The 72,089-nt window shown below is 34.6% G+C and overlaps 3 protein-coding genes across 3 annotated transcripts; all 3 read left to right on the forward strand.

The window, feature by feature from the left end:
- The first annotated feature begins 15,966 nt into the window (after positions 1 to 15,966).
- On the forward strand, positions 15,967 to 18,716 carry LOC113693067 (protein TEEBE-like). The gene is made up of 4 exons (XM_027211649.1): positions 15,967 to 16,012; positions 16,055 to 16,552; positions 17,458 to 17,604; positions 18,343 to 18,716. Exons 1-4 carry the CDS (start codon positions 15,967 to 15,969, stop codon positions 18,714 to 18,716), a joined length of 1,065 nt encoding a protein of 354 aa, XP_027067450.1.
- A 16,996-nt stretch (positions 18,717 to 35,712) lies between these two features.
- LOC140007999 (protein TEEBE-like) lies at positions 35,713 to 38,147 on the forward strand. Its single transcript, XM_072051642.1, has 3 exons — positions 35,713 to 35,842; positions 36,382 to 36,879; positions 37,366 to 38,147. Exons 1-3 carry the CDS (start codon positions 35,755 to 35,757, stop codon positions 37,884 to 37,886), a joined length of 1,107 nt encoding a protein of 368 aa, XP_071907743.1. The 5' UTR covers positions 35,713 to 35,754; the 3' UTR covers positions 37,887 to 38,147.
- A 28,449-nt stretch (positions 38,148 to 66,596) lies between these two features.
- Positions 66,597 to 69,346, forward strand: LOC140008644 (protein TEEBE-like). The gene is made up of 4 exons (XM_072053480.1): positions 66,597 to 66,642; positions 66,685 to 67,182; positions 68,088 to 68,234; positions 68,973 to 69,346. Exons 1-4 carry the CDS (start codon positions 66,597 to 66,599, stop codon positions 69,344 to 69,346), a joined length of 1,065 nt encoding a protein of 354 aa, XP_071909581.1.
- Positions 69,347 to 72,089: the final 2,743 nt, after the last annotated feature.

A 72,089-nucleotide genomic window follows, 5' to 3' on the forward strand; every position in this document is an offset into this window, starting at 1 on the left:
CTACTCACTAAACTCACTCTTTTCACCATCCAATCTTCAAAACCAAGTATACCAAAACACTCCTTTTTCACTTGAGAGATGATTTCATAGCTAAAAATTCTTCAAAAACAAGTCTAAATTCGGATTTGAGCTTAGCAAGAACAAGGGTTTCAAATTTTTGAACTATCCATTTGAGGCCGAATTGGAGTGAAATTTTTGGGGGTTTCTTCACCATTTGCATCCATAATCATCAACCAACAAGTTTGAGGTAACAAATCTTCACCAAATGTTGTCATTTGAATTTTGCCAATTTTTATTTTTTTTTTATTTTTGGGGCAATTTCGAATTTTTTTCATTTTGTGAAGTTTGGTGCTTTACATTGTGCTTATTGAACTTATTGATGATTATTGGTGATGTTTAACTCATGAGTTTGTGATTATTTGGTGAATTTTTGCTAAATTTATGCCTAATTTGGCTTGGTGACAAAGTTGCATATTAAGTGGCCAATGTAGCATTTTAATTAGCTTTGTGGGAGTTTATGATATTCATGTGAGTAATTTAGATTACCTAATGAATGAAAAGGGGCTTGGTTGAATAATTTCTTGAATTCTTAGGTAATTCTAAAAGAAGAGGTGAATTGAAGATGACCTTAATTGATGAAATTCATAAATGCGCTTATAATCCTTGTGGTTCAATGGTTTCTAGTATTTCATGAATTCTCAAGAAGGTCATTTATATTTTGGCTTGGTGTGTTCGCCTCCATTTTGAGATTACTTTTGTACTTGAGGGAACTTGATCATTGATGACAAAATGTATAAAAGGAACTTACTTTGTTCATAATGGTGGGCTTATTTTGTGAAATTAGCATCCCTTTGCTTTGGATACTAATGTATATATTTGATTAGCAAGGATTAGCTCATTTCATGTCTTTATCCCTTGAACATTGTATGGTTCCACATGCTTGATCATCTTTCCTTTTTCCTTGACTTGCATGTTTTCTTCTTGTTGATTGCAAGCTTTTATTTTTAAGAAATTTATTTGTTTTGATTTTGTCTTTTTCAGGGTGCAATAAGTGAACTCTCCATTCTTTCTCAAATACGGTTGGAAATTCATCACATTGCCATGGATTTGGATCGCGCAAGTCATAAGGGGAGTATTTTCTTTTACTCTCTATTTATTTTCCTTTTCTCACATTGAGGACAATGTGAAGTTTAAGTGTGGGGGAGGAAATATTTGAACTTTACTTGCCATGTGATGATATTTTGTGGATTTAAATGCTTAGAAATGTTGGAATTGTGTTTGAAATGTTTGCCATGTGGATAATTTGCTTGAAATTGGGTTTGTTGGCAGGGAGTTTTCATCCATTTATAAGGAGAAACTCTGTAAAAATTTTTCTAAAATCTTTTCCAATATTTCACTATGGCCCAAAAGTTCTTCAAATTCTTGCATTTTCATTCAAAAAGGGCTAATTGTTCCAACCTTATTCTTCCAATTGTTGAAATGTTATATGTATTTTGGAAGGTTTAGTCCTCATTTAACTTGAAAATAGTATTATGCAATTAGAATTTTTACATTTTAGAAAGTATATTTGGTAAAATGAGGAAAATTATGCATATAATTTTACATGTTGAATGAGATTTCTTCTCTTTACTTAATTTTATAAGTAAGTGATTGATATAGTTGATAAAAGGTTATACTCCTCCTTTGATTATTCTTATATATTTTCTAAGAGGGAATATCTATTTATTGTCCTTTATTTCTGAAAAAGTAAAAAAAAAAAAAAAGAAAAAAAAAGAGAAAAGAAAAGAAAGTAAATAAAAATTGTTCTACTCCAATGATTCATGTACCGAGTAACCGGGAGTTGGCATCAACAAATGTTGACATTCGCGTAAAAAGGTACTTGAATTAAGAGTATACATAGCAACTTGAATAAGTGAAATGTTGAGTAACCGGGGATCTTCACCTAAAAGTGTCGATTTTCGCGTAAAAAGGCATTCTCACTATTTAAGTAAAATTTGTGTGAATAAATCCCTCTTAGTTATAGAATTTTGAGAAAAAGATGATTATAGGAGGAGGAAAGCTATAAATTGACTATGTGATTTGCTTATTTGTAAAATTAAGTTAGGGTAAGAGATTAAGTTTAACTTGTTGAATTTAGGGTATAATTATCTTTCCTTTACTTGATATTATGAGTATTTAGCGTAAATTGAATAATTGTATAATGATTATTTTCCAAGTCTTGAGGAATTAAATTGGACAAAGTGCATATATTGTTTCACCTCTTGAATCATTGCATTTGATTATGTGTGAATTGCTTGAGGACAAGCAATGATTTAAGTGTGGGGGAGTTTGATAAGTGACTAATTTACGTAATAATTGTATGATATTTTATATTATTTTTAGTCACTTTTGTTATATTATTGGAAGAAAATGAATTATTTTGGCTATAATTGGTGAATAAATGTTTTTAAGTAATTAAATGAGGTTTTTATCACTTTTTACTTGGATTTTGTGTATTTTGACAGTTTTGACATATTTTCGTATTTCGGCTATAACTTGAGCTACAGGGATCGGATTAAGATGATTCTTGAACCAATTTGAAGATAAGAGATATATCTACAACTTTGATGAAGACATCTAAATCCAGTTTGAAGGTTTTCCAGGTCAAAATGCTGAATTACAATAGCAAATTTCTACTGGTCGAAACTGAAACAGGGCAATGAGCAGTTAAGGGTATTTCAGTCATATCTCAGCCTACACAGATCCAAATGAGGTGATTCTTGATGCATTGGAAAGATAACTCAAAAGGCTACAACTTTCATGTTTTAGACATGAGCTGGTTCAGCCTCTAACATCAAGAAAAGATCGGTTGAACTTGAGCCAAAAACAGAGCAAGTGATCCACACTCGGATCCACTATTCATCCGAACCCTCGGATGTTTCTGGGTAAGTGGATCCGAGGCACTGTAGCAGCTCGGATCACTGGTCAGAAAAGGCTGCTTTATACGCGTAAAACTCAATTTCACCTCCACCAACTCACATGGGATGCTAGACATGTGAGAAACATTCCCAGCTGTAAAAGGGAGATGTAATCCTCATTTCTTGACCACCTTTCATCATTAAATAGCCAAATTCATTGCAACAAGAGGGAGATGGGAGTAGAGAGAGCAGAGATTGGAGTTCATAGCAGAAAAATAGAGTGAGCTACGGGAGAAAGCTTGAAGCTGCAGAAATGTAGCTCTTTCATCTTCCTAGTATTAGTTTAGCTTAGTATAGAGTAGTGTAGCTTTTCCATTCTTGTTTATTATCTAGATTAGGATGAAGATGGAGGATGAAGAAGGCAAGGAAGAAAGCTCATGTGACAAGGGTTGTATTTCTTCCAAACTCTTTATCTTTTGTATTTAATTCCAAGTTTAGTTAATATACAAGTTCTGGATTTTGTGTTCATTATGTGTATCTAAAGTTTAAGCCTTGGGTTTGGTTGAACTTTCTATAATTGTTAGTGTTTATTATTTGGTTATTTGACTGCTATGATTTAAGCAAGTTATTTGGCACTTTGGCTCTTTAAATCATGATTAATCTGGTACCATTAATTGTGATTATCTAAGGTGTTGTTTCTGCAATGAAATTTGAGATTTAACACTAGTTCAAGAAGTGCTAAACATAGGGAGTACACTCACGAAAGTAGAGGTGCACTTATGTGGTTTTTAGTGATTCATATCATGTAATTTCATTGAAGAAATGAACTTGTAGCTAATTTCATAACCATGAAAATAGGTATGGATTAGTTATGAGTATAGTTGATTCACTACGAAAGTAGGTTTCACATGCATAAGGAAATTACACCATAATTAGCCTAGATGTAGTATTCAATGATCCAAATATAGCACTTGCATGAGTAGTTAGGGATACCACAACCTAAGGAGCTTTTATTTGTTATTTTGTATAATTTCAGTAGGTTAAATTTCTTATAATTCATTGATAGTCTAAATAATAGAGAAGCTTTAGTAATACCGGTAATTGTTCACTCTTCCTTGTGGGATCGACCCGATATATACCCTAAACTACTAGTTGACCTGTATACTTGCAGTGAACGGGTGTAATTCGGTTTTTTTAACTTGTACGTATGTAAAATACCCGTCACTTGTCACATGAGCTTTCTTCCTTGCCTTCTTCATCCTCCATCTTCATCCTAATCTAGATAATAAACAAGAATGGATGAACTATACTACTCTATACTAAGCTAAACTAATACAAGGAAGATGAAAGAGCTACATTTCTGCAGACTCCAAGCTTCTCCCGTATGTCTCTCTATATCTTACTCTATCATCCCTTTTCTCCATTTTGCAATGAATTTGGCTATTTATTGATGAAAGGTTGGTCAAGAAATGATGTTTTCAACTCCCTTTTACAGCTGGGAATGTTTCTCACATGTCTAGCATCACATGTGAGTTGGTGGAGGTGAAATTGAGTTTTACGCGTATAAAGCAGCCTTTTCTGACCAGTGATCCGAGCTTCTACAGTGCCTCGGATCCACTTACCCAGAAACAACCGAGGGTTCGGATGAATAGTGGATCCGAGTGTGGATCACTTGCTCTGTTTTTGGCCCAATTTCAACCGATCTTTTCTGATGTTAGAGGCTGAACCAGCTCATGTCTAAAACACGAAAGTTGTAGCCTTTTGAGTTATCTTTCCAATGCATCAAGAATCACCTCATTTGGATCTGTGTAGGCTGAGATATGATGGAAATACCCTTGCCTGCTCCATGCCTTGTTCCAGTTTCGACCAATAGCAATTGACTCTGTACTTCGGCTTTTTGACCTGGAAAACCTTCAAACTGGATTCAGATGTCTTCACCAAAGTTGTTGATCTATCTCTTATCTTCAAATGGGTTCAAGAATCATCCAAATCCGATCATTGTAACTCAAGTTATAGCCGAAATACGAAAATGTGTCAAAACTGTCAAAATACACAAAATCCAAGTAAAAAGTGATAAAAATCTCATTTAATTGAACAAAAGCATTTTATACCAATTATAGCCAAAATGAATCATTTTCTTCCAATAATATACTCAAAGTGACTAAAAATAATATAAAATATCATACAATTATTACGTAAATTAGTCACTTATCAGTGGTTTTCTATAAATGGAAATATATTGTAGCATATACCACTTATGCATTGAAGGAATTTGTAGTTTGAATCGTAGCAATTGAGTACCTATTGCTTTTTAGTTTTTTAAGTACCTATTATTTATTTCATTACAAAGTTTAAATATTTACATCCAGATAGAGTAATGCTAATGACACTTCAATTATTGTTAACGACACTAAGTTTACCTTTATAAAAGTTGGTCAAGAAAATGAAGTGTCAATGACAACAATTGTTAAACTAAAACAATTTTCTTTCTTTTGGGAAAATCAAACTACTTTCCCAAGTATATATTTCACTTTTATGTTTTAAAAAATCTCAATCTGTTAATTAAATTCACAATGTTGCTATTATAAAAAATATTCCTTCTCAAATTAACATGAATGAGTAGATGTAAGATATAAATGTGGTAAAATATCGCTCATACACATGTCATGGATTTTTTAAATTTTCAACAAACAATGATTTTGTTGTTAAAATTATAACATGGTAATCTGTTGTGGTAATTATTTTAGGATTCTTTTGTACATGAAATGAATTTAATTTAAATTACACAATAGATTATATGGACATGTGAATTTTTTTATTGGTTGAGGTAATTAATATCTTTTTATTGAACCGTTAGTGGTGATTGCTAGTCAAGGGTGAAACTACAATAAAAAATAAAGTTAGTGAGAAAAGTGCAAATGGCTATGGGTTTTAGTGCTTAAAACAAAAAAAAAAGGATAAAATTTTTCTTTTTGAGTTATAAAGTGTCCTTCCATGTGATAGAACTCTCTATTAAAATTTGAAACGGTTAAGAATTTGCAAAATTTTTTACTTTTTAATAGTAAGTTTAACTTAAAGAAAAATAAATTTTATCAACTAGCAAATTTACTGAAATTGTAAATTTCCTATATGACTAAAACTTACTGTTTTAGGGGATGTGCTTACCAATTTTCTTAATAAACTAACCAACACTAATATTGATTATTTAATACGATATTGGAAAAAATGCTAAAAAACTAATCTTTTGCCAAAGTTAATGGAATCCGGCAGTAGTGCATTACCCCATTGTTGTTACTATGACTTGCAATACCGTAGCATTGTCCTTTAATAGGGACATGCTGGGAGATGAATGGGTCGGATAGTAAGAAGGGGTGAATGTAAGTAAGAGAAATCTCCTATTTATATTTAAGAAAAAAAGTTCACAGTATAATTGACGGGATTTTTATATCAATGCAAGTTTAGTTCCGATTTTACACCCGTTGGACTGCAAGTATACAGGTCGCAATTGTAGTACAAGATGTGTATCGAGTCGATCCCACGAGGAGCAATTTAACCAATTACTAAGCCCTTGTTCTCTCTATTATTTAGACTTACAATTAAATTGAGCAGAGAAAGTCTAATGCGGTAATCTACAAATCTGATATACAAATCTAGTTTAACAAATGCTGAATGCAAATAGAGAAATTTCACTTAAGGAAGATTCTAGGGATGTAGATTCCACTTATGGCATAAACAACGCAAATGAATGGATTTACTTCTTGATATTATTCTTGTTTAACCAGAGATTCATTTCCAAAATTTCCAAGTCTCATTTTCATGATGAAATGGCCTAAAGCAATATAGATTTCCCTATTTTCATGGTGAAATACTACTACTACTCTGTTTTATTTCATGAAATGCTAAGTAATCCACCTAAGTGTATCTCTATTTTCATGAACATACAACTCAAGCTCTACTCATGTGTTTCCATTGTTATTACCAATTCTCATTGAACAATAACAACTATAACCAAACTATTGGTGATCAATCAATAGCAAGTAATCACAGCTACACAAGTAGACAAGTTAATACAAGATATAACAAGTGTAAATCACATTCAATTTATACTATTTAGCCATAAGTTTCATCTACTCCCTAGATGAAGAAAGTTAGCTACTCATGTATGATTCAACAATCAGAATCACAAGTTTATTGCTGCAAAACATCATACAGTACAAGTATAAGAAAGATAAAAGAAAGCTTAGCCAACTGAAGGTGAAGCTCTCTAATTCCTGCTATGCTCTTGCACAATCTGATTACAAGTGAAAAACTCCAAAGACAAAATGCTTCTCCCAAGACTCCTAACTAGAGAGAAACTTGTTACAAAATGAAAAACTAGCTACATATGGTAATGCCAGGCTTCTCCCCTGCTTTCTGCATAAAAATGTGGTAAAAATTCCATTCCTCTCACTTCATAATTTCCTCCACTCAGATTTTGTAAAAGAAGTCAAAGATATGATGTTTCCTTTTGCCCACACTCATTTGGTCTTCTCTTTTGTTGTAGAAGCATGTGCCACCGATTTCTGTCCCTCAAAATAGCTGGAAAAGTTGTGAGAAAGGTAAAGAAAAACGGCTGTGCCACTTGCTGAAGAGAGAGACAGATCCGAGTCTCGGATCCGAGGGCTGAAAAATGGATCCGAGCTCGGATCATAGGATCCGAGGACTTCCCATGATGGATTCGAGGTCGGATCGTCCTGACCTCGGATACACTCCGCCAGAAGTACAGACGAGGGGTCGGATCCCTCTTGTACACACGGATCCGACCTCGGATCCGTGTTGAGCACTTTTCCAGTTTTTCACTTCTTCCCTTTTCCTACATTTTTGCTCCCAATTTCTTGTGTACTTTGTCCTCTAGATGACCCTGACATTTCTTTCAACTTGTGCATGAATTTCATACATCAATTACCTTCACAATTTCACAAAATTAACGCATTAATCCACTCATTTATCAATTTCTGAACCCTTAAACAATATTTAAGCAATTATCACCAAAAGAGTTCAAATATGGCTTTAATCTTCTCAAAACATACAAAAAATTCATGCCAAATTCGTACAAAATGTACGTTAAATATTCACTCATCAATAATTGACGTGCGCAGGGTATACATATCAATTTAACCTCATTCTAATCAAGTTTTACATTTATAAACTCCTAACACCCCACACGCGATTTATCGCAAGTATACGAATCGTGAGCGAGTATAGGGTATTAAGGGTCGATCCCACAAGGAAGATTGCAATTACCGGTACTACTAAATCTTCTCTATTATTTAGACTATCAATAAATTATAACAAATTTAACCTACTGAAATTATACAAAATGATAGCAAATGAAAGCTCCTTAGGTTGTGGTATCCCTAACTACTCATGCAAGTGCTATATTTGGATCATTGAGTGCTACATCTAGGCTAATTATAGTGTAATTTCCTTAAACATGTGAAACCTACTTTCGTAGTGAATCAACTATACTCATAACTAATCCATACCTATTTTCATGGTTATGAAATTAGCTACAAGTTCATTTCTTCAATGAAATTACATGAAATGAATCACTAAAAACCACATAAGTGCACCTCTACTTTCGTGAGTGTACTCCCTATGTTTAGCACCTCTTGAACTAGTGTTAAATCTCAATTTTCATTGCAGAAACAACACCTTAGATAATCACAATCAATGGTACCAGATTAATCATGATTTAAAGAGCCAAAGTGCTAAATAACTTGCTTAAATCATAGCAGTCAAATAACCAAAGAATAAACACTCACAATCATAGAAAGTTCAACCAAACCCAAGGTATAAACTTTAAAGACACATATTAAACACAAAATCCAGAACTTGTATATTAGCTAAACTTGGAATCAAGTACAAAAGATAAAGAGTTTGGAAGGAATACAACCCTTGTCACATGAGCTTTCTTCCTTGCCTTCTTCATCCTCCATCTTCATCCTAATCTAGATAATAAACAAGAATGGAAAAGCTACACTACTTTATACTAAGCTAAACTAACACTAGGAAGATGAAAGAGCTACATTTCTGCAGCTTCAAGCTTTCTCCCGTAGCTCACTCTATCTCTTACTCTATCATCCCCCCTCTTCCTTTTGCAATGAATTTGGCTATTTAATGATGAAAGGTTGGTCAAGAAATGATGTTTTCAACTCCCTTTTACAGCTGGGAATGTTTCTCACATGTCTAGCATCACATGTGAGTTGGTGGAGGTGAAATTGAGTTTTACGCGTATAAAGCAGCCTTTTCTGACCAGTGATCCGAGCTGCTACAGTGCCTCGGATCCGTATGGATCCGAGCTCGGATCCACTAACCCAGAAACAGCCGAGGGTTCGGATGAATAGTGGATCCGAGTGTGGATCACTTGCTCTGTTTTTGGCCCAACTTCAACCGATCTTTTCTTGATGTTAGAGGCTGAACCAGCTCATGTCTAAAACATGAAAGTTGTAGCCTTTTGAGTTATCTTTCCAATGCATCAAGAATCACCTCATTTGGATCTGTGTAGGCTGAGATATGACTGAAATACCCTTGACTGCTCATTGCCCTGTTTCAGTTTCGACCAGTAGAAATTTGCTATTGTAATTCAGCATTTTGACCTGGAAAACCTTCAAACTGGATTTAGATGTCTTCACCAAAGTTGTAGATCTATCTCTTATCTTCAAATTGGTTCAAGAATCATCTTAAGCCGATCACTGTAGCTCAAGTTATAGCCGAAATACAAAAATGTGTCAAAACTGTCAAAATACACAAAATCCAAGTAAAAAGTGATAAAAACCTCATTTAATTGAACAAAAGCATTTTATACCAATTATAGCCAAAATGAATCATTTTCTTCCAATAATATACTCAAAGTGACTAAAAATAATATAAAATATCATACAATTATTACGTAAATTAGTCACTTATCAAACTCCCCCACACTTAAATCATTGCTTGTCCTCAAGCAATTCACACATAATCAAATGCAATGATTCAAGAGGTGAAACAATATATGCACTTTTGTCAAATTTAATTCCTCATGACCTGAAAAATAATCATCATACAATTGTTCAAATTACATTAAATACTCATAATATCAAGTAAAGGAAAGATAATTATACCTTAATTCAACACGTTAAACGTACTCTCTTACCCTAACCTAATTTCACAAATAAGCAAATCACATAGTCGATTTATAGCCTTCCTCCTCCTATAATCATCTTTTTCTCAAAATTTTACATCTAAGAGGGATTTATTCATACTAATTTTACTTAATTAGTGAGAATGCCTTTTTACGCGAAAATCGACACTTTTAGGTGAAAATTCCCGATTATTCAACATTTCACTTATTGAAGTTGCAATGCATACTCTTAATTCAAGTACCTTTTTACGCGAAAATCGACATTTGTAGATGCCAACCCCCGGTTACTCGGTACAAAAATCATTGGAGTAGAATAATTTTTTCTTTTTTTTTCTTTTTTTTTCCTTTTTTTTTTTTTTTTTTTAGAAATAAAGGACAATAAATAAATATTCCCTCTCAGAAAATATATAAGACTAATCAAAGGAGGAGTATAACCTTTTATCAACTATGTCAATCACTTACTTATAAAATTAAGTAAAGAGAAGAAATTTCATTAAACATGTAAAATTATAGGCATAATTTTCCTCACTTTATCCAATATACTTTCTAAAATGTAAAAATCCTAATTGCATAATAACCATTTTCAAGTTAAATGAGGACTAAACTTTCCAAAATATATATAAAGTTTCAACAATTGGAAGAATTAAACACTTAAGGTTGGAATACTTTGACCCTTTTTGAAATAAAAATGAAAAAATGGAAGAACTTTTGGGCCATAGCGAAATATTGGACAAGATGTTAGAAAAATTTTGACGGAGTTTCCCCATATAAATGGAAGAAAACTCCCTGCCAACAAACCTAATTTCAATCAAATTATCCACATGGCAAATAATTCAAACACAATTCCAACATTTCTAAGCATTTAAATCCACAAAATATCATCACCTAGCAAGTAAATGTAAGTTCAATACTTTCCTCCCCCACACTTAAACTTCACATTGTCCTCAATGTGAGAAAGGAAAAATAACGAAAATAAGAGAAAGTAATACTCCCCTAATGAACTTGCGCGATCCGAATCCATGGCAATGTGATGAATTTCCAACTTTACTTGAAAGAATGGAGACTTCAATTAATGCACCTTGAAAAAAAAAAACAAAAATACAATTCTTAAGAATAAAAGCTTGCAACCTACAAGAAGAAAAGTGGAGTTGAAGGAGGAAAAAGAGGGAAGAATGAGGAAAAGTGGTCCGAGGCTTCGTTTGGAAAGGATCCGAGGTCGTTTTTGAAAGGATCCGAGGTCGGATCATGATAAGTAAGCTCGGATCAAGAAGCTCGAATTTTTTCTGATTGCAGAAGTGGATCCGAGGCCTTGGATCCATATGGATCCGAGCTCGGATCCGTGGCTCGAAGTTTTCTCTGATTGCAGAAGTGGATCCGAGGCCTTGGATCCATTAAATCTGCACTTATTGCAGAATTTTTGCAATTTTCAGTTTGAGCTCAATTCTTCAAAATACACCCTAAATCATTTCTATGTCAAAATAAACCATTCACGCACATGTAAAATGATCTAAACATGCATTCTAAACCTCTTTAATGCATCAAAAATCATAATTACTGAATTTGAGGTATTGAGATCTTTGATCAAACTTCTCCTTTTTCACCTCATTTGGTCACTTTTTCAAAACCTACAAATGAAAAACAACAAAATTACTCAAACTTATACTTTAAACATAAAATCACTCCAAAGTAAAATGAACTTAAACAAACATTGGGTTGCCTCCCAATAAGCGCTTCTTTAAAGTCAATAGCTTGACTATATCCCCTCATTTTTCAAGGAGGCTTAGTTAACGAATAATCCACCATTTTAAGCCTTGGTGGATCATTGTAAGGTGACTTAATAGAAAAAGCCACATGATCTAATGATCTGAGAGATGGAAGTGACTTACATATTCCAAGTGTTTCATAGATATTACCTTGAATATGCACCACTTGAGAACTTACCAAAGGAAATGTCATGAGAGTATCTTGGGGAGCAATACCCTTAGAACCTATACTTTCAATGCACTCCTCAAGAGGGGTGAAAAATGAGTCATTAAAACTCACCTCTTGAGGTTCAAAGTTAGTTCCAAAGATATTATCATGTGAAATGGACATTTGCTCATTGAAACACAATTGAGATTCATCATTTTCATCAAAATGCAATCCATTTTCACATACAACATTCCTACCATTCATGCTAGGATCATTTTGCAATTTATTAGAAGAAATAACTTCACACAATGCACTCAATTGCTCATGTATTCGACCAAAGTGAGAAGCTAATTCATCTATTCTTTCCTCAATCCTATCAAAACGATCGGAAGTTGCATTTGCTAGCTTTTCTAATGCTAAATCAAATTGATTAGAAAAATTTTCTACAGCTAGCTCCCAAGATGCATTAGAATCATTAGCTAATGGTTCACTTTCTAACTCCCAAGGCAGAGGTGCATTAGCTAACTTCTCTATTGCCAACTCCCAAGATGGTTTTGATTCATATTAGACACTTTTAGGTTGGTAATCATAAAAACATGAATAATCACTATAAGTACATTGATCATCCCAACCATAAGCAGGAGAATTGCTCCAATTAGCACTATATTGATCAAAACAAGGATTGTAATGCTCTAATTCATCATAATAATCCACATTTTGTGCTTGCATACATGTATTAGTAGCATGATAACCTCCACACAAGTCACAAATCATATGATAAGAATTAAAAGTATTAACATTCCTCCCTTGCTCAATTTCATGCATAATTGTGTCCATTTGAACTTGTAACATGATTACATCAAATTTTGCCTTTAAGCACTTCAAACCATTTTCAAAAGACATACCTTCAGTAATTTCTTGGTTACCTCTGTTGAAGGAGCTTTGCACTTGGTAACCATCCATTACCAATCTTCCACTTCTCAAGCATTGTCCTCCAAATTGACCTACCCTCCTCATTACCTAAAATTGCTTTTAAACAACTTAAAAGCAAGATTAGTAAGAAGAATAGGTGATAAAACACATACACATATAAAATACTAAAATAACAGAAAATAACATCCACATTATAACTAATATTATGTCTAAACTAATAAAGTTGCTCTTCACACCGATATTGCCAAATCTTCCCCGGCAACGGCGCCAAAAACTTGACGTGCGCAGGGTATACATATCAATTTAACCTCATTCTAATCAAGTTTTACATTTATAAACTCCTAAACACCCCACACGCGATTTATCGCAAGTATACGAATCGTGAGCGAGTATAGGGTATTAAGGGTCGATCCCACAAGGAAGATTGCAATTACCGGTACTACTAAAGCTTCTCTATTATTTAGACTATCAATAAATTATAACAAATTTAACCTACTGAAATTATACAAAATGATAGCAAATGAAAGCTCCTTAGGTTGTGGTATCCCTAACTACTCATGCAAGTGCTATATTTGGATCATTGAGTGCTACATCTAGGCTAATTATAGTGTAATTTCCTTAAACATGTGGAACCTACTTTCGTAGTGAATCAACTATACTCATAACTAATCCATACCTATTTTCATGGTTATGAAATTAGCTACAAGTTCATTTTTTCAATGAAATTACATGAAATGAATCACTAAAAACCACATAAGTGCACCTCTACTTTCGTGAGTGTACTCCCTATGTTTAGCACCTCTTGAACTAGTGTTAAATCTCAATTTTCATTGCAGAAACAACACCTTAGATAATCACAATCAATGGTACCAGATTAATCATGATTTAAAGAGCCAAAGTGCTAAATAACTTGCTTAAATCATAGCAGTCAAATAACCAAAGAATAAACACTCACAATCATAGAAAGTTCAACCAAACCCAAGGTATAAACTTTAAAGACACATATTAAACACAAAATCCAGAACTTGTATATTAGCTAAACTTGGAATCAAGTACAAAAGATAAAGAGTTTGGAAGGAATACAACCCTTGTCACATGAGCTTTCTTCCTTGCCTTCTTCATCCTCCATCTTCATCCTAATCTAGATAATAAACAAGAATGGAAAAGCTACACTACTTTATACTAAGCTAAACTAACACTAGGAAGATGAAAGAGCTACATTTCTGCAGCTTCAAGCTTTCTCCCGTAGCTCACTCTATCTCTTACTCTATCATCCCCCCTCTTCCTTTTGCAATGAATTTGGCTATTTAATGATGAAAGGTTGGTCAAGAAATGATGTTTTCAACTCCCTTTTACAGCTGGGAATGTTTCTCACATGTCTAGCATCACATGTGAGTTGGTGGAGGTGAAATTGAGTTTTACGCGTATAAAGCAGCCTTTTCTGACCAGTGATCCGAGCTGCTACAGTGCCTCGGATCCGTATGGATCCGAGCTCGGATCCACTAACCCAGAAACAGCCGAGGGTTCGGATGAATAGTGGATCCGAGTGTGGATCACTTGCTCTGTTTTTGGCCCAACTTCAACCGATCTTTTCTTGATGTTAGAGGCTGAACCAGCTCATGTCTAAAACATGAAAGTTGTAGCCTTTTGAGTTATCTTTCCAATGCATCAAGAATCACCTCATTTGGATCTGTGTAGGCTGAGATATGACTGAAATACCCTTGACTGCTCATTGCCCTGTTTCAGTTTCGACCAGTAGAAATTTGCTATTGTAATTCAGCATTTTGACCTGGAAAACCTTCAAACTGGATTTAGATGTCTTCACCAAAGTTGTAGATCTATCTCTTATCTTCAAATTGGTTCAAGAATCATCTTAAGCCGATCAGTGTAGCTCAAGTTATAGCCGAAATACAAAAATGTGTCAAAACTGTCAAAATACACAAAATCCAAGTAAAAAGTGATAAAAACCTCATTTAATTGAACAAAAGCATTTTATACCAATTATAGCCAAAATGAATCATTTTCTTCCAATAATATACTCAAAGTGACTAAAAATAATATAAAATATCATACAATTATTACGTAAATTAGTCACTTATCAATAATGCAAGCTGAATAGTGAAGTTAAAAATTTGCTAGAGTGGAGGATGGGATTTAAAATCATTATGAAAAATGTTATCGAGTCCATAATATTGTTATTGAAATCTTATGATACGTGTTGCAAGTAAACCAAAAGGGTTGCGAAGAAAAGGTTGTATAACATCCAAATAAAGAATGGAGTGTTTATTATTAGGTGGAAATCACACTCCACTACTAATCAAAACCAGGCCGATAGTAACAACTTTAAAAAAATTAAGCTTGATTTGTATTTTAATCAAGAACTCTTTTTTTTGGTAGAAGGTCAATTGTAATCCAACTAAGCTACTATGGGAGGCTCCAGACCCACAGTGACAGCTATAAAAGAAGGAGGGTTATTATCACTTTACCCTCTTAACGTTCAGTGCCACTATCAATTTTTTTCTTAACGTTATTTTATAGTCATTTTGCCTCCAAAACTAACGATCAAATTTAATGGAATATGTTAATTAAAGTAAAAAGACATGTTTAACCCTTAAAATTATTATCACTTTATCCCTTTAAACTATAACAATCAAAAAAGGATACCATTTGAGGTAGACATTGCTTCCCGCGTTTTCCATCTGCAATCCTGAATTAACTCATGCGTGCAAGCTATTCTTTGTAATCTCAAGTAATCCCTTTTCAGCCACTACATTTTTCTTGGTCCTAAACGGTTTTAATTCTCTTTAAGCTTCTTCATTTCTCATCAGCCCCTGGCCTTTACTCTATCTCTATCTCACCTTCCTTTTCACGTATCACTTTCCTCTTTAGTAGTATAAATTAAGTTTCAAAACATCCCCAGTATCCCCCCAATCGTATCAGATCTGCTTTTGCCGTAACCATTGTAAGGTTTTTCGCTCTGGACTTCTTTTTAATTATTGATATGAACCGACCTACTATGTACTCTTCCTCTTTATTATTATTTTTTTCTGAAAAATTCGAACAATGGCAAGATACAAGAACAGGGAGAAAAATTTACTCATAACTAGCAGTAGTATGTTTTTCTAACCATATTTCTGTTTACATTTTGCAGGTCTACTAGAAAATGGTAACTTTGAGGAAGGGCCAAAGGTATCAAACCTTAAGAAAAGACAGATCATAGGAAAATACTCCTTGCCCAAATGGAAAATTCATGGCATAGTTGAATATGTTTCAAGTGGACGGCAACCTGGTGGTTTTTACTTCGCAATCCCTCGTGGGGCTCAGGCAGCGAGGCTTGGAAATGAGGCTTCCATATCTCAATATGTTAAGGTGAAACCTGGAGCGATATACTCATTGACCTTTGCAGTCACCAGGACTTGTGCCCAAGATGAGAAGCTAAGGGTTCCTGTCCCTGGTTTTTCGACTGAACTCCCAATTCAAACACTGCTTAGCAGCGATGGTGGTGATACTTATGCATGGGCTGTTAAGGCAACTTCTGATGTTGTCAAGGTTACATTTCATAATCCTGGAATTCAAGAGGATCCTACCTGTGGACCTCTTTTGGATGCAATTGCAATCAAGGAGATGCTTCCTCTCAGATACACTAAGGGTAAGTCCTCTTCCAAATTTGGAATTTTTTTCCTATATCATCTGCCTCCCAGATCTTTAAGCAGATATGTGAAAGCTCGATATTGGCCAGTACAAGAAAAATGTTAATGGCGCACACTTATCTGTTAATGATACTCCTCTTGACTTTTCTAATGGCAGCTGTAAATTCAAAGAAAAACATGGCAATTTTTATCTGATTCATATGGCAAAAGGTTGAAAAAAAAAGGGTGCCGTTCACAGAGAAAGGAGTGCCATTAACATTTATCCCAAAATAATTGTCTGAATTGTTGGGCAATGGTCGTAAGTTGATGACAACTATGGCTGCAAACGAGCCAAGCCGAATCGAGTTTTGAGCTAATCGAGCCGAGTCTCGACTAAATTTTACCAAGTTCGAACTCGAACTCGAGCTCGACGAGCCGGCGATTTTCAAGGTCGAGCTCGAAAAAAATAAAAAAATAATTATTTTATTTAAAAAAAATAAATAAAATAATATTTTTTTAAATAAATAATAAAAATATTAAGGATATATATGTAATTTTACTATGAAAATAAATATATATATAATATACGTAATTTTATTTTTAAATAAAAATAATAATAAAAAAAATATATATATACTAAAGGCTTGCGAGCTAACGAGTTTAATATTGTAAGCTCGAGTTTGACTCGAGCTCGACTCGAGCTTGACTCGAGCCGCTCGCAAGCGGCTCGATTCGTTTGCAACCCTAATTACAACCCAACTGCCTTTTTGTTCTTTTTATTATTGACTGTTGATATTCGTTCACGAAGACACTATCTTTAAAATATAAATTTGTAGTTTCTTCTAAATATATAGTAAATGTTAACCAATGCAATGTATATTTCATAATTCATAGAAAGCTCCTAATTTGCACTGAAATTATGCAGGTACCTTGGTCAAAAATGGTGATTTTGAAACTGGCCCTCATGTGTTCAAGAATTTCTCAACTGGGGTGCTGCTCCTCCCTAAGAGGACGGACATCTACTCATCGCTCCCTGGATGGATTGTTGAATCCCTCAAACCAGTTAAGTATAGGGATGGCAACGGGGCGGGGTTGGGGCGGGGGACCCCTCCCCCATCCCCCGCCCCGCTACCTACAAACTCCCCTCTCTCCCGCCCCGTCCCGCCCCGCTTCTCCCGCTGGTGCTTCCGCGGGGCTAATAAAAATTTGTTATATAATTTTATTATAATCAAATTTTAGCAAATAATCAAGTACTAAATATCAACACATCATCAAATTATTATTCATTGTAATTTTACAATTGAAACTTATAAAAACAATCAAACAAAAATTATTTGAATATAATCCAACATGATGAAATAAATATAACTAAAGTAGTCAAGTTTTCACTTTTGACACAAATACAATCACTAATTCATTATTGTGCTTGTGCTTTTTTTAAGAAAAAATGTTATTGTATTAATTGTAATTAGGGATTTAGTATAAATGTATTAGTAAATTTAGTATAACCAATTAATAATTTGTATTAGTACACATATATAATTATTAGTATAATTAATAATATCAATTATATTATATATACTAATAGACATCATATAATACATATAACTAATAATATCATTATCATAAGTTTGTAACTAATTAAATTATATATTATATATATAATTATATATATATTTTTTATTTTTATTTTTTTTAAAGAGGCCCGCCCCCGCCTCGTTTCTAAGTGGGGGGGGAAAAATTCCCCCCTCTCCATTAGCCCCATGCGGGGCGGGTGACCCCGCCCCATTGCCATCCCTAGTTAAGTATGTTGACTCGAAGCATTTCTCTGTTCCCCAGGGACTTGCAGCTATTGAATTGGTTGGAGGAAGAGAAACTGCTATTGCACAAATCATAAGAACAGTACCTAACAAGTTCTACTTTCTTTCCTTCGCTTTTGGGGATGCTAGGAATGGTTGTCATGGATCTATGACGATTGAAGCTTTTGGAGCTAGGAAAACCATAAAAGTTTCATTTACATCAACTGGAATTGGTGGATCCAAGACTGCCATCCTCAAGTTTCAAGCACTTTCAAACAGAACAAGAATAACTTTTTATAGCCCAAATTATCACACAAAGCTTCATGACTATGGTCACATATGTGGTCCTGTTTTGGATGATGTTAAAGTGTTTCCTATCAAATAGTCACTATTAGGGTGAACATCAAAAAGCAACATATAGTTTTGGAAGCTTTTTCTTTTCTTTTTTTTTTTTGTTAGTTCATGAACAAGACAACCCAAACCCATAAACATCGATCCACGGTATGAGGGAGGGGAAGCGGGCATGAGATATAAATTGTGTAATTTATATCTCTATACTATTAAAAAAAAATCTTTCTAGTTTCTAAAGTTTAGGCTTCAAATATTGCATAGGATCAATTTAAGCCATTCATTTTATTTGTTTTTTGTTTTTTGTTGTTATGTCATTGGTGTGTAATGTTGAAAACTACAACCTTGGATTTAAGCTTTTTTTTTTTTTTGGCTAACATTGCATTTTTTTTAAAAATATCTTGACATTACTACAAGTCTATAACCTTGGATTTAAGAAGTGTTTTTTTGGCTAACATTGCAATTTTTAAATATCTTGACATCTATCATTGCTGTGCTGTTATTAGGATTATATAAGAGATAATTTCAAAAACCTCCCTTGAGGTTTTTTCTAATCACACCTAACACCCCTCAAGTTTCTAAAATCACACTTAACACCCTTAGAATGACAACCTTTGTAACATAATAGCCCTTTTATGTAAAAATATATTAAAAAATATGTTTAGTAGAGGGACTATAGTATTCTTCCAATTTTGCCCTTTTGTTAGTTGATTTTTAAATTTTAGAAGATGAAAATAAAAACAAATAGAACTACAATATTTGCATAGAAATTGAAGGAGTGTAAGTACAATAACTGCTGAATTGTATCATTTTTGTTGATTCATATGACCATTATAAGATCTGTGCCAAAGTTTTTGATAGAAAGGAAAAAAAAAATTTGAATACTGTTTGTTAACCAGTTTTTTCAAAAATTTTGTTTTTGATAATTGAAAACCATTATAGGTATATTTAATATGCATTTTTTCCATGATTTCAATTGCATCCCAGCATTTTTTTCACCAAATGAATGATTTTAACATATTTTTCCCTCACCTCTTACTGATTAAACTACATAACAAGATAAAATCGTAGTTAAAAAAAGATAGATTTTCTATGTTTAGATTATCTAAGTACCTCAACGCTGAGTTGAGCTATGACACTGATCCATCGGAAAACAAGCTTGTAGCATTACAGAAGGCTCGGGCTCATCTTCGGCGGTCGCAAGGGGTGGAGCATATGTTTTGGCAACAAAAATCAAGGGTCAAATGGTTGAAGGATGGAGATCGAAATTCGAGATATTTCCATGCAGTGGTGGCAGAGCGCCACCAACGGTCGGTAATCCATCGGATTAAATCATCCACCGGGGATTGGCTGGAGTCTGCGGATGACATTGAGAGTGAAGCCGAATCCTTTTTTAAACGGTTATTTACGGCAGAGTCCCCTAGTGCATCCTTTAATGCTCTTGACGTTATACCGAAATTGCTGACGGACCAGGATAATGACATGCTAGACGAGATCCCTTCTAAGGAAGAAGTTAAGTCAGTGATTTTTGCAATGGATGGTGGGAGTGCGGCTGGGCCGGATGGGTTCTCGGGTAGGTTTTTTACGTGTGCATGGGACATTGTGGCAGAGGATGTCCATGCGGCTGTGGTAAGTTTCTTCTGTGGAGAGGTGCTGCCTAGGAGTATATCTTCCACTTCAATAGTGCTGATTCCGAAGGTCCAGTCTCCGCAGGATTTTACCCAATTCCGTCCGATTAGCTTGTGTAACTTTATCAATAAGGTGATATCCAAGGTTTTGTCGGACAGATTAGCATGGATCTTGCCGAAGATTATTTCCCCTCAGCAGAGTGGCTTTGTGAAAGGAAGGCATATCTCTGATAATTTTCTGTTGGCTCAGGAGCTTATATCTGGTATTCGTCGCTCTAATAGGGGAGGGAATGTGGTGTTAAAGTTGGACATGGCCAAGGCTTACGACCGCATTTCATGGGTTTTCTTGTTACAAGTACTGCGTCGATTTGGTTTCACGGAGAGGTGGATTGATATGATTTGGCGATTAATCTCCAATGTTTGGTTTTCGGTTCTGGTCAACGGCTCTCCTTGTGGCTTTTTCCAATCAACTAGGGGGCTCCGACAAGGTGACCCCATTTCACCGGCTCTTTTTGTTATTGGGGCAGAGGTCCTGTCTAGGTTGCTTAACTCTTTGGTTGGCCAGCGTGGATTCCTGCCGTTTAAGATTCCTTCCACATGTCCTGTCATTACACATCTAGCTTTTGCAGATGACGTAATTATTTTTTGTAGCGGGGTTAAGAGTACTTTGCGGCATGTTATGAAGGTATTGGGGATGTATTGTAGTATGTCTGGGCAGCAGGTAAATTGTCTGAAGAGTTGCTTTGTTACTCATGATAAGTTGAGCCCTGCTCGCCGACGAGTGGTGTCACAAGTTTCTGGTTTTCAGGCCAAGTCCCTCCCACTTAAGTATCTTGGATGCACTCTCTATTCCGGAAGACGGAGATGTAGCTACTTCTTGGACATCTGCTCCTCAGTTGCAAAGCGGGATCTATCGTGGAAGGAAAAGTTATTGTCGCCTGGTGGGCGTTTGGTTTTAATCAGGAGTGTTTTGTCGTCGTTGCCTCTACACATCCTTGCTGTCACGGATCCTCCAAAGGGTGTGCTTCATACCCTCGAGAAGGTTTTTGCAAATTTCCTTTGGGGAAGGTCTGAGGGGGGTAATCGCTACCATTGGATTAGATGGGAGACTATGTGCAAACCGCTTGATGAAGGGGGGATTGGCGTGCGGTCCCTGGCGGATGTGTTGGAGACATTTTCAGTGAAGCTATGGTGGTCCCTCAGGCAATGTTTATCCCTCTGGGCAAAATTTATGCACGATAAATACCTCCATGGCGGTCATGTGTGTGAAGCGGAACTTCAGCGCTTTCAATCTCCCACCTGGAGGAGGCTGGTCAGGTGCCAGGCTCTGGCAGATTCCCATATCCAGTGGGTGTTGCAGAATGGAATGGTCGACTTTTGGCATGAGAATTGGATGGGTGCAGGGTCGTTGTGTCAACAGGTTGAGAATTTTGGTGATCACGCCGTAGCGGACTTCGTGTTGAATGGGAGCTGGAACGTTTCGATGCTTCATCAATGGCTACCTGATAGCATTGTTTCTAGGATTATGCAAATACGCCCTCCTGATATTTTTTCTACACGCCCAGATAGGATGGTGTGGGACTTGGAGACAACTGGTTCCTTCTCCTTCTCATCTGCATATAATTTGGTCCGACAGAAATCCAACATTTCCATCTTCTCCTCTAATATTTGGTTGTCAGCTTTGCCTGTAAAAATCTCTTTTTTTATGATTAGGATGTTATCGGGCCGCCTGCCTGTGATGGAATCGCTGCAGAGGCGGGGTGTCTGCGGTCCATCTCGGTGTTCTTGCTGTGTCAACCCAGCGGTGGAGTCAGTTGATCATGTCTTTTGTGCTGGAGATGTCCCACGGTGGGTATGGAATTCTTTTCAGGTAGAGGCAGGAGACTTTGCACATGTCTCAACGGTAAAACATGCAGTCATTCAATGGTGGATGCGCCCGGCTAAGAACAAGTTGATGAAATTGTTGTATCAGATATTGCCTTCGCTTATTTGTTGGCATCTTTGGAAGGCTAGGAATGTGGCGGTGTGGGAAGGAAAGGTGTTGTCAGCGATACAGGTCCATGGCTTTATTCTTTCGGATCTCTGTGATATTCTTCAGATGCACTTTAAGGATATGGGGGTGGGACGTTATTCGTGGCATCGACTACACATTTCGCTGATGGGGTGGAAGAAGGAAATGAGGGTCACATTAGTCAGGTGGCTGCCTCCGGCTTCTACCCTCCTAAAACTGAACACTGATGGGTGCTCCTTAGGGAATCCGGGGAGGAGTGGAGGTGGTGGGATTTTGCGAGATAGTGCAGGAATTTTCAGACTTGGTTTTGCGGGTTATTGGGGAGAGACGACGAGCCTACATTCAGAATTGAAGGCCTTGTTATTTGGGATTAAGTTGTGTGTCACGCAAAGCTTTTGTTGCTTGCACCTGGAGTCTGATTCCATTCTTTTAGTCCAAATGGTCACGGGGGTTGGTAGATGCCCATGGGCCTTGCAACGAGAGCTGGACGAGTTGCTTGCCTTTCGGAATGCTTTTCAAGCTGTCTCCCACTGTTATCGCCAAGCGAATGTGCCAGCAGATCGGCTTTCTAAGATTGGGACAGATACCCGCTCTACTGTTATCTATAACTCGTTTGCGCAATTGCCGCGTTTGGTTCGAGGAGACCTTAGGTTGGATAGGCTTGGCTATCCTAACTTCCGTGCTTCTTGAGCGCCGGCGTGCTTGTGTTTAGTGATGTTTCCATGTACTGGTTCAGGAAAAAGGGGGGGATAGGTGAGGATAGGTCAAGTCTTTTGTTCATGGCCATGCTGCAAATCTTGTAACTTTTATGATTTTGTATTGAATAAAAACAAATATTATATGGAAAAAAAAAAAAGATTATCTAAGTACCTCAAAACCTATCTTCTGTTGCATATGCAAAAAAAATAGAGCCCAAATTTTATGGCATTTTTGTTACTTTATTTTTACATAATCGAACATAAATGTTTTTTCCTTTTTCTTGCCTTTTCTTGCATAAGAAATATGAAAAGGCAAAAAGGAATCAACTTGTTTTTATTTTCATCTTCTAGTTTTCAAAAATCAACTTGCAAAAGGGCAAATGTGGAAGAATATTATAGTCTCTCTCTTAAATACATTTTTAATACTATTTTTACCTAAACGGGTTGATATGCTACAAAAGTTGTCATTCTAAGGGTGCTAAGTGTGATTTCAAAAACTTTAGGGGTGCTAGGTGTGATTAGGAAAAACCTCAAAGAAGGTTTCTGAAATTATCCCGTTATATAATTTGAGCTATGATTTGATGTATCTGTTATTAGGATTATATAATCTGAAATATGATTTGATGTATTCATGTGTGTATGTATGTGTGTTTTTAAACGATTTATTCGTTGGATCCTGATTTTGAAAACTTGAATTTAGTATTTGGGTTGCTAGTCATTTTCTTTTTTCATTGGAAGGGAGAACATACTAAATTAATGTAACCACCAAACCATCAATCGATAATCCATTCAGTCTATCCGTCATAGAGTTTTGTTTTAAAAGCGCAATCTGTCCTGATGACCTACCAATTCTTTTGACCGCTCATGGTTATGAAAAAAATTTTAACTAATTACAAATTATTTATTTTTAACTAAAGACTAGCATATGTGAAAATAATTTATAAGTAAGTTGTTTTGAAGGCTTGTAATTAATATAGCTAACCATAGGATGTGGAAGTGTTCATGTTTGAAAGGAAGAAGAAAAATCGCAAATATACACTACACATAGACCATAAGGAAAAAACTCAACATATACATAAGTGAAAATTAAGTAAGTAAAGAAACAAGCATGGATTGTTGCCCATATCAATCAAGACGAAATTAGTAATTAAAACCTGCTAAAATCCTTGTCCTTGTTTATACATTGCATACAACAACACCACTACTGTAATCAAAATATGTATGATACTTCTACTTATTGCCTGAATTCTCACCATCAATTTTGAGAGAGGTCATATTGACACATAACCACCAGCACAACCATTTTGCCATGCTAAGTTGGACAAATCAGTACCACCAATAGCATACTTCCAAACATCCTCCATATTGAAATCAGAGGGGATCATGGTACCCCCTGATAAATGGACCGGTTCCATACTCAAATTAGAGGGCATCATGGTACCCTTTGATAAATGGAACGGTTCAGTGAACTCTTGAGTACTTTGAGTAATTGCTTCGAGCCCACCATGAGAATTAGTGTATCCTTGGAAATCTTGAAATAGATCATGAGGAAATTGGAAACTAGAAAGATCATAGATAACCTGGTTTGAATTGGCATCACCTCCTGTGTCTAGAGCGCTGGTAATATACTCCATACATTGATCGTTTGTAGAACCAGCAGCCAAATCATTGTCCTCATTCTGCATGGGAGCTTCATTCACTGTAAGACACTGGTCAAGATTTTCCCTCATCAATTCTTCCGTGTCACCTTCATTTTCATCTTTGTTTTTGCGTTTTATGTTCATATACAATCTACACAAAACTGGATCCGACTGTCAAAAATGAACAACATGTTAGTAATGTATAATGGAGTTTGGAAATAAAAAAAGCCATGCAAATGGACAGCCTATATTATTTGAGAAGTGGTTACTGAGCACTTAGTAGAATATTGTTGTAAAGACTTGTAGATTAAGAAGTGGACACCACTACTCTTTTACATAATAGTGTATGTATGTACTATACTGACAGAAATCAAGAAGTAAATTGTTCTTGACTTGGTGGGTAGAGCTCGGTTGTCAAAGAGTTTTAATCACCACTTCCCGAAAATTATCAAAAAAAAAAAAAAAAACCCTAACTTGTTTCCTACTGAAAACTTATTCTTATGCTGTATATGAAGATTTCTACCTTCTAATGATTATATCTGTTGGACTCAAGCATGAAAACTGGGAGCGCAGGGAGAGGAAATCTCCTCCCAAGTTCTATATATTCATATTTTTTTTGAAAATTTTTCTATGTTGGTTCTGAAATTTACATGTGCATGCATGTTACATCTTCAAATCCATCGTTGGTTGGGCAACATATATGTCTAGCTACCTAGGCGCACTATGTGTATAAACATCCAAAATGTGCCTATATATCCAAACTAAGACATGCATAGATAACACATAAAAGACATTAAAATGTTTCATGAAATAATCAGATGAGAAGGAGAAGAGAAGAAGTGAGAATAAGCATAGCATGAATTGTTATTCTTATTACTGTCCATTGAAAAGATTATAAGAATACCTTGAAGTATATAAATAATATATAAAGCAAGTTAATCAGAAAATAAGTACTGGCTTGTACCTTGGGGTTATTTGCATGAATTCTATATTCATGCATCTTCCAAGCCGTTTTTTGACCAGGCCCAAGTAAGAAATCTAGTGACTTCCGGTAGCCGACGGTATTGCCATTGTAATAAATCTTCTTGTCTTTGCCGGTGGGTTTCCAAAATCCACCATCTCCACATGATCGAGAGGGACGGCTGCCTTTGGGGTATTTGTTCGTCAAATAGGTGAAGAAGTACCATCCGTTCACGTTATGAAAGCTATCCGATTTGTATCTATCTGCGCATATATAATCAAAAAAGAAATAAGCAAATATATAGCATAGTCATGCAATATTACAACAAAATAAAGAAAAAGGGGATCATAATTTATTTATCAAGGCTGCTTTTATTCAAATTTTGTTAGGGACAAATACCCATTTTTCAGACAGACAAGAATGTTAGTTATTAAATTAGACACATAGCCCAAACCCTAAACTAATCACTTTTACGTACGTGCATCAATGAGAAACCCTCTAACCCCAAATCTCATCTCTATGACGATGGTGTTTTCGTGATCTAAGGTGGTGGGTAGTATTTTAGGGTATCTTTTTGGTCCACCAACTATTTTTCGTGGAACACAATTCACAATAAAATTCACAATCAGAAGAAACCAATCAAAAAACTTGAAATCATGAAGCCTAAAGATGGTTTAAATTTCAAAGATTTTGCCTAATTAATTGGGGATTATGGAATTAAAAGGGGTTCAATTATGCTCTATCGTTAAACAGCAAACACTTGTACATAGCATATTGTTATAAGAACATCAGACTATGTCAAATACTTTCCTTCGCATGGAGTAAAGTTCCCGAAAGGGTTTTCAGAACATATTTATCGAGAAAACGCCTAAAAGATGTTTTCCGAGTTCTTTATCCGAAAACTAGAAAAACAACTGTTAGAATAACATAAAGTTTTTTCAATTGTATAGATACTAACTTGTAAGTTCTTGAGGATTGTGGCCGTAGACATTGGCTTCATGAATTCTGTTAAGTGGTAATGGAGCCTTGGCGATCCTTTTCCTCAAGTAGTGTACAATTAGCTCTTCATCAGTGGGGCAAAACCTGTAACCGCGAGGCATAGAATCCAGAAAATTCTGTGAATTTTCGTGGAGAATTATGCCTTGCTGAACCGGTTGCTGCTGATCATTGAGGAGATACGGCTGGTGTTGATGTTGCAGTGGCTGCTGCTGTTGGCCCTGCAAGGGCGGCCAGTGGTGGTGGAGGAGGTGATCATGGAGGAGGTATGGCTGCTCCTCCCTCTGCTGGTGGTGATTATCCATGCTTGTTGAATGTTGAAGAGGCTTCTTTCGCTGGAGGCGCAGTTACCTAAAATAAGCGCCAAATGAGGTATATATATATTTTTGTCGTTGGGCTGCCAACCTGGCACTAAATGTCCGGTACATCCGTACAAGTGGGGTCGGGTATAGACTCCAGTTGCAGTACAATTCTACTTCTTCTTCTACTTCTCCCCGAATTATACTCAATTATTTTGAAATTTTGGATAACAATAAGAACATTCTTCCATGCCGCCTGTCTATATATCATAATTTTTATAATTTAATACCTAAGGTAATAAAGTTTTAATAAATTTATAATCTAAGACAAAAGAATAAGAGTTAAAGTTGTCTTAATGTAGCATAATCTTTGAAAATTATAGTAATTTAATCCATATTTGTCGTTCCATAACTTTTAAATATTGTTAGTCCACATATAGATTTATGAATTAATCTTCTATATATTGGCACTTTCGCTATTGGATGCGTGATACACAATCTGAATTTAAATTAATCCAAATTTTATATATGTGTCATGTATCTAACCGTGATATTGTACACATTGTTAGTGTATATAAGAATAACTCTAGATTTATACATTTTTTTTTCTAACTTATGGTATAGGTCCATACCCGTGTTATATCCATCCCATATTTTACTAACTATGCTTATCACTTTATTGTTGAAACTTAACATCGCACTTGTGAAGTTTACCCATAATATTCATGAAAATAAATTTAAGTTTTTTATGGACAAATAGTATGTAAATGGCTAAAACTATAATTTTATAATAATCTTAAATTTACATACCATAATCGAGTGTATATTGCTTCTTGTTTTGAAATTTGCACTAACTTCACTATTCCTATTATTGTTATTGGTAAAAATGCTTCGATTTAAAACACAATAAAATCAAATTTTGTGGCCTTTCTAATATAGTGGTTATTTTTACTCGAAAATTAGTAAATCTTGCTTACATTACACAGATTGTATGCTTTTTCACCAATATAATCAAAAGAACTTTATACCTTGACAAAACAAATAGAAAAAATGACAACACCATGAGTATAATGGTGAGCAACTGCCATACATGTCACATTATGAGTTTAGGCATGATTTGTATAAATAATAACTAATCTAATAATTGGTTGACATGCGATGCATATGACAGGTTAGGGGATTTCAATTGCAACATGAAAATGAAAATGTGATTCTTTTTAAAGAATATCAATAGTGGTTTTTGATGGGTTTTTTTTACATACATGCAAGTTTAATTCCGATTTTACACCCGTTGGACTGCAAGTATACAGGTCACAATTGTAGTACAAAATGTGTATCGAGTCGATCCCACGAGGAGCAATTTAAACAATTACTAAGCCCTTGTTTTCTCTATTATTTAGACTTACAATGAATTTGAGCAGAGAAAGTCTAATGCTGTAATCTACAAATCTGATATACAAATCTAGTTTAACAAATGCTGAATGCAAATAGAGAAATTTCACTTAAGGAAGATTCTAGGGATGTAGATTCCACTTATGGCATAAACAACACAAATGAATGGATTTACTTCTTGATATTATTCTTGTTTAACCAGAGATTCATTTTCAAAATTTCCAAGTCTCATTTTCATGATGAAATGGCCTAAAGCAATATAGATTTCCCTATTTTCATGGTGAAATACTACTACTACTCTGTTTTATTTCATGAAATGCTAAATAATCCACCTAAGTGTATCTCTATTTTCATGAACATACAACTCAAGCTCTACTCATGTGTTTCCATTGTTATTACCAATTCTCATTGAACAATAACAACTATAACCAAACTATTGGTGATCAATCAATAGCAAGTAATCACAGCTACACAAGTAGACAAGTTAATACAAGATATAACAAGTGTAAATCACATTCAATTTATACTACTTAGCCATAAGTTTCATCTACTCCCTAGATGAAGAAAGTTAGCTACTCATGTATGATTCAACAATCAGAATCACAAGTTTATTGCTGCAAAACATCATACAGTACAAGTATAAGAAAGATAAAAGAAAGCTTAGCCAACTGAAGGTGAAGCTCTCTAATTCCTGCTATGCTCTTGCACAATCTGATTACAAGTGAAAAACTTTAAAGACAAAGTGCTTCTCCAAGAACTCCTAACTAGAGAGAAACTTGTTACAAAATGAAAAACTAGCTACGTCTGGTAATGCCAGGCTTCTCCTCTGTGTTTCTGCATAAAAGGTGGAAGAAATTCCATTCCTCTCACTTCATAATTTCCTCCACTCAGATTTTGTAAAAAGAAGTCAAAGATATGATGTTTCCTTTTGTCCATACTCATTTGGTCTTCTCTTTTGTTGCAGAAGCATGTGCCACCGATTTCTGTCCCTCAAAATAGCTGGAAAGTTGTGAAAAAGGTAAAGAAAAACGGCTGTTGCACTTGCTGAGGAGAGAGACAGATCCGAGCCTCGGATCTGAGGAGTGAAAATGGATCCGAGCTCGGATCCGAGGGATCCGAGGGATTTCATAATGGATCCGAGATCGGATCGTCCTGACCTCGGATGCTCTCCGCCAGAAGTACAGACGAGAGTTCGGATCCATCTTGTGCACACGGATCCGAGCTCGGATCCGTGTTGACCAATTTCCAGTTTTTCACTTCTTCTCTTTTTCTACATTTTTGCTCCCAATTTCTTGTGTACTTTGTCCTCTGGATGACCCTTACATTTCTTTGAACTTGTGCATGAATTTCATACATCAATTACCTTCACAAATTCACAAGATTAACGCATTAATTCACTCATTTATCAATTTTTGAAACCTTAATCAATATTTAAGCAATTATCACCAAAAGAGTTCAAATATGGCTTAATCTTCTCAGAACATACCAAAAATTAATGCCAAATTCATACAAAATGTACGTTAAATATTCACTTATCAGTTTTCTATAAATGGAAATATATTGTAGCATATACCACTTATGCATTGAAGGAATTTGTAGTTTGAATCGTAGCAATTGAGTACCTATTGCTTTTTAGTTTTTTAAGTACCGACGTGCGCAGGGTATACATATCAATTTAACCTCATTCTAATCAAGTTTTACATTTATAAACTCCTAAACACCCCACACGCGATTTATCGCAAGTATACGAATCGTGAGCGAGTATAGGGTATTAAGGGTCGATCCCACAAGGAAGATTGCAATTACCGGTACTACTAAAGCTTCTCTATTATTTAGACTATCAATGAATTATAACAAATTTTACCTACTCAAATTATACAAAATAACAAATAAAAGCTCCTTAGGTTGTGGTATCCCTAACTACTCATGCAAGTGCTATATTTGGATCATTGAATACTACGTCTAAGCTAATTATAGTGTAATTTCCTTAAACATGTGAAACCTACTTTCGTAGTGAATCAACTATACTCATAACTAATCCATACCTATTTTCATGGTTATGAAATTAGCTACAAGTTCATTTCTTCAATGAAATTACATGAAATGAATCACTAAAAACCACATAAGTGCACATCTACTTTCGTGAGTGTACTCCCTATGTTTAGCACCTCTTGAACTAGTGTTAAATCTCAATTTTCATTGCAGAAACAACACCTTAGATAATCACAATCAATGGTACCAGATTAATCATGATTTAAAGAGCCAAAGTGCTAAATAACTTGCTCAAATCATAGCAATCAAATAACCAAATAATAAACACTAACAATCATAGAAAGTTCAACCAAACCCAAGGCTTAAACTTTAAACACACATATTGAACACAAAATCCAGAACTTGTATATTAACTAAACTTGGAATCAAATACAAAAGATAAAGAGTTTGGAAGGAATACAACCCTTGTCACATGAGCTTTCTTCCTTGCCTTCTTCATCCTCCATCTTCATCCTAATCTAGATAATAAACAAGAATGGAAAAGCTACACTACTCTATACTAAGCTAAACTAACACTAGAGAGATGAAAGAGCTACATTTCTGCAGACTCCAAGCTTTCTCCCGTAGCTCACTCTATTTTTCTGCTATGGACTCCCATCTCCTTCCTTTTGCAATGAATTTGGCTATTTAATGATGAAAGGTTGGTCAAGAAATGATGTTTTCAACTCCCTTTTACAGCTGGGAATGTTTCTCACATGTCTAGCATCACATGTGAGTTGGTGGAGGTGAAATTGAGTTTTACGCGTATAAAGCAGCCTTTTCTGACCAGTGATCCGAGCTGCTACAGTGCCTCGGATCCACTAACCCAGAAACAGCCGAGGGTTCGGATGAATAGTGGATCCGAGTGTGGATCACTTGCTCTGTTTTTGGCCCAACTTCAACCGATCTTTTCTTGATGTTAGAGGCTGAACCAGCTCATGTGTAAAACACGAAAGTTGTAGCCTTTTGAGTTATCTTTCCAATGCATCAAGAATCACCTCATTTGGATCTGTGTAGGCTGAGATATGACTGAAATACCCTTGTCTGCTCATTGCCCTGTTTCAGCTTCGACCAACAGAAATTAGCTAATGTAATTCGGCTTTTTGATTTTGACAACCTTCAAACTGGATTCGGATGTCTTCACCAAAGTTGTAGATCTATCTCTTATCTTCAAATGGGTTCAAGAATCATCCCAATCCGATCATTGTAACTCAAGTTATAGCCGAAATACGAAAATGTGTCAAAACTGTCAAAATACACAAAATCCAAGTAAAAAGTGATAAAAACCTCATTTAACCACTTAAAAGCATTTTATACCAATTATAGCCAAAATGAATCATTTTCTTCCAATAATATATCCAAAGTGACTAAAAATAATATAAAATATCATACAATTATTACGTAAATTAGTCACTTATCAAGTACCTATTATTTATTTCATTACAAAGTTTAAATATTTACATCCAGATAGAGTAATGCTAATGACACTTCAATTATTGTTAACGACACTAAGTTTACCTTTATAAAAGTTGGTCAAGAAAATGAAGTGTCAATGACAACAATTGTTAAACTAAAACAATTTTCTTTCTTTTGGGAAAATCAAACTACTTTCCCAAGTATATATTTCACTTTTATGTTTTAAAAAATCTCAATCTGTTAATTAAATTCACAATGTTGCTATTATAAAAAATATTCCTTCTCAAATTAACATGAATGAGTAGATGTAAGATATAAATGTGGTAAAATATCGCTCATACACATGTCATGGATTTTTTAAATTTTCAACAAACAATGATTTTGTTGTTAAAAATATAACATGGTAATCTGTTGTGGTAATTATTTTAGGATTCTTTTGTACATGAAATGAATTTAATTTAAATTACACAATAGATTATATGGGCATGTGAATTTTTTTATTGGTTGAGGTAATTAATATCTTTTTATTGAACCGTTAGTGGTGATTGCTAGTCAAGGGTGAAACTACAATAAAAAATAAAGTTAGTGAGAAAAGTGCAAATGGCTATGGGTTTTAGTGCTTAAAACAAAAAAAAAAAAAAGGGTAAAATTTTTCTTTTTGAGTTATAAAGTGTCCTTCCATGTGATAGAACTCTCTATTAAAATTTGAAACGGTTAAGAATTCACAAAATTTTTTAAATTTTAATAGTAAGTTTAACTTAAAGAAAAATAAATTTTATCAACCAGCAAATTTACTGAAATTGTAAATTTCCTATATGACTAAAACTTACTGTTTTAGGGGATGTACTTACCAATTTTCTAATAAACTTACCAACACTAATATTGATTATTTAATACGATATTGGAAAAAATGCTAAAAAACTAATCTTTTGCCAAAGTTAATGGAATCCGGCAGTAGTGCATTACCCCATTGTTGTTACTATTACTTGCAATACCGTAGCATTGTCCTTTAATAGGGACATGCTGGGAGATGAATGGGTCGGATAGTAAGAAGGGGTGAATGTAAGTAAGAGAAATCTCCTATTTATATTTAAGAAAAAAAGTTCACAGTATAATGCAAGCTGAATAGTGAAGTTAAAAATTTGCTAGAGTGGAGGATGGGATTTAAAATCATTATGAAAAATGTTATCGAGTCCATAATATTGTTATTGAAATCTTATGATACGTGTTGCAAGTAAACCAAAAGGGATGCCAAGAAAAGGTTGTATAAAATCCAAATAAAGAATGGAGTGTTTATTATTAGGTGGAAATCACACTCCACTACTAATCAAAACCAGGCCGATAGTAACGACTTAAAAAAAATTAAGCTTGATTTGTATTTTAATCAAGAACTCTTTTTTTTGGTAGAAGGTCAATTGTAATCCAACTAAACTACTGTGGGAGGCTCCAGACCCACACTGACAACTATAAAAAAAGGAGGGTTATTATCACTTTACCCTCTTAACGTTCAGTGCCACTATCAATTGTTTCCTTAACGTTATTTTATAGTCATTTTGCCTCCAAAACTAACGATCAAATTTAATGGAGTATATTAATTAAAGTAAAAAGACATGTTTAGCCCTTAAAATTATTATCACTTTATCCCCTTAAACTATAACCTCATTATCAATTTACTCCATAGAGTTTTTTTTAAACAATTTATCCCACCATTAAATTAACTTAGTAAGTTAAAGAATTTTAGAAGAAAGTACCCTCCTTTTTGTATGATAAAAATAATAAAAAATTTAGAGTGACTCTTCTTCTTTTTAGTATCAAGAAAAAAAAGTCAAAGTGCTAATCTCTTTCTTCTTGACAATTTTATTAATATTGAAAAAAATAGAAAGATAGGAAGGGGAACGGGGGAGAGAGAGAGCGAGAGAGAGAGAGAGAGAGAGAGAGAGAGAGTTCAATTCTTTTTTTTTAAATACAAATAAGAAAGAATCAAATACTTTTATTATATAAAAATTAAGGGTTAAAAACAAAAAAAAACCCCTGTAGTAAGCCTAATACACAGAAAAGTCCCTTATGGTTTCAAAATATACAACACGACACCTCATGCTTTGAACTAAATTGTAAAGGTGACGGAATTCGTTAAACTTAACGGAAATGACTTATTGGAACCTAAAAAAAAAATTTATACTTAATTTTTATCAAATATACCTATTCTACCCCTTAACTCTCAATTCTCTCTACTTAGAAAATAAAACAAATGATTTTTTTGAGCTGTCTTTTGTTTAATTATATCAGGGTATTTTGGTCATTTTGACCATTTCCGTTAAGTTTAACGGATTCCGTCACTTTTACAATTTAGTTCAAAGCATGAGGGGTCGTGTTATATATTTTGAAACCATGGGGGGCTTTTCTGTGTATTAGGTTTATCACAGGGGGCTTTTTTGTTTTTTACCCAAAAATTAATTCACTTTTCTGTTTACGACCAAATTCCAATCCTAATTCCGACAACCTTAAAGTAATATGATAATGCTAGACTCTTCTTTATTTTCTTTCTTTGCAAAATCTGATATTCTGTCTCCTTCTTTCCTATCTTCTTTTCTTTTCCAAATATTAATAAGTGTGAAAAAAATTTTGAGAGAATCATTTTATTTTTATGTTTTTGGATCTCTTAAAGTAAAAAAAAAAGGAAGAATAACCTTTTCAATTTTTTTATTTTTAATTATATACAAAAAAGAGTAAATATATTAAAAATTTTTTGACCATATTAGTTAGATTAACGATGAGATAAAATGCCTAGAAAATAATGTTAGGAATTAAAACGACTGTATCACTATAATTTTAAGGGATAAAGTGATAATAATAATAATGTGATAATGCTATAAAATAACGGAATATTTTTGTCTAAAATTTCTTAACATGTTGGATTGAATTACTTATAGGGTGAAATGACTAAAAGATAATGTTAGGGGTTAAATTGATAGTAGTAATATAGTTTAAAGGGATAAAGCGATAATAATGTGATAATGCTATAAAATAACGGAATATTTTTGTCTAAAATTTCTTAACATGTTGGATTGAATTACTTATAGGGTGAAATGACTAAAAGATAATGTTAGGGGTATAATTGACAGTAGTAATATAGTTTAAAGGGATAGCGATAATAACCCAAAAAAAATTAAGCTTGGTATGTATTTTAATCAAGATTTTTGTTGGTATTTTAATGCAACTAAACTACTAGGGGAGGCACCTATTAAATCTACTAATGGAGATTTGATTGAGGGATCTGCTTCAGAAATTTATACTCATCACCGTACCCAAGTACGGCCACGTGCTCGCAATTCTTGGAGTTGGTATTTTAAGGATGATGTTTTTACCCGATCTTCAACATCGCCAAAAACTTCTAACCATAACTAGTAAAATGCTTTCATATCAATTACGAGATTAGTTATCAATTGGGATCAATACGTTGGTTCCTTTACAATGCCAATCCCATGTTTATTATTTTGACATTCAATTAATGTCTCACTCAATAGATAAGTGAAGCATATGATCTACACATGCTTATATAGTTCATTAGAAGATGCCGTTAGAATAAAGAAACTCAAGATCCAATCTCAAGTGCCAAGCAAGACCTTGAAAGTACTTTGGAGGTATTTGAATATCAAGAACTGAAATAAAAGAAATGAAGCTTCGTCATGTGGGATATCCAGAGATTCAAAGTACATAGTACAAATCACGCCAACCTATGAAGACTTCAGTACCCTTTGGAAATGGAATTGCAGACTTTATCACTCATCTCAACGGCTAGATTAATGTCCAAGATGGGCCTAATATTTGTTTTTTGTTTTGGGAACGAGAAATTGAGACAATCCGACACACTCAAGCCTGGTTGTATGGCATGATAACATGTCCCTCTTATCTATTCTTAGACCTTCTAACTTAAGTTTTAAATATATGTATACATTCTCATTTGCTTTTATCCTGCGTCACATTGGCAGTTTCACTGCTAAAAATGGCTTCCATTCTCTCCCTCTGCATTTTATTCATAATGTGTATTTACCAAAGCCTTTCTTTCGCGGCTGTTGCGCCATTTCTTGATGGTATGCTTTAAATAGTCTTTAATTTTTTTCATATAAAATTGCTAAATTAACTTTTCTTAGGTACGAGCTAACCCTGGTACAATTTTTTTTTTTTTTTTTTGGGTTTATGCCAAATAAAGTCACTTTACCATATCATTTTTATGTCAGCACTCAGCACATGACGGAGCGAATATCAAATCTTACCTATTAATTTCACTTGACATGCAAACATGATCCACGTAAATTGTAGAAAAATCAAATGCGCAGCGTTAATTTTCTCTAACATGTTCAACATCAAGAGCAACACGAACCCGTTTGAATTTTTGATTTTGAATCTAATGGTGTTTGACTTGTCTTTTCGATACTTGGAAAAGGTTTTTCGCTCTGGACTTCTTTTTAATCATTGATATGAACTGACCTTCTATGTACTCTTCCTCTTTATTATTATTTTTTCTGAAAAATTCGAACAATGGCAGGATACAAGAACAAGGAGAAAAATTTACTCATAACTGGCAGTAGTAGTATGTTTTTCTAACCATATTCCTGTTTACATTTTGCAGGTCTACTAGAAAATGGTAACTTTGAGGAAGGGCCAAAGGTATCAAACCTTAAGAAAAGACAGATCATAGGAAAATACTCCTTGCCCAAATGGGAAATTCATGGCATAGTTGAATATGTTTCAAGTGGACCGCAACCTGGTGGTTTTTACTTCGCAATCCCTCGTGGGGCTCAGGCAGCGAGGCTTGGAAATGAGGCTTCCATATCTCAATATGTTAAGGTGAAACCTGGAGCAATGTACTCATTGACCTTTGCAGTCACCAGGACTTGTGCCCAAGATGAGAAGCTAAGGGGTTCTGTCCCTGGTTTTTCGACTGAACTCCCAATTCAAACACTGTTTAGCAGCGATGGTGGTGATACTTATGCATGGGCTGTTAAGGCAACTTCTGATGTTTTCAAGGTTACATTTCATAATCCTGGAATTCAAGAGGATCCTACCTGTGGACCTCTTCTGGATGCAATTGCAATCAAGGAGATACTTCCTCTCAGATACACTAAGGGTAAGTCCTCTTCCAAATTTGGAATTTTTTTCCAATATCATCTGCCTCCCAGATCTTTAAGCAGATTTGTGAAAGCTCGATATTGGCCAGTACAAGAAAAATGTTAATGGCACACACTTATCTGTTAATGATACTCCTCTTGACTTTTCTAATGGCAGTTGTAAATTCAAAGAAAAACATGGCAATTTTTATCTGATTCACATGGCAAAAGGTTGAAAAAAAAAAGGGTGCCGTTCACAGAGAAAGGAGTGCCATTAACATTTATCCCAAAATAATTGTCTGAATTGTTGGGCAATCGTCGTAAGTTGATCACAACCCAACTGCCTTTTTGTTCCTTTTATTATTGACTGTCGATATTCGTTCACGAAGACACTATCTTTAAAATATAAATTTGTAGTTTCTTCTAAATATATAGTAAATGTTAACCAATGCAATGTATATTTTATAATTCATAGAAAGCTCCTAATTTGCACTGAAGCTATGCAGGTAACTTGGTCAAAAATGGTGATTTTGAAACCGGCCCTCATGTGTTCAAGAATTTCTCAACTGGGGTGCTGCTCCTCCCTAAGAGGACGGACATCTACTCATCGCTCCCTGGATGGATTGTTGAATCCCTCAAACCAGTTAAGTATGTTGACTCGAAGCATTTCTCCGTTCCCCAGGGACTTGCAGCTATTGAATTGGTTGGAGGAATAGAAACAGCTATTGCACAAATCATAAGAACAGTACCTAACAAGTTCTACTTTCTTTCCTTCGCTTTTGGGGATGCTAGGAATGGTTGTCATGGATCAATGACGATTGAAGCTTTTGCAGCTAGGAAAACCATAAAAGTTTCATTTACATCAACTGGAATTGGTGGATCCAAGACTGCCATCCTCAAGTTTCAAGCACTTTCAAACAGAACAAGAATAACCTTTTATAGCCCAAATTATCACACAAAGCTTCATGACTATGGTCACATATGTGGTCCTGTTTTGGATGATGTTATAGTGTTTCCTCTCAAATAGTCACTGTTTGGGTGAAGATCAAACAGAGTGATCAAAAAGCAACATAGTTTTGGAAGCTTTTTCTTTTCTTTTCTTTTCTTTTTTGTTAGTTCATGAACAAGACAACCCAAACCCATAAACATCGATCCACGGTATGAGGGAGGGGAAGCGGGCGCATGAGATATAAATTGTGTAATTTATATCTCTATACTATTAAAAAAAATCTTTCTAGTTTCTAAAGTTTAGGCTTCAAATATTGCATAGGATCAATTTAAGCCATTCATTTTATTTGTTTTTTGTTTTTTGTTTTTTGTTGTTATGTCATTGGTGTGTAATGTTGAAAGCTATAACCTTGGATTTAAGCATTTTTTTTTTTTTTTGGCTAACATTGCATTTTTTTTTAATATCTTGACATTACTACAAGTCTATAACCTTGGATTTAAGAAGTGTTTTTTTGGCTAACATTGCAATTTTTAAATATCTTGACATCTATCATTGCTGCACTGTTATTAGGATTATATAAGAGATAATTTCAAAAACCTCCCTTGAGGTTTTTTCTAATCACACCTAACACCCCTCAAGTCTCTAAAATCGCACTTAACACCCTTAGAATGACAACCTTTGTAACATAATAGCCCTTTTATGTAAAAATATATTAAAAAATATGTTTAGTAGAGGGACTATAGTATTCTTCCAATTTTGCCCTTTTGTTAGTTGATTTTTAAATTTTAGAAGATTAAAATAAAAACAAATAGAACTACAATATTTACATAGAAATTGAAGGAGTGTAAGTACAATAACTGCTGAATTGTATCATTTTTGTTGATTCATATGACCATTATAAGATCTGTGCCAAAGTTTTTGATAGAAAGGGAAAAAAAATTTTGAATACTGTTTGTTAACCAGTTTTTTCAAAAATTTTGTTTTTGATAATTGAAAACCATTATAGGTATATTTAATATGCATTTTTTCCATGATTTCAATTGCATCCCAGCATTTTTTTCACCAAATGAATGATTTTAACATATTTTTCCCTCACCTCTTACTGATTAAACTACATAACAAGATAAAATCGTAGTTAAAAAAAGATAGATTTTCTATGTTTAGATTATCTAAGTACCTCAAAACCTATCTTCTGTTGCATATGCAAAAAAAATAGAGCCCAAATTTTATGGCATTTTTGTTACTTTATTTTTACATAATCGAACATAAATGTTTTTTCCTTTTTCTTGCCTTTTCTTGCATAAGAAATATGAAAAGGCAAAAAGGAATCAACTTGTTTTTATTTTCATCTTCTAGTTTTCAAAAATCAACTTGCAAAAGGGCGAATGTGGAAGAATATTATAGTCTCTCTCTTAAATACATTTTTAATACTATTTTTACCTAAACGGGTTGATATGCTACAAAAGTTGTCATTCTAAGGGTGCTAAGTGTGATTTCAAAAACTTTAGGGGTGCTAGGTGTGATTAGGAAAAACCTCAAAGAAGGTTTCTGAAATTATCCCGTTATATAATTTGAGCTATGATTTGATGTATCTGTTATTAGGATTATATAATCTGAAATATGATTTGATGTATTCATGTGTGTATGTATGTGTGTTTTTAAACGATTTATTCGTTGGATCCTGATTTTGAAAACTTGAATTTAGTATTTGGGTTGCTAGTCATTTTCTTTTTTCATTGGAAGGGAGAACATACTAAATTAATGTAACCACCAAACCATCAATCGATAATCCATTCAGTCTATCCGTCATAGAGTTTTGTTTTAAAAGCGCAATCTGTCCTGATGACCTACCAATTCTTTTGACCGCTCATGGTTATGAAAAAAATTTTAACTAATTACAAATTATTTATTTTTAACTAAAGACTAGCATATGTGAAAATAATTTATAAGTAAGTTGTTTTGAAGGCTTGTAATTAATATAGCTAACCATAGGATGTGGAAGTGTTCATGTTTGAAAGGAAGAAGAAAAATCGCAAATATACACTACACATAGACCATAAGGAAAAAACTCAACATATACATAAGTGAAAATTAAGTAAGTAAAGAAACAAGCATGGATTGTTGCCCATATCAATCAAGACGAAATTAGTAATTAAAACCTGCTAAAATCCTTGTCCTTGTTTATACATTGCATACAACAACACCACTACTGTAATCAAAATATGTATGATACTTCTACTTATTGCCTGAATTCTCACCATCAATTTTGAGAGAGGTCATATTGACACATAACCACCAGCACAACCATTTTGCCATGCTAAGTTGGACAAATCAGTACCACCAATAGCATACTTCCAAACATCCTCCATATTGAAATCAGAGGGGATCATGGTACCCCCTGATAAATGGACCGGTTCCATACTCAAATTAGAGGGCATCATGGTACCCTTTGATAAATGGAACGGTTCAGTGAACTCTTGAGTACTTTGAGTAATTGCTTCGAGCCCACCATGAGAATTAGTGTATCCTTGGAAATCTTGAAATAGATCATGAGGAAATTGGAAACTAGAAAGATCATAGATAACCTGGTTTGAATTGGCATCACCTCCTGTGTCTAGAGCGCTGGTAATATACTCCATACATTGATCGTTTGTAGAACCAGCAGCCAAATCATTGTCCTCATTCTGCATGGGAGCTTCATTCACTGTAAGACACTGGTCAAGATTTTCCCTCATCAATTCTTCCGTGTCACCTTCATTTTCATCTTTGTTTTTGCGTTTTATGTTCATATACAATCTACACAAAACTGGATCCGACTGTCAAAAATGAACAACATGTTAGTAATGTATAATGGAGTTTGGAAATAAAAAAAGCCATGCAAATGGACAGCCTATATTATTTGAGAAGTGGTTACTGAGCACTTAGTAGAATATTGTTGTAAAGACTTGTAGATTAAGAAGTGGACACCACTACTCTTTTACATAATAGTGTATGTATGTACTATACTGACAGAAATCAAGAAGTAAATTGTTCTTGACTTGGTGGGTAGAGCTCGGTTGTCAAAGAGTTTTAATCACCACTTCCCGAAAATTATCAAAAAAAAAAAAAAAAAAAAAAAACCCTAACTTGTTTCCTACTGAAAACTTATTCTTATGCTGTATATGAAGATTTCTACCTTCTAATGATTATATCTGTTGGACTCAAGCATGAAAACTGGGAGCGCAGGGAGAGGAAATCTCCTCCCAAGTTCTATATATTCATATTTTTTTTGAAAATTTTTCTATGTTGGTTCTGAAATTTACATGTGCATGCATGTTACATCTTCAAATCCATCGTTGGTTGGGCAACATATATGTCTAGCTACCTAGGCGCACTATGTGTATAAACATCCAAAATGTGCCTATATATCCAAACTAAGACATGCATAGATAACACATAAAAGACATTAAAATGTTTCATGAAATAATCAGATGAGAAGGAGAAGAGAAGAAGTGAGAATAAGCATAGCATGAATTGTTATTCTTATTACTGTCCATTGAAAAGATTATAAGAATACCTTGAAGTATATAAATAATATATAAAGCAAGTTAATCAGAAAATAAGTACTGGCTTGTACCTTGGGGTTATTTGCATGAATTCTATATTCATGCATCTTCCAAGCCGTTTTTTGACCAGGCCCAAGTAAGAAATCTAGTGACTTCCGGTAGCCGACGGTATTGCCATTGTAATAAATCTTCTTGTCTTTGCCGGTGGGTTTCCAAAATCCACCATCTCCACATGATCGAGAGGGACGGCTGCCTTTGGGGTATTTGTTCGTCAAATAGGTGAAGAAGTACCATCCGTTCACGTTATGAAAGCTATCCGATTTGTATCTATCTGCGCATATATAATCAAAAAAGAAATAAGCAAATATATAGCATAGTCATGCAATATTACAACAAAATAAAGAAAAAGGGGATCATAATTTATTTATCAAGGCTGCTTTTATTCAAATTTTGTTAGGGACAAATACCCATTTTTCAGACAGACAAGAATGTTAGTTATTAAATTAGACACATAGCCCAAACCCTAAACTAATCACTTTTACGTACGTGCATCAATGAGAAACCCTCTAACCCCAAATCTCATCTCTATGACGATGGTGTTTTCGTGATCTAAGGTGGTGGGTAGTATTTTAGGGTATTTTTTTGGTCCACCAACTATTTTTCGTGGAACACAATTCACAATAAAATCCACAATCGAAAGAAACCAATCAAAAAACTTGAAATCATGAAGCCTAAAGATGGTTTAAATTTCAAAGATTTTGCCTAATTAATTGGGGATTATGGAATTAAAAGGGGTTCAATTATGCTCTATCGTTAAACAGCAAACACTTGTACATAGCATATTGTTATAAGAACATCAGACTATGTCAAATACTTTCCTTCGCATGGAGTAAAGTTCCCGAAAGGGTTTTCAGAACATATTTATCGAGAAAACGCCTAAAAGATGTTTTCCGAGTTCTTTATCCGAAAACTAGAAAAACAGCTGTTAGAATAACATAAAGTTTTTTCAATTGTATAGATACTAACTTGTAAGTTCTTGAGGATTGTGGCCGTAGACATTGGCTTCATGAATTCTGTTAAGTGGTAATGGAGCCTTGGCGATCCTTTTCCTCAAGTAGTGTACAATTAGCTCTTCATCAGTGGGGCAAAACCTGTAACCGCGTGGCATAGAATCCAGAAAATTCTGTGAATTTTCGTGGAGAATTATGCCTTGCTGAACCGGTTGCTGCTGATCATCGAGGAGATACGGCTGGTGTTGATGTTGCAGTGGCTGCTGCTGTTGGCCCTGCAAGGGCGGCCAGTGGTGGTGGAGGAGGTGATCATGGAGGAGGTATGGCTGCTCCTCCCTCTGCTGGTGGTGATTGTCCATGCTTGTTGAATGTTGAAGAGGCTTCTTTCGCCGGAGGCGCAGTTACCTAAAATAAGCGCCAAATGAGGTATATATATATTTTTGTCGTTGGGGTGCCAACCTGGCACTAAATGTCCGGTACATCCGTACAAGTGGGGTCGGGTATAGACTCCAGTTGCAGTACAATTCTACTTCTTCTTCTACTTCTCCCCGAATTATACTCAATTATTTTGAAATTTTGGATAACAATAAGAACATTCTTCCATGCCGCCTGTCTATATATCATAATTTTTATAATTTAATACCTAAGGTAATAAAGTTTTAATAAATTTATAATCTAAGACAAAAGAATAAGAGTTAAAGTTGTCTTAATGTAGCATAATCTTTGAAAATTATAGTAATTTAATCCATATTTGTCGTTCCATAACTTTTAAATATTGTTAGTCCACATATAGATTTATGAATTAATCTTCTATATATTGGCACTTTCGCTATTGGATGCGTGATACACAATCTGAATTTAAATTAATCCAAATTTTATATATGTGTCATGTATCTAATCGTGATATTGTACACATTGTTAGTGTATATAAGAATAACTCTAGATTTATACATATTTTTTTTTCTAACTTATGGTATAGGTCCATACCCGTGTTATATCCATCCCATATTTTACTAACTATGCTTATCACTTTATTGTTGAAACTTAACATCGCACTTGTGAAGCTTACCCATAATATTCATGAAAATAAATTTAAGTTTTTTATGGACAAATAGTATGTAAATGGCTAAAACTATAATTTTATAATAATCTTAAATTTACATACCATAATCGAGTGTATATTGCTTCTTGTTTTGAAATTTGCACTAACTTCACTATTCCTATTATTGTTATTGGTAAAAATGCTTCGATTTAAAACACAATAAAATCAAATTTTGTGGCCTTTCTAATATAGTGGTTATTTTTACTCGAAAATTAGTAAATCTTGCTTACATTACACAGATTGTATGCTTTTTCACCAATATAATCAAAAGAACTTTATACCTTGACAAAACAAATAGAAAAAATGACAACACCATGAGTATAATGGTGAGCAACTGCCATACATGTCACATTATGAGTTTAGGCATGATTTGTATAAATAATAACTAATCTAATAATTGGTTGACATGCGATGCATATGACAGGTTAGGGGATTTCAATTGCAACATGAAAATGAAAATGTGATTCTTTTTAAAGAATATCAATAGTGGTTGACGGTAATTTTACATACATGCAAGTTAAAAAACCGAATTACACCCGTTCACTGCAAGTATACAGATCAACTAGTAGTTTAGGGTATATATCGGGTCTGACGGGTATTTTACATACGTGCAAGCTAAAAAATACCGAATTACACCCGTTCACTGCAAGTATACAGATCAACTAGTAGTTTAGGGTATATATCGGGTCGATCCCACAAGGAAGAGTGAACAATTACCGGTATTACTAAAGCTTCTCTATTATTTAGACTATCAATAAATTATAACAAATTAAAACCTATTGAAATTATACAAGAAAATAGCAAATGAAAGCTCCTTAGGTTGTGGTATCCCTAACTACTCATGCAAGTGCTATATTTGGATCATTGAGTACTACATCTAGGCTAATTATAGTGTAATTTCCTTAAACATGTGAAACCTACTTTCGTAGTGAATCAACTATACTCATAACTAATCCATACCTATTTTCATGGTTATGAAATTAGCTACAAGTTCATTTCTTCAATGAAATTACATGAAATGAATCACTAAAAACCACATAAGTGCACCTCTACTTTCGTGAGTGTACTCCCTATGTTTAGCACCTCTTGAACTAGTGTTAAATCTCAATTTTCATTGCAGAAACAACACCTTAGATAACCACAATCAATGGTACCAGATTAATCATGATTTAAAGAGCTAAAGTGCTAAATAACTTGCTTAAATAATAGCAGTCAAATAACCAAATAATAAACACTAACAATTATAGAAAGTTCAACCAAACCCAAGGCTTAAACTTTAGATACACATAATGAACACAAAATCCAGAACTTGTATATTAACTAAACTTGGAATCAAATACAAAAGATAAAGAGTTTGGAAGGAATACAACCCTTGTCACATGAGCTTTCTTCCTTGCCTTCTTCATCCTCCATCTTCATCCTAATCTAGATAATAAACAAGAATGGAAAAGCTACACTACTCTATACTAAGCTAAACTAACACTAGGAAGATGAAAGAGCTACATTTCTGCAGCTTCAAGCTTTCTCCCGTAGCTCACTCTATATTTTTCTGCTATGGACTCCAATCTCTGCTATCTACTCCAATCTCTTCCTATCTTTGCAATCAATTTGGCTATTTTATGATGAAAGGTGGTCAAGAAAATGAGGCCTACACCACCCTTTTACAGCTGGAAATGTTTCTCACATGTGTAGCATCACATGTGAGTTGGTGGAGGTGAAATTGAGTTTTCCGCGTAAAAAGCAGCCTTCTCTGACCACAATCCGGCCAGGAATCCGGCCACAAATCCGGCCAAATTCAGGCCGGATTGCTACAGTAAATCTGGGCTGCTACAGTGATCCGAGCTGCTACAGTACCTCGGATCCACTAACCCAGAAACAGCCGAGGGTTCGGATGAATAGTGGATCCGAGTGTGGATCACTTGCTCTGTTTTTGGCCCAACTTCAACCGATCTTTTCTTGATGTTAGAGGCTGAAACAGCTCATGTCTAAAACACGAAAGTTGTAGCCTTATGCGTTATTATTCCAATGCATCAAGAATCACCTCATTTGGATCTGTGTAGGCTGAGATATGATGGAAATACCCTTGCCTGCTCCATGCCTTGTTCCAGCTTCGACCATTAGAAATTTGCTATTGTAATTCAGCTTTTTGACTTTGAAAACCTTCAAACTGGATTCAGATGTCTTCACCAAAGTTGTAGATCTATCTCCTATCTTCAAATTGGTTCAAGAACCATCTCAATCCGATCGCTGTAACTCAAGTTATAGCCGAAATACGAAAATGTGTCAAAACTGTCAAAAATACACAAAATCCCACTAAAAAGTGATAAAAACCTCATTTAATCACTTAAAAGCATTTTTCACCAATCATAGCCAAAATGATTCATTTTCTTTCGATAATATAACCAAAGTGACTAAAAATAATATAAAATATCATACAATTATTACGTAAATTAGTCACTTATCAGGGTCGATCCCACAGGGAAGAGTGAACAATTACCGGTATTACTAAAGCTTCTCTATTATTTAGACTATCAAAGAATTATAGCAAATTTAAACTACTGAAATTATACAAGAATAACAAATAAAAGCTACTTAGGTTGTGGTATCCCTAACTACTCATGCAAGTGCTATATTTGGATTATTGAATACTACATCTAGGCTAATTATGGTGTAATTTCCTTATGCATGTGAAACCTACTTTCGTAGTGAATCAACTATACTCATAACTAATCCATACCTATTTTCATGGTTATGAAATTAGCTACAAGTTCATTTCTTCAATGAAATTACATGATATGGATAACTAAAAACCACATAAGTGCACCTCTACTTTCGTGAATGTACTCCCTATGTTTAGCACTTCTTGAACTAGTGTTAAATCTCAATTTTCATTGCAGAAACAACACCTTAGATAATCACAATTAATGGTACCAGATTAATCATGATTTAAAGAGCCAAAGTGCTAAATAACTTGCTCAAATCATAGCAATCAAATAACCAAATAATAAACACTAACAATTATAGAAAGTTCAACCAAACCCAAGGTATAAACTTTAAAAACACATATTACACACAAAATCCAGAACTTGTATATTAACTAAACTTGGAATCAAATACAAAAGATAAAGAGTTTGAAAGGAATACAACCCTTGTTGATAAGTGACTAATTTACGTAATAATTGTATGATATTTTATATTATTTTTAGTCACTTTTGTTATATTATTGAAATAAAATGAATTATTTTGGCTATAATTGGTGAATAAATGTTTTTAAGTAATTAAATGAGGTTTTTATCACTTTTTACTTGGATTTTGTGTATTTTGACAGTTTTGACACATTTTCGTATTTCGGCTATAACTTGAGCTACAGGGATCGGATTAAGATGATTCTTGAACCAATTTGAAGATAAGAGATAGATCTACAACTTTGATGAAGACATCTAAATCCAGTTTGAAGATTTTCCAGGTCAAAGTGCTGAATTACAATAGCAAATTTCTACTGGTCGAAACTGAAACAGGGCAATGAGCAGTCAAGGGTATTTCAGTCATATCTCAGCCTACACAGATCCAAATGAGGTGATTCTTGATGCATTGGAAAGATAACTCAAAAGGCTACAACTTTCATGTTTTAGACATGAGCTGGTTCAGCCTCTAACATCAAGAAAAGATCGGTTGAAATTGAGCCAAAAACAGAGCAAGTGATCCACACTCGGATCCACTATTCATCCGAACCCTCGGATGTTTCTGGGTAAGTGGATCCGAGGCACTGTAGCAGCTCGGATCACTGGTCAGAAAAGGCTGCTTTATACGCGTAAAACTCAATTTCACCTCCACCAACTCACATGGGATGCTAGACATGTGAGAAACATTCCCAGCTGTAAAAGGGAGATGTAATCCTCATTTCTTGACCACTTTTCATCATTAAATAGCCAAATTCATTGCAACAAGAGGGAGATGGGAGTAGAGAGAGCAGAGATTGGAGTTCATAGCAGAAAAATAGAGTGAGCTACGGGAGAAAGCTTGAAGCTGCAGAAATGTAGCTCTTTCATCTTCCTAGTATTAGTTTAGCTTAGTATAGAGTAGTGTAGCTTTTCCATTCTTGTTTATTATCTAGATTAGGATGAAGATGGAGGATGAAGAAGGCAAGGAAGAAAGCTCATGTGACAAGGGTTGTATTTCTTCCAAACTCTTTATCTTTTGTATTTGATTCCAAGTTTAGTTAATATACAAGTTCTGGATTTTGTGTTCATTATGTGTATCTAAAGTTTAAGCCTTGGGTTTGGTTGAACTTTCTATAATTGTTAGTGTTTATTATTTGGTTATTTGACTGCTATGATTTAAGCAAGTTATTTAGCACTTTGGCTCTTTAAATCATGATTAATCTGGTACCATTAATTGTGATTATCTAAGGTGTTGTTTCTGCAATGAAAATTGAGATTTAACACTAGTTCAAGAAGTGCTAAACATAGGGAGTACACTCACGAAAGTAGAGGTGCACTTATGTGGTTTTTAGTGATTCATATCATGTAATTTCATTGAAGAAATGAACTTGTAACTAATTTCATAACCATGAAAATAGGTATGGATTGGTTATGAGTATAGTTGATTCACTACGAAAGTAGGTTTCACATGCATAAGGAAATTACACCATAATTAGCCTAGATGTAGTATTCAATGATCCAAATATAGCACTTGCATGAGTAGTTAGGGATACCACAACCTAAGGAGCTTTCATTTGCTATTTTCTTGTATAATTTCAATAGGTTTTAATTTGTTATAATTTATTGATAGTCTAAATAATAGAGAAGCTTTAGTAATACCGGTAATTGTTCACTCTTCCTTGTGGGATCGACCCGATATATACCCTAAACTACTAGTTGACCTGTATACTTGCAGTGAACGGGTGTAATTCGATTTTTTTAACTTGTACGTATGTAAAATACCCGTCAAGTTTTTGGCGCCGCTGCCGGGGAAGATTTGGCAATATCGGTGTGAAGAGTAACTTTATTAGTTTAGACATTTTATTAGTTATAGTTTGATGCTATTTTCTGTTATTTTTGTGTTTTATGTGTGTATGTGTTTAATTACCTATTTTTCTTACTAATTTTGCTTTTGAGGTTGTTTAAAAGCAATTTTAGGTGATGAGAAGGGTAGGTCATTTTGGAGGACAATGCTTGAGAAGTGGAAGATTGGCAATGGATGGTTACCAAGTGCAAAGCTCCTTCAACAGAGGTAACCAAGAATTTACTGAATGTATGTCTTTTGAAGATGGTTTAAGGTGTTTAAAGGCTAAATTTGATGTTATGATGTTACAAGTTCAAATGGACACAATTAAGCATGAAATTGAGCAAGGGAGGAATGCTAATGCTTTTAATTCTTATCATGTGATTTGTGACTTGTGTGGAGATTATCATGCTACTAATACATGTATGCAAGCACAAAATGTGGATTATTATGATGAATTAGAGCATTACAATCCTTGTTTTGATCAATATAGTGCTAATTGGAGCAATTCTCCTGCTTATGGTTGGAATAATCAATGTACTTATAGTGATAATTCATATTTTTATGATCACCAACCTGAAAGTGTCCAATATGAATCAAAACCATCTTGGGAGTTGGCAATAGAGAAGTTAGCTAATACACCTCTGCCTTGGGAGTTAGAAAGTGAACCATTAGCTAATGATTCTAATGCATTTTGGGAGCTAGCTGCAAAAAATTATTCTAATCAATTTGATTCAGCAATAGAAAAGCTAGCAAATGCAACCTCTGACCGTTTTGATAGAATTGAGGAAAGGTTAGATGAATTAGCTTCTCACTTTGGTGATATACATGAGCAATTGAGTGCATTGTGTGAAGTTATTTCTTCTAATAATTTGCAAAATGATCCTAGCATGAATGGTGGAAATGTTGTATGTGAAAATGGATTGCATTTTGATGAAAATGATGAATCTCAAGAGTGTTTTAATGAGCAAATATCCATTTCACATGATAATATCTTTGGAACTAACTTTGAACCTCAAGAGGTGAGTTTTAATGACTCAATTTTCACCCCTCTTGAGGAGTGCATTGAAAGTATAGGTTCTAAAGGTATTCCTGCTCAAGATACTCTCATGGCATTCCCTTTGGTAAATTCTCAAGTGGTGCATATTCAAGGTAATATCTATGAATCACTTGGGATAGGTAAGTCACTTCCATTTCTCACATCATTAGATCATGTGGCTTTTGCTATAAAGTCACCATTTAATGATCCACCAAGGCCTAAAATGGTGGATTATTCGTTAACTAAACCTCCTTGAAAAATGAGATGATATAGTCAAGCTAATGACTATAAAGAAGCGCTTGTTGGGAGGCAACCCAACGATTTCTTGTTTTTAGTAAGTTTTGGTTGTTTGATTAATGTTTTTGTGTGTTTTGTAGGTAGCAATGACAAGGAATCATGCGAATTATTTCAAGTGCAAAGGAGTTTATAAGGAGTGGAGACTAATGCGAAAAAGGGAAGCTTAACCTTTATTTTTTGAGTTTTACAATGCTTAATTTTATGTTATGAGGTTAAGTTAGTCATTTGAATGAAGTTGAAGTGCATTCAAGTGTTTAAATGTGTTCATGACCTATTTGCACTCTTTTGAACCATTTGAGCACCATCATGTGCTTTGGAAGTGTCGAGGGGACTATTTGATCCAAGAACTTCAACCCTCAATTTGGATTCTACATGTTTTTGATTTGATTTGAGGTGTTGAGATTCATGTTTAAGTCACTTTCCATGTGTGTAAAGTGTTGAATTGTTCAAAATTTCATTGTAGAGCACGAATTAGAGAGTGTGTTTCAAGTTGGGGCCAAACTAAAAATTGCAGAAATTTCTGCAATAAATGCAGAATCCACGGATCCGAGCTCGGATCCATATGGATCGAAGGCCTCGGATCCACTTCTGCAATCAGAGAAAACTTCGAGCCACGGATCCGAGGCCTCGGATCCACTTCTGCAATCAGAAATTTTTTTCCAACTCACTGGCCAGAATCCGGCCGACAATCCGTCCGGATATCCGGCCGGAAACTGGCCGGATTCTGTCCAGTTTTGCTCAAAAAAAGGAATCCGCGCACGGATTCCCCATTTTCTTTTTCCTCTCTTCTTCAACTTACACACGCACTCACACCTAAAACACACACTACTCACTAAACTCACTCTTTTCACCATCCAATCTTCAAAACCAAGTATACCAAAACACTCCTTTTTCACTTGAGAGATGATTTCATAGCTAAAAATTCTTCAAAAACAAGTCTAAATTCGGATTTGAGCTTAGCAAGAACAAGGGTTTCAAATTTTTGAACTATCCATTTGAGGCCGAATTGGAGTGAAATTTTTGGGGGTTTCTTCACCATTTGCATCCATAATCATCAACCAACAAGTTTGAGGTAACAAATCTTCACCAAATGTTGTCATTTGAATTTTGCCAATTTTTATTTTTTTTTTATTTTTGGGGCAATTTCGAATTTTTTTCATTTTGTGAAGTTTGGTGCTTTACATTGTGCTTATTGAACTTATTGATGATTATTGGTGATGTTTAACTCATGAGTTTGTGATTATTTGGTGAATTTTTGCTAAATTTATGCCTAATTTGGCTTGGTGACAAAGTTGCATATTAAGTGGCCAATGTAGCATTTTAATTAGCTTTGTGGGAGTTTATGATATTCATGTGAGTAATTTAGATTACCTAATGAATGAAAAGGGGCTTGGTTGAATAATTTCTTGAATTCTTAGGTAATTCTAAAAGAAGAGGTGAATTGAAGATGACCTTAATTGATGAAATTCATAAATGCGCTTATAATCCTTGTGGTTCAATGGTTTCTAGTATTTCATGAATTCTCAAGAAGGTCATTTATATTTTGGCTTGGTGTGTTCGCCTCCATTTTGAGATTACTTTTGTACTTGAGGGAACTTGATCATTGATGACAAAATGTATAAAAGGAACTTACTTTGTTCATAATGGTGGGCTTATTTTGTGAAATTAGCATCCCTTTGCTTTGGATACTAATGTATATATTTGATTAGCAAGGATTAGCTCATTTCATGTCTTTATCCCTTGAACATTGTATGGTTCCACATGCTTGATCATCTTTCCTTTTTCCTTGACTTGCATGTTTTCTTCTTGTTGATTGCAAGCTTTTATTTTTAAGAAATTTATTTGTTTTGATTTTGTCTTTTTCAGGGTGCAATAAGTGAACTCTCCATTCTTTCTCAAATACGGTTGGAAATTCATCACATTGCCATGGATTTGGATCGCGCAAGTCATAAGGGGAGTATTTTCTTTTACTCTCTATTTATTTTCCTTTTCTCACATTGAGGACAATGTGAAGTTTAAGTGTGGGGGAGGAAATATTTGAACTTTACTTGCCATGTGATGATATTTTGTGGATTTAAATGCTTAGAAATGTTGGAATTGTGTTTGAAATGTTTGCCATGTGGATAATTTGCTTGAAATTGGGTTTGTTGGCAGGGAGTTTTCATCCATTTATAAGGAGAAACTCTGTAAAAATTTTTCTAAAATCTTTTCCAATATTTCACTATGGCCCAAAAGTTCTTCAAATTCTTGCATTTTCATTCAAAAAGGGCTAATTGTTCCAACCTTATTCTTCCAATTGTTGAAATGTTATATGTATTTTGGAAGGTTTAGTCCTCATTTAACTTGAAAATAGTATTATGCAATTAGAATTTTTACATTTTAGAAAGTATATTTGGTAAAATGAGGAAAATTATGCATATAATTTTACATGTTGAATGAGATTTCTTCTCTTTACTTAATTTTATAAGTAAGTGATTGATATAGTTGATAAAAGGTTATACTCCTCCTTTGATTATTCTTATATATTTTCTAAGAGGGAATATCTATTTATTGTCCTTTATTTCTGAAAAAGTAAAAAAAAAAAAAAAGAAAAAAAAAGAGAAAAGAAAAGAAAGTAAATAAAAATTGTTCTACTCCAATGATTCATGTACCGAGTAACCGGGAGTTGGCATCAACAAATGTTGACATTCGCGTAAAAAGGTACTTGAATTAAGAGTATACATAGCAACTTGAATAAGTGAAATGTTGAGTAACCGGGGATCTTCACCTAAAAGTGTCGATTTTCGCGTAAAAAGGCATTCTCACTATTTAAGTAAAATTTGTGTGAATAAATCCCTCTTAGTTATAGAATTTTGAGAAAAAGATGATTATAGGAGGAGGAAAGCTATAAATTGACTATGTGATTTGCTTATTTGTAAAATTAAGTTAGGGTAAGAGATTAAGTTTAACTTGTTGAATTTAGGGTATAATTATCTTTCCTTTACTTGATATTATGAGTATTTAGCGTAAATTGAATAATTGTATAATGATTATTTTCCAAGTCTTGAGGAATTAAATTGGACAAAGTGCATATATTGTTTCACCTCTTGAATCATTGCATTTGATTATGTGTGAATTGCTTGAGGACAAGCAATGATTTAAGTGTGGGGGAGTTTGATAAGTGACTAATTTACGTAATAATTGTATGATATTTTATATTATTTTTAGTCACTTTTGTTATATTATTGGAAGAAAATGAATTATTTTGGCTATAATTGGTGAATAAATGTTTTTAAGTAATTAAATGAGGTTTTTATCACTTTTTACTTGGATTTTGTGTATTTTGACAGTTTTGACATATTTTCGTATTTCGGCTATAACTTGAGCTACAGGGATCGGATTAAGATGATTCTTGAACCAATTTGAAGATAAGAGATATATCTACAACTTTGATGAAGACATCTAAATCCAGTTTGAAGGTTTTCCAGGTCAAAATGCTGAATTACAATAGCAAATTTCTACTGGTCGAAACTGAAACAGGGCAATGAGCAGTTAAGGGTATTTCAGTCATATCTCAGCCTACACAGATCCAAATGAGGTGATTCTTGATGCATTGGAAAGATAACTCAAAAGGCTACAACTTTCATGTTTTAGACATGAGCTGGTTCAGCCTCTAACATCAAGAAAAGATCGGTTGAACTTGAGCCAAAAACAGAGCAAGTGATCCACACTCGGATCCACTATTCATCCGAACCCTCGGATGTTTCTGGGTAAGTGGATCCGAGGCACTGTAGCAGCTCGGATCACTGGTCAGAAAAGGCTGCTTTATACGCGTAAAACTCAATTTCACCTCCACCAACTCACATGGGATGCTAGACATGTGAGAAACATTCCCAGCTGTAAAAGGGAGATGTAATCCTCATTTCTTGACCACCTTTCATCATTAAATAGCCAAATTCATTGCAACAAGAGGGAGATGGGAGTAGAGAGAGCAGAGATTGGAGTTCATAGCAGAAAAATAGAGTGAGCTACGGGAGAAAGCTTGAAGCTGCAGAAATGTAGCTCTTTCATCTTCCTAGTATTAGTTTAGCTTAGTATAGAGTAGTGTAGCTTTTCCATTCTTGTTTATTATCTAGATTAGGATGAAGATGGAGGATGAAGAAGGCAAGGAAGAAAGCTCATGTGACAAGGGTTGTATTTCTTCCAAACTCTTTATCTTTTGTATTTAATTCCAAGTTTAGTTAATATACAAGTTCTGGATTTTGTGTTCATTATGTGTATCTAAAGTTTAAGCCTTGGGTTTGGTTGAACTTTCTATAATTGTTAGTGTTTATTATTTGGTTATTTGACTGCTATGATTTAAGCAAGTTATTTGGCACTTTGGCTCTTTAAATCATGATTAATCTGGTACCATTAATTGTGATTATCTAAGGTGTTGTTTCTGCAATGAAATTTGAGATTTAACACTAGTTCAAGAAGTGCTAAACATAGGGAGTACACTCACGAAAGTAGAGGTGCACTTATGTGGTTTTTAGTGATTCATATCATGTAATTTCATTGAAGAAATGAACTTGTAGCTAATTTCATAACCATGAAAATAGGTATGGATTAGTTATGAGTATAGTTGATTCACTACGAAAGTAGGTTTCACATGCATAAGGAAATTACACCATAATTAGCCTAGATGTAGTATTCAATGATCCAAATATAGCACTTGCATGAGTAGTTAGGGATACCACAACCTAAGGAGCTTTTATTTGTTATTTTGTATAATTTCAGTAGGTTAAATTTCTTATAATTCATTGATAGTCTAAATAATAGAGAAGCTTTAGTAATACCGGTAATTGTTCACTCTTCCTTGTGGGATCGACCCGATATATACCCTAAACTACTAGTTGACCTGTATACTTGCAGTGAACGGGTGTAATTCGGTTTTTTTAACTTGTACGTATGTAAAATACCCGTCACTTGTCACATGAGCTTTCTTCCTTGCCTTCTTCATCCTCCATCTTCATCCTAATCTAGATAATAAACAAGAATGGATGAACTATACTACTCTATACTAAGCTAAACTAATACAAGGAAGATGAAAGAGCTACATTTCTGCAGACTCCAAGCTTCTCCCGTATGTCTCTCTATATCTTACTCTATCATCCCTTTTCTCCATTTTGCAATGAATTTGGCTATTTATTGATGAAAGGTTGGTCAAGAAATGATGTTTTCAACTCCCTTTTACAGCTGGGAATGTTTCTCACATGTCTAGCATCACATGTGAGTTGGTGGAGGTGAAATTGAGTTTTACGCGTATAAAGCAGCCTTTTCTGACCAGTGATCCGAGCTTCTACAGTGCCTCGGATCCACTTACCCAGAAACAACCGAGGGTTCGGATGAATAGTGGATCCGAGTGTGGATCACTTGCTCTGTTTTTGGCCCAATTTCAACCGATCTTTTCTGATGTTAGAGGCTGAACCAGCTCATGTCTAAAACACGAAAGTTGTAGCCTTTTGAGTTATCTTTCCAATGCATCAAGAATCACCTCATTTGGATCTGTGTAGGCTGAGATATGATGGAAATACCCTTGCCTGCTCCATGCCTTGTTCCAGTTTCGACCAATAGCAATTGACTCTGTACTTCGGCTTTTTGACCTGGAAAACCTTCAAACTGGATTCAGATGTCTTCACCAAAGTTGTTGATCTATCTCTTATCTTCAAATGGGTTCAAGAATCATCCAAATCCGATCATTGTAACTCAAGTTATAGCCGAAATACGAAAATGTGTCAAAACTGTCAAAATACACAAAATCCAAGTAAAAAGTGATAAAAATCTCATTTAATTGAACAAAAGCATTTTATACCAATTATAGCCAAAATGAATCATTTTCTTCCAATAATATACTCAAAGTGACTAAAAATAATATAAAATATCATACAATTATTACGTAAATTAGTCACTTATCAGTGGTTTTCTATAAATGGAAATATATTGTAGCATATACCACTTATGCATTGAAGGAATTTGTAGTTTGAATCGTAGCAATTGAGTACCTATTGCTTTTTAGTTTTTTAAGTACCTATTATTTATTTCATTACAAAGTTTAAATATTTACATCCAGATAGAGTAATGCTAATGACACTTCAATTATTGTTAACGACACTAAGTTTACCTTTATAAAAGTTGGTCAAGAAAATGAAGTGTCAATGACAACAATTGTTAAACTAAAACAATTTTCTTTCTTTTGGGAAAATCAAACTACTTTCCCAAGTATATATTTCACTTTTATGTTTTAAAAAATCTCAATCTGTTAATTAAATTCACAATGTTGCTATTATAAAAAATATTCCTTCTCAAATTAACATGAATGAGTAGATGTAAGATATAAATGTGGTAAAATATCGCTCATACACATGTCATGGATTTTTTAAATTTTCAACAAACAATGATTTTGTTGTTAAAATTATAACATGGTAATCTGTTGTGGTAATTATTTTAGGATTCTTTTGTACATGAAATGAATTTAATTTAAATTACACAATAGATTATATGGACATGTGAATTTTTTTATTGGTTGAGGTAATTAATATCTTTTTATTGAACCGTTAGTGGTGATTGCTAGTCAAGGGTGAAACTACAATAAAAAATAAAGTTAGTGAGAAAAGTGCAAATGGCTATGGGTTTTAGTGCTTAAAACAAAAAAAAAAGGATAAAATTTTTCTTTTTGAGTTATAAAGTGTCCTTCCATGTGATAGAACTCTCTATTAAAATTTGAAACGGTTAAGAATTTGCAAAATTTTTTACTTTTTAATAGTAAGTTTAACTTAAAGAAAAATAAATTTTATCAACTAGCAAATTTACTGAAATTGTAAATTTCCTATATGACTAAAACTTACTGTTTTAGGGGATGTGCTTACCAATTTTCTTAATAAACTAACCAACACTAATATTGATTATTTAATACGATATTGGAAAAAATGCTAAAAAACTAATCTTTTGCCAAAGTTAATGGAATCCGGCAGTAGTGCATTACCCCATTGTTGTTACTATGACTTGCAATACCGTAGCATTGTCCTTTAATAGGGACATGCTGGGAGATGAATGGGTCGGATAGTAAGAAGGGGTGAATGTAAGTAAGAGAAATCTCCTATTTATATTTAAGAAAAAAAGTTCACAGTATAATTGACGGGATTTTTATATCAATGCAAGTTTAGTTCCGATTTTACACCCGTTGGACTGCAAGTATACAGGTCGCAATTGTAGTACAAGATGTGTATCGAGTCGATCCCACGAGGAGCAATTTAACCAATTACTAAGCCCTTGTTCTCTCTATTATTTAGACTTACAATTAAATTGAGCAGAGAAAGTCTAATGCGGTAATCTACAAATCTGATATACAAATCTAGTTTAACAAATGCTGAATGCAAATAGAGAAATTTCACTTAAGGAAGATTCTAGGGATGTAGATTCCACTTATGGCATAAACAACGCAAATGAATGGATTTACTTCTTGATATTATTCTTGTTTAACCAGAGATTCATTTCCAAAATTTCCAAGTCTCATTTTCATGATGAAATGGCCTAAAGCAATATAGATTTCCCTATTTTCATGGTGAAATACTACTACTACTCTGTTTTATTTCATGAAATGCTAAGTAATCCACCTAAGTGTATCTCTATTTTCATGAACATACAACTCAAGCTCTACTCATGTGTTTCCATTGTTATTACCAATTCTCATTGAACAATAACAACTATAACCAAACTATTGGTGATCAATCAATAGCAAGTAATCACAGCTACACAAGTAGACAAGTTAATACAAGATATAACAAGTGTAAATCACATTCAATTTATACTATTTAGCCATAAGTTTCATCTACTCCCTAGATGAAGAAAGTTAGCTACTCATGTATGATTCAACAATCAGAATCACAAGTTTATTGCTGCAAAACATCATACAGTACAAGTATAAGAAAGATAAAAGAAAGCTTAGCCAACTGAAGGTGAAGCTCTCTAATTCCTGCTATGCTCTTGCACAATCTGATTACAAGTGAAAAACTCCAAAGACAAAATGCTTCTCCCAAGACTCCTAACTAGAGAGAAACTTGTTACAAAATGAAAAACTAGCTACATATGGTAATGCCAGGCTTCTCCCCTGCTTTCTGCATAAAAATGTGGTAAAAATTCCATTCCTCTCACTTCATAATTTCCTCCACTCAGATTTTGTAAAAGAAGTCAAAGATATGATGTTTCCTTTTGCCCACACTCATTTGGTCTTCTCTTTTGTTGTAGAAGCATGTGCCACCGATTTCTGTCCCTCAAAATAGCTGGAAAAGTTGTGAGAAAGGTAAAGAAAAACGGCTGTGCCACTTGCTGAAGAGAGAGACAGATCCGAGTCTCGGATCCGAGGGCTGAAAAATGGATCCGAGCTCGGATCATAGGATCCGAGGACTTCCCATGATGGATTCGAGGTCGGATCGTCCTGACCTCGGATACACTCCGCCAGAAGTACAGACGAGGGGTCGGATCCCTCTTGTACACACGGATCCGACCTCGGATCCGTGTTGAGCACTTTTCCAGTTTTTCACTTCTTCCCTTTTCCTACATTTTTGCTCCCAATTTCTTGTGTACTTTGTCCTCTAGATGACCCTGACATTTCTTTCAACTTGTGCATGAATTTCATACATCAATTACCTTCACAATTTCACAAAATTAACGCATTAATCCACTCATTTATCAATTTCTGAACCCTTAAACAATATTTAAGCAATTATCACCAAAAGAGTTCAAATATGGCTTTAATCTTCTCAAAACATACAAAAAATTCATGCCAAATTCGTACAAAATGTACGTTAAATATTCACTCATCAATAATTGACGTGCGCAGGGTATACATATCAATTTAACCTCATTCTAATCAAGTTTTACATTTATAAACTCCTAACACCCCACACGCGATTTATCGCAAGTATACGAATCGTGAGCGAGTATAGGGTATTAAGGGTCGATCCCACAAGGAAGATTGCAATTACCGGTACTACTAAATCTTCTCTATTATTTAGACTATCAATAAATTATAACAAATTTAACCTACTGAAATTATACAAAATGATAGCAAATGAAAGCTCCTTAGGTTGTGGTATCCCTAACTACTCATGCAAGTGCTATATTTGGATCATTGAGTGCTACATCTAGGCTAATTATAGTGTAATTTCCTTAAACATGTGAAACCTACTTTCGTAGTGAATCAACTATACTCATAACTAATCCATACCTATTTTCATGGTTATGAAATTAGCTACAAGTTCATTTCTTCAATGAAATTACATGAAATGAATCACTAAAAACCACATAAGTGCACCTCTACTTTCGTGAGTGTACTCCCTATGTTTAGCACCTCTTGAACTAGTGTTAAATCTCAATTTTCATTGCAGAAACAACACCTTAGATAATCACAATCAATGGTACCAGATTAATCATGATTTAAAGAGCCAAAGTGCTAAATAACTTGCTTAAATCATAGCAGTCAAATAACCAAAGAATAAACACTCACAATCATAGAAAGTTCAACCAAACCCAAGGTATAAACTTTAAAGACACATATTAAACACAAAATCCAGAACTTGTATATTAGCTAAACTTGGAATCAAGTACAAAAGATAAAGAGTTTGGAAGGAATACAACCCTTGTCACATGAGCTTTCTTCCTTGCCTTCTTCATCCTCCATCTTCATCCTAATCTAGATAATAAACAAGAATGGAAAAGCTACACTACTTTATACTAAGCTAAACTAACACTAGGAAGATGAAAGAGCTACATTTCTGCAGCTTCAAGCTTTCTCCCGTAGCTCACTCTATCTCTTACTCTATCATCCCCCCTCTTCCTTTTGCAATGAATTTGGCTATTTAATGATGAAAGGTTGGTCAAGAAATGATGTTTTCAACTCCCTTTTACAGCTGGGAATGTTTCTCACATGTCTAGCATCACATGTGAGTTGGTGGAGGTGAAATTGAGTTTTACGCGTATAAAGCAGCCTTTTCTGACCAGTGATCCGAGCTGCTACAGTGCCTCGGATCCGTATGGATCCGAGCTCGGATCCACTAACCCAGAAACAGCCGAGGGTTCGGATGAATAGTGGATCCGAGTGTGGATCACTTGCTCTGTTTTTGGCCCAACTTCAACCGATCTTTTCTTGATGTTAGAGGCTGAACCAGCTCATGTCTAAAACATGAAAGTTGTAGCCTTTTGAGTTATCTTTCCAATGCATCAAGAATCACCTCATTTGGATCTGTGTAGGCTGAGATATGACTGAAATACCCTTGACTGCTCATTGCCCTGTTTCAGTTTCGACCAGTAGAAATTTGCTATTGTAATTCAGCATTTTGACCTGGAAAACCTTCAAACTGGATTTAGATGTCTTCACCAAAGTTGTAGATCTATCTCTTATCTTCAAATTGGTTCAAGAATCATCTTAAGCCGATCACTGTAGCTCAAGTTATAGCCGAAATACAAAAATGTGTCAAAACTGTCAAAATACACAAAATCCAAGTAAAAAGTGATAAAAACCTCATTTAATTGAACAAAAGCATTTTATACCAATTATAGCCAAAATGAATCATTTTCTTCCAATAATATACTCAAAGTGACTAAAAATAATATAAAATATCATACAATTATTACGTAAATTAGTCACTTATCAAACTCCCCCACACTTAAATCATTGCTTGTCCTCAAGCAATTCACACATAATCAAATGCAATGATTCAAGAGGTGAAACAATATATGCACTTTTGTCAAATTTAATTCCTCATGACCTGAAAAATAATCATCATACAATTGTTCAAATTACATTAAATACTCATAATATCAAGTAAAGGAAAGATAATTATACCTTAATTCAACACGTTAAACGTACTCTCTTACCCTAACCTAATTTCACAAATAAGCAAATCACATAGTCGATTTATAGCCTTCCTCCTCCTATAATCATCTTTTTCTCAAAATTTTACATCTAAGAGGGATTTATTCATACTAATTTTACTTAATTAGTGAGAATGCCTTTTTACGCGAAAATCGACACTTTTAGGTGAAAATTCCCGATTATTCAACATTTCACTTATTGAAGTTGCAATGCATACTCTTAATTCAAGTACCTTTTTACGCGAAAATCGACATTTGTAGATGCCAACCCCCGGTTACTCGGTACAAAAATCATTGGAGTAGAATAATTTTTTCTTTTTTTTTCTTTTTTTTTCCTTTTTTTTTTTTTTTTTTTAGAAATAAAGGACAATAAATAAATATTCCCTCTCAGAAAATATATAAGACTAATCAAAGGAGGAGTATAACCTTTTATCAACTATGTCAATCACTTACTTATAAAATTAAGTAAAGAGAAGAAATTTCATTAAACATGTAAAATTATAGGCATAATTTTCCTCACTTTATCCAATATACTTTCTAAAATGTAAAAATCCTAATTGCATAATAACCATTTTCAAGTTAAATGAGGACTAAACTTTCCAAAATATATATAAAGTTTCAACAATTGGAAGAATTAAACACTTAAGGTTGGAATACTTTGACCCTTTTTGAAATAAAAATGAAAAAATGGAAGAACTTTTGGGCCATAGCGAAATATTGGACAAGATGTTAGAAAAATTTTGACGGAGTTTCCCCATATAAATGGAAGAAAACTCCCTGCCAACAAACCTAATTTCAATCAAATTATCCACATGGCAAATAATTCAAACACAATTCCAACATTTCTAAGCATTTAAATCCACAAAATATCATCACCTAGCAAGTAAATGTAAGTTCAATACTTTCCTCCCCCACACTTAAACTTCACATTGTCCTCAATGTGAGAAAGGAAAAATAACGAAAATAAGAGAAAGTAATACTCCCCTAATGAACTTGCGCGATCCGAATCCATGGCAATGTGATGAATTTCCAACTTTACTTGAAAGAATGGAGACTTCAATTAATGCACCTTGAAAAAAAAAAACAAAAATACAATTCTTAAGAATAAAAGCTTGCAACCTACAAGAAGAAAAGTGGAGTTGAAGGAGGAAAAAGAGGGAAGAATGAGGAAAAGTGGTCCGAGGCTTCGTTTGGAAAGGATCCGAGGTCGTTTTTGAAAGGATCCGAGGTCGGATCATGATAAGTAAGCTCGGATCAAGAAGCTCGAATTTTTTCTGATTGCAGAAGTGGATCCGAGGCCTTGGATCCATATGGATCCGAGCTCGGATCCGTGGCTCGAAGTTTTCTCTGATTGCAGAAGTGGATCCGAGGCCTTGGATCCATTAAATCTGCACTTATTGCAGAATTTTTGCAATTTTCAGTTTGAGCTCAATTCTTCAAAATACACCCTAAATCATTTCTATGTCAAAATAAACCATTCACGCACATGTAAAATGATCTAAACATGCATTCTAAACCTCTTTAATGCATCAAAAATCATAATTACTGAATTTGAGGTATTGAGATCTTTGATCAAACTTCTCCTTTTTCACCTCATTTGGTCACTTTTTCAAAACCTACAAATGAAAAACAACAAAATTACTCAAACTTATACTTTAAACATAAAATCACTCCAAAGTAAAATGAACTTAAACAAACATTGGGTTGCCTCCCAATAAGCGCTTCTTTAAAGTCAATAGCTTGACTATATCCCCTCATTTTTCAAGGAGGCTTAGTTAACGAATAATCCACCATTTTAAGCCTTGGTGGATCATTGTAAGGTGACTTAATAGAAAAAGCCACATGATCTAATGATCTGAGAGATGGAAGTGACTTACATATTCCAAGTGTTTCATAGATATTACCTTGAATATGCACCACTTGAGAACTTACCAAAGGAAATGTCATGAGAGTATCTTGGGGAGCAATACCCTTAGAACCTATACTTTCAATGCACTCCTCAAGAGGGGTGAAAAATGAGTCATTAAAACTCACCTCTTGAGGTTCAAAGTTAGTTCCAAAGATATTATCATGTGAAATGGACATTTGCTCATTGAAACACAATTGAGATTCATCATTTTCATCAAAATGCAATCCATTTTCACATACAACATTCCTACCATTCATGCTAGGATCATTTTGCAATTTATTAGAAGAAATAACTTCACACAATGCACTCAATTGCTCATGTATTCGACCAAAGTGAGAAGCTAATTCATCTATTCTTTCCTCAATCCTATCAAAACGATCGGAAGTTGCATTTGCTAGCTTTTCTAATGCTAAATCAAATTGATTAGAAAAATTTTCTACAGCTAGCTCCCAAGATGCATTAGAATCATTAGCTAATGGTTCACTTTCTAACTCCCAAGGCAGAGGTGCATTAGCTAACTTCTCTATTGCCAACTCCCAAGATGGTTTTGATTCATATTAGACACTTTTAGGTTGGTAATCATAAAAACATGAATAATCACTATAAGTACATTGATCATCCCAACCATAAGCAGGAGAATTGCTCCAATTAGCACTATATTGATCAAAACAAGGATTGTAATGCTCTAATTCATCATAATAATCCACATTTTGTGCTTGCATACATGTATTAGTAGCATGATAACCTCCACACAAGTCACAAATCATATGATAAGAATTAAAAGTATTAACATTCCTCCCTTGCTCAATTTCATGCATAATTGTGTCCATTTGAACTTGTAACATGATTACATCAAATTTTGCCTTTAAGCACTTCAAACCATTTTCAAAAGACATACCTTCAGTAATTTCTTGGTTACCTCTGTTGAAGGAGCTTTGCACTTGGTAACCATCCATTACCAATCTTCCACTTCTCAAGCATTGTCCTCCAAATTGACCTACCCTCCTCATTACCTAAAATTGCTTTTAAACAACTTAAAAGCAAGATTAGTAAGAAGAATAGGTGATAAAACACATACACATATAAAATACTAAAATAACAGAAAATAACATCCACATTATAACTAATATTATGTCTAAACTAATAAAGTTGCTCTTCACACCGATATTGCCAAATCTTCCCCGGCAACGGCGCCAAAAACTTGACGTGCGCAGGGTATACATATCAATTTAACCTCATTCTAATCAAGTTTTACATTTATAAACTCCTAAACACCCCACACGCGATTTATCGCAAGTATACGAATCGTGAGCGAGTATAGGGTATTAAGGGTCGATCCCACAAGGAAGATTGCAATTACCGGTACTACTAAAGCTTCTCTATTATTTAGACTATCAATAAATTATAACAAATTTAACCTACTGAAATTATACAAAATGATAGCAAATGAAAGCTCCTTAGGTTGTGGTATCCCTAACTACTCATGCAAGTGCTATATTTGGATCATTGAGTGCTACATCTAGGCTAATTATAGTGTAATTTCCTTAAACATGTGGAACCTACTTTCGTAGTGAATCAACTATACTCATAACTAATCCATACCTATTTTCATGGTTATGAAATTAGCTACAAGTTCATTTTTTCAATGAAATTACATGAAATGAATCACTAAAAACCACATAAGTGCACCTCTACTTTCGTGAGTGTACTCCCTATGTTTAGCACCTCTTGAACTAGTGTTAAATCTCAATTTTCATTGCAGAAACAACACCTTAGATAATCACAATCAATGGTACCAGATTAATCATGATTTAAAGAGCCAAAGTGCTAAATAACTTGCTTAAATCATAGCAGTCAAATAACCAAAGAATAAACACTCACAATCATAGAAAGTTCAACCAAACCCAAGGTATAAACTTTAAAGACACATATTAAACACAAAATCCAGAACTTGTATATTAGCTAAACTTGGAATCAAGTACAAAAGATAAAGAGTTTGGAAGGAATACAACCCTTGTCACATGAGCTTTCTTCCTTGCCTTCTTCATCCTCCATCTTCATCCTAATCTAGATAATAAACAAGAATGGAAAAGCTACACTACTTTATACTAAGCTAAACTAACACTAGGAAGATGAAAGAGCTACATTTCTGCAGCTTCAAGCTTTCTCCCGTAGCTCACTCTATCTCTTACTCTATCATCCCCCCTCTTCCTTTTGCAATGAATTTGGCTATTTAATGATGAAAGGTTGGTCAAGAAATGATGTTTTCAACTCCCTTTTACAGCTGGGAATGTTTCTCACATGTCTAGCATCACATGTGAGTTGGTGGAGGTGAAATTGAGTTTTACGCGTATAAAGCAGCCTTTTCTGACCAGTGATCCGAGCTGCTACAGTGCCTCGGATCCGTATGGATCCGAGCTCGGATCCACTAACCCAGAAACAGCCGAGGGTTCGGATGAATAGTGGATCCGAGTGTGGATCACTTGCTCTGTTTTTGGCCCAACTTCAACCGATCTTTTCTTGATGTTAGAGGCTGAACCAGCTCATGTCTAAAACATGAAAGTTGTAGCCTTTTGAGTTATCTTTCCAATGCATCAAGAATCACCTCATTTGGATCTGTGTAGGCTGAGATATGACTGAAATACCCTTGACTGCTCATTGCCCTGTTTCAGTTTCGACCAGTAGAAATTTGCTATTGTAATTCAGCATTTTGACCTGGAAAACCTTCAAACTGGATTTAGATGTCTTCACCAAAGTTGTAGATCTATCTCTTATCTTCAAATTGGTTCAAGAATCATCTTAAGCCGATCAGTGTAGCTCAAGTTATAGCCGAAATACAAAAATGTGTCAAAACTGTCAAAATACACAAAATCCAAGTAAAAAGTGATAAAAACCTCATTTAATTGAACAAAAGCATTTTATACCAATTATAGCCAAAATGAATCATTTTCTTCCAATAATATACTCAAAGTGACTAAAAATAATATAAAATATCATACAATTATTACGTAAATTAGTCACTTATCAATAATGCAAGCTGAATAGTGAAGTTAAAAATTTGCTAGAGTGGAGGATGGGATTTAAAATCATTATGAAAAATGTTATCGAGTCCATAATATTGTTATTGAAATCTTATGATACGTGTTGCAAGTAAACCAAAAGGGTTGCGAAGAAAAGGTTGTATAACATCCAAATAAAGAATGGAGTGTTTATTATTAGGTGGAAATCACACTCCACTACTAATCAAAACCAGGCCGATAGTAACAACTTTAAAAAAATTAAGCTTGATTTGTATTTTAATCAAGAACTCTTTTTTTTGGTAGAAGGTCAATTGTAATCCAACTAAGCTACTATGGGAGGCTCCAGACCCACAGTGACAGCTATAAAAGAAGGAGGGTTATTATCACTTTACCCTCTTAACGTTCAGTGCCACTATCAATTTTTTTCTTAACGTTATTTTATAGTCATTTTGCCTCCAAAACTAACGATCAAATTTAATGGAATATGTTAATTAAAGTAAAAAGACATGTTTAACCCTTAAAATTATTATCACTTTATCCCTTTAAACTATAACAATCAAAAAAGGATACCATTTGAGGTAGACATTGCTTCCCGCGTTTTCCATCTGCAATCCTGAATTAACTCATGCGTGCAAGCTATTCTTTGTAATCTCAAGTAATCCCTTTTCAGCCACTACATTTTTCTTGGTCCTAAACGGTTTTAATTCTCTTTAAGCTTCTTCATTTCTCATCAGCCCCTGGCCTTTACTCTATCTCTATCTCACCTTCCTTTTCACGTATCACTTTCCTCTTTAGTAGTATAAATTAAGTTTCAAAACATCCCCAGTATCCCCCCAATCGTATCAGATCTGCTTTTGCCGTAACCATTGTAAGGTTTTTCGCTCTGGACTTCTTTTTAATTATTGATATGAACCGACCTACTATGTACTCTTCCTCTTTATTATTATTTTTTTCTGAAAAATTCGAACAATGGCAAGATACAAGAACAGGGAGAAAAATTTACTCATAACTAGCAGTAGTATGTTTTTCTAACCATATTTCTGTTTACATTTTGCAGGTCTACTAGAAAATGGTAACTTTGAGGAAGGGCCAAAGGTATCAAACCTTAAGAAAAGACAGATCATAGGAAAATACTCCTTGCCCAAATGGAAAATTCATGGCATAGTTGAATATGTTTCAAGTGGACGGCAACCTGGTGGTTTTTACTTCGCAATCCCTCGTGGGGCTCAGGCAGCGAGGCTTGGAAATGAGGCTTCCATATCTCAATATGTTAAGGTGAAACCTGGAGCGATATACTCATTGACCTTTGCAGTCACCAGGACTTGTGCCCAAGATGAGAAGCTAAGGGTTCCTGTCCCTGGTTTTTCGACTGAACTCCCAATTCAAACACTGCTTAGCAGCGATGGTGGTGATACTTATGCATGGGCTGTTAAGGCAACTTCTGATGTTGTCAAGGTTACATTTCATAATCCTGGAATTCAAGAGGATCCTACCTGTGGACCTCTTTTGGATGCAATTGCAATCAAGGAGATGCTTCCTCTCAGATACACTAAGGGTAAGTCCTCTTCCAAATTTGGAATTTTTTTCCTATATCATCTGCCTCCCAGATCTTTAAGCAGATATGTGAAAGCTCGATATTGGCCAGTACAAGAAAAATGTTAATGGCGCACACTTATCTGTTAATGATACTCCTCTTGACTTTTCTAATGGCAGCTGTAAATTCAAAGAAAAACATGGCAATTTTTATCTGATTCATATGGCAAAAGGTTGAAAAAAAAAGGGTGCCGTTCACAGAGAAAGGAGTGCCATTAACATTTATCCCAAAATAATTGTCTGAATTGTTGGGCAATGGTCGTAAGTTGATGACAACTATGGCTGCAAACGAGCCAAGCCGAATCGAGTTTTGAGCTAATCGAGCCGAGTCTCGACTAAATTTTACCAAGTTCGAACTCGAACTCGAGCTCGACGAGCCGGCGATTTTCAAGGTCGAGCTCGAAAAAAATAAAAAAATAATTATTTTATTTAAAAAAAATAAATAAAATAATATTTTTTTAAATAAATAATAAAAATATTAAGGATATATATGTAATTTTACTATGAAAATAAATATATATATAATATACGTAATTTTATTTTTAAATAAAAATAATAATAAAAAAAATATATATATACTAAAGGCTTGCGAGCTAACGAGTTTAATATTGTAAGCTCGAGTTTGACTCGAGCTCGACTCGAGCTTGACTCGAGCCGCTCGCAAGCGGCTCGATTCGTTTGCAACCCTAATTACAACCCAACTGCCTTTTTGTTCTTTTTATTATTGACTGTTGATATTCGTTCACGAAGACACTATCTTTAAAATATAAATTTGTAGTTTCTTCTAAATATATAGTAAATGTTAACCAATGCAATGTATATTTCATAATTCATAGAAAGCTCCTAATTTGCACTGAAATTATGCAGGTACCTTGGTCAAAAATGGTGATTTTGAAACTGGCCCTCATGTGTTCAAGAATTTCTCAACTGGGGTGCTGCTCCTCCCTAAGAGGACGGACATCTACTCATCGCTCCCTGGATGGATTGTTGAATCCCTCAAACCAGTTAAGTATAGGGATGGCAACGGGGCGGGGTTGGGGCGGGGGACCCCTCCCCCATCCCCCGCCCCGCTACCTACAAACTCCCCTCTCTCCCGCCCCGTCCCGCCCCGCTTCTCCCGCTGGTGCTTCCGCGGGGCTAATAAAAATTTGTTATATAATTTTATTATAATCAAATTTTAGCAAATAATCAAGTACTAAATATCAACACATCATCAAATTATTATTCATTGTAATTTTACAATTGAAACTTATAAAAACAATCAAACAAAAATTATTTGAATATAATCCAACATGATGAAATAAATATAACTAAAGTAGTCAAGTTTTCACTTTTGACACAAATACAATCACTAATTCATTATTGTGCTTGTGCTTTTTTTAAGAAAAAATGTTATTGTATTAATTGTAATTAGGGATTTAGTATAAATGTATTAGTAAATTTAGTATAACCAATTAATAATTTGTATTAGTACACATATATAATTATTAGTATAATTAATAATATCAATTATATTATATATACTAATAGACATCATATAATACATATAACTAATAATATCATTATCATAAGTTTGTAACTAATTAAATTATATATTATATATATAATTATATATATATTTTTTATTTTTATTTTTTTTAAAGAGGCCCGCCCCCGCCTCGTTTCTAAGTGGGGGGGGAAAAATTCCCCCCTCTCCATTAGCCCCATGCGGGGCGGGTGACCCCGCCCCATTGCCATCCCTAGTTAAGTATGTTGACTCGAAGCATTTCTCTGTTCCCCAGGGACTTGCAGCTATTGAATTGGTTGGAGGAAGAGAAACTGCTATTGCACAAATCATAAGAACAGTACCTAACAAGTTCTACTTTCTTTCCTTCGCTTTTGGGGATGCTAGGAATGGTTGTCATGGATCTATGACGATTGAAGCTTTTGGAGCTAGGAAAACCATAAAAGTTTCATTTACATCAACTGGAATTGGTGGATCCAAGACTGCCATCCTCAAGTTTCAAGCACTTTCAAACAGAACAAGAATAACTTTTTATAGCCCAAATTATCACACAAAGCTTCATGACTATGGTCACATATGTGGTCCTGTTTTGGATGATGTTAAAGTGTTTCCTATCAAATAGTCACTATTAGGGTGAACATCAAAAAGCAACATATAGTTTTGGAAGCTTTTTCTTTTCTTTTTTTTTTTTGTTAGTTCATGAACAAGACAACCCAAACCCATAAACATCGATCCACGGTATGAGGGAGGGGAAGCGGGCATGAGATATAAATTGTGTAATTTATATCTCTATACTATTAAAAAAAAATCTTTCTAGTTTCTAAAGTTTAGGCTTCAAATATTGCATAGGATCAATTTAAGCCATTCATTTTATTTGTTTTTTGTTTTTTGTTGTTATGTCATTGGTGTGTAATGTTGAAAACTACAACCTTGGATTTAAGCTTTTTTTTTTTTTTGGCTAACATTGCATTTTTTTTAAAAATATCTTGACATTACTACAAGTCTATAACCTTGGATTTAAGAAGTGTTTTTTTGGCTAACATTGCAATTTTTAAATATCTTGACATCTATCATTGCTGTGCTGTTATTAGGATTATATAAGAGATAATTTCAAAAACCTCCCTTGAGGTTTTTTCTAATCACACCTAACACCCCTCAAGTTTCTAAAATCACACTTAACACCCTTAGAATGACAACCTTTGTAACATAATAGCCCTTTTATGTAAAAATATATTAAAAAATATGTTTAGTAGAGGGACTATAGTATTCTTCCAATTTTGCCCTTTTGTTAGTTGATTTTTAAATTTTAGAAGATGAAAATAAAAACAAATAGAACTACAATATTTGCATAGAAATTGAAGGAGTGTAAGTACAATAACTGCTGAATTGTATCATTTTTGTTGATTCATATGACCATTATAAGATCTGTGCCAAAGTTTTTGATAGAAAGGAAAAAAAAAATTTGAATACTGTTTGTTAACCAGTTTTTTCAAAAATTTTGTTTTTGATAATTGAAAACCATTATAGGTATATTTAATATGCATTTTTTCCATGATTTCAATTGCATCCCAGCATTTTTTTCACCAAATGAATGATTTTAACATATTTTTCCCTCACCTCTTACTGATTAAACTACATAACAAGATAAAATCGTAGTTAAAAAAAGATAGATTTTCTATGTTTAGATTATCTAAGTACCTCAACGCTGAGTTGAGCTATGACACTGATCCATCGGAAAACAAGCTTGTAGCATTACAGAAGGCTCGGGCTCATCTTCGGCGGTCGCAAGGGGTGGAGCATATGTTTTGGCAACAAAAATCAAGGGTCAAATGGTTGAAGGATGGAGATCGAAATTCGAGATATTTCCATGCAGTGGTGGCAGAGCGCCACCAACGGTCGGTAATCCATCGGATTAAATCATCCACCGGGGATTGGCTGGAGTCTGCGGATGACATTGAGAGTGAAGCCGAATCCTTTTTTAAACGGTTATTTACGGCAGAGTCCCCTAGTGCATCCTTTAATGCTCTTGACGTTATACCGAAATTGCTGACGGACCAGGATAATGACATGCTAGACGAGATCCCTTCTAAGGAAGAAGTTAAGTCAGTGATTTTTGCAATGGATGGTGGGAGTGCGGCTGGGCCGGATGGGTTCTCGGGTAGGTTTTTTACGTGTGCATGGGACATTGTGGCAGAGGATGTCCATGCGGCTGTGGTAAGTTTCTTCTGTGGAGAGGTGCTGCCTAGGAGTATATCTTCCACTTCAATAGTGCTGATTCCGAAGGTCCAGTCTCCGCAGGATTTTACCCAATTCCGTCCGATTAGCTTGTGTAACTTTATCAATAAGGTGATATCCAAGGTTTTGTCGGACAGATTAGCATGGATCTTGCCGAAGATTATTTCCCCTCAGCAGAGTGGCTTTGTGAAAGGAAGGCATATCTCTGATAATTTTCTGTTGGCTCAGGAGCTTATATCTGGTATTCGTCGCTCTAATAGGGGAGGGAATGTGGTGTTAAAGTTGGACATGGCCAAGGCTTACGACCGCATTTCATGGGTTTTCTTGTTACAAGTACTGCGTCGATTTGGTTTCACGGAGAGGTGGATTGATATGATTTGGCGATTAATCTCCAATGTTTGGTTTTCGGTTCTGGTCAACGGCTCTCCTTGTGGCTTTTTCCAATCAACTAGGGGGCTCCGACAAGGTGACCCCATTTCACCGGCTCTTTTTGTTATTGGGGCAGAGGTCCTGTCTAGGTTGCTTAACTCTTTGGTTGGCCAGCGTGGATTCCTGCCGTTTAAGATTCCTTCCACATGTCCTGTCATTACACATCTAGCTTTTGCAGATGACGTAATTATTTTTTGTAGCGGGGTTAAGAGTACTTTGCGGCATGTTATGAAGGTATTGGGGATGTATTGTAGTATGTCTGGGCAGCAGGTAAATTGTCTGAAGAGTTGCTTTGTTACTCATGATAAGTTGAGCCCTGCTCGCCGACGAGTGGTGTCACAAGTTTCTGGTTTTCAGGCCAAGTCCCTCCCACTTAAGTATCTTGGATGCACTCTCTATTCCGGAAGACGGAGATGTAGCTACTTCTTGGACATCTGCTCCTCAGTTGCAAAGCGGGATCTATCGTGGAAGGAAAAGTTATTGTCGCCTGGTGGGCGTTTGGTTTTAATCAGGAGTGTTTTGTCGTCGTTGCCTCTACACATCCTTGCTGTCACGGATCCTCCAAAGGGTGTGCTTCATACCCTCGAGAAGGTTTTTGCAAATTTCCTTTGGGGAAGGTCTGAGGGGGGTAATCGCTACCATTGGATTAGATGGGAGACTATGTGCAAACCGCTTGATGAAGGGGGGATTGGCGTGCGGTC

This window comes from Coffea arabica, chromosome 6c (assembly GCF_036785885.1).
Source record: "Coffea arabica cultivar ET-39 chromosome 6c, Coffea Arabica ET-39 HiFi, whole genome shotgun sequence".
NCBI classification, from domain to species: Eukaryota; Viridiplantae; Streptophyta; class Magnoliopsida; order Gentianales; family Rubiaceae; genus Coffea; species Coffea arabica.

What these genes read in the sequence shown, in the direction of transcription:
- LOC113693067 (XM_027211649.1), top strand. Translation starts at nt 15,967, where the DNA reads ATGGCAAGATACAAGAACAGGGAGAAAAATTTACTCATAACTAGCA. An exon ending in AAATTTACTCATAACTAGCA is followed by an intron (nt 16,013 to 16,054) that starts GTAGTATGTTTT and finishes TACATTTTGCAG; the next exon opens with GTCTACTAGAAAATGGTAAC. An exon ending in CCTCAAACCAGTTAAGTATA is followed by an intron (nt 17,605 to 18,342) that starts GGGATGGCAACG and finishes TAGTTAAGTATG; the next exon opens with TTGACTCGAAGCATTTCTCT.
- LOC140007999 (XM_072051642.1), top strand. Translation starts at nt 35,755, where the DNA reads ATGGCTTCCATTCTCTCCCTCTGCATTTTATTCATAATGTGTATTTAC. An exon ending in TGTTGCGCCATTTCTTGATG is followed by an intron (nt 35,843 to 36,381) that starts GTATGCTTTAAA and finishes TACATTTTGCAG; the next exon opens with GTCTACTAGAAAATGGTAAC. An exon ending in TCCTCTCAGATACACTAAGG is followed by an intron (nt 36,880 to 37,365) that starts GTAAGTCCTCTT and finishes GAAGCTATGCAG; the next exon opens with GTAACTTGGTCAAAAATGGT.
- LOC140008644 (XM_072053480.1), top strand. Translation starts at nt 66,597, where the DNA reads ATGGCAAGATACAAGAACAGGGAGAAAAATTTACTCATAACTAGCA. An exon ending in AAATTTACTCATAACTAGCA is followed by an intron (nt 66,643 to 66,684) that starts GTAGTATGTTTT and finishes TACATTTTGCAG; the next exon opens with GTCTACTAGAAAATGGTAAC. An exon ending in TCCTCTCAGATACACTAAGG is followed by an intron (nt 67,183 to 68,087) that starts GTAAGTCCTCTT and finishes GAAATTATGCAG; the next exon opens with GTACCTTGGTCAAAAATGGT.